The following is a 72,089-nucleotide window of genomic DNA, read 5'->3' as shown; positions in this document are numbered from 1 at the left end:
TGGAATTGTAGAGCATCCAAATACTCTAAACGCGTGACGTTGATAGAAAATGTGGAAATGTGGAGGGGAAAACCCTGAGGACCCGGAGAAAAATCCACGCGACCACGGGAAGAGAGAGAGACGCGCAGACTCCAAATATACAGCAGCAGGCGTCAGGGTCGCGATCGAACCCACGACCTCCTGTACACCAGGCGAGGTAGTTAACTTCTCCTAGCCACCGTGATGATGATGATGATGAGAGAGACACGCAAACTCCAAATATACAGCAGGCGTCAGGGTCGGGATCGAACCCACGACCTCCTGTGTACCAGGCGAGGTAGTTAACATCTCACCACGGAGAGAGAGACACGCAAACTCCAAATATACAGCAGCAGGCGTCAGGGTCGGGATCGAACCCACGACCTCCTGCATACCAGGCGAGGTAGTTAACATCTCACCACGGGGAGAGAGAGAGACACGCAAACTCCAAATACACAGCAGGCGTCAGGGTCGGGATCGAACCCAGGACCTCCTGTATACCAGGCGATGTAGTTAACATCTCACTATGGAGAGAGAGACACGCAAACTCCAAATATACAGCAGCAGGCGTCAGGGTCGCGATCGAACCCACGACCTCCTGTATACCAGGCGAGGTAGTTAACCTCACCACGGAGAGAGAGAGACACGCAAACTCCAAATATACAGTAGCAGGCGTCAGGGTCGGGATCGAACCCACGACCTCCTGTATACCAGGCGGGGTAGTTGACATCTCACCACGGAGAGAGAGACACGCAAACTCCAAATATACAGCAGGCGTCAGGGTCGGGATCGAACCCACGACCTCGTGTGTACCAGGCGATGTAGTTAACATCTCACCACGGAGAGAGAGATACAAGAAAACTCCAAATATACAGCAGCAGGCGTCAGGGTCGGGATCGAACCCACGACCTCCTGTATACCAGGCGAGGTAGTTAACATCTCACCACGGAGAGAGAGAGACACGCAAACTCCAAATATACAGCAGCAGGCGTCAGGGTCGGGATCGAACCCACGACCTCCTGTACACCCGGCGAGGTAGTTAACATCTCACCACGGAGAGAGAGAGACACGCAAACTCCAAATATACAGCAGCAGGCGTCAGGGTCGGGATCGAACCCACGACTTCCTGTAGACCAGGCGAGGTAGTTAACATCTCCTAGCCACCGGGGCCTCCCAGACAGAGTTGAATAACAAGAGCGTCGCGGCTTGAATCGGACGTGACTGGGCATTTCCTCCACACACACAATTAACACACAATTAACACACAATTAACACACACACAATTAACACACAATTAACACACACACACAATTAACACACAATTAACACACAATTAACACACACACACACAATTAACACACACACACAATTAACACACAATTAACACACACACACTTAGCACACACACACAATTAACACACACACACACTTAGCACACACATACAATTAACAACACACACTTAGCACACACACACAATTAACACACACACACACTTAGCACACACACACTTAGCACACACTCACAATTAACACAAACACACGATTTACACACACACAATTAACACACACTTAACACACACACTTAGCATACACACACACAATTAACAGAAATTTAACACACACACACTTAGCACACACACACAATTAACACACAAACACACACTTGACACACACACACAATTAACACACACAATTAACACACACACTTAACACACACAGACAATTAACACACACAATTAACACACAATTAACACACACAAAATTAACACACACAAACAACACACACACTTAACACACACACTTAATACACACACAAAATTAACACACAAAATTAACACACACAATTAACACACACACACAACACGCACTTAACACACACACACACACTTACCACACACACACTTAACACACACATCGTCATCTTCAGCAGCAGCAAGTCAGTCAGCATTAGTACAATAGTGAGCATTTCTGGCTCTCCTCTGAGTCCTAAGTATAACGAAACACCTCCTGCCGCTGCTGTTGTAATTAGGGGGCAAACTGATAGCTGATGACGATCTCAGGCAGGGGTGGGGAACGTCCGGCCCGCGGGCCCTATAAGGCCCTATAAGGCCCTATAAGGCCCGCGAAATCATTTGGGTCTGGCCCTGCCAAGGCACCCGCAGGCGGGACTCGAAATTCAATAAATCTCGGAGCAAACCTGGAAAAGCAGTTGCGAGTAGCAGCAACATCATGAACACCAGCTAACAACATCACACGCCGCAAATTTCGATGTAAAGCTTCTTTCGTGACTGCACGGATTCATATTGTCGGTTCTATCGGAAAAGTCACGTAGAAGGGAAATAATAAAATAATAAAAATAAAACATAATAAAATTTCGATTTAAAGCTTTCGTGACTGCAGGGATTCATCGTCTTGGTTCTTTCGGTAAAGTCACGTAGAAGGGAAATAATAAAATAATAAAAATAAAACATAATAAAATATTATTTTATTTCGATTTAAAGCTTTCGTGACTGCAGGGATTCATCTTCTTGGTTCTTTCGGTAAAGTCACGTAGAAGGGAAATAATACAATAATAAAAATATTAAACAATCACACGCCTCGCCAAAGAAAAGCAGTTCCAGCCATCGCATGAGGGGCGAGTGAATGAAATGTTTGACCAAATATAACAACAGGCTAATTTTTTATTTGATAATTTTGTACGGCCCGCGGATGATGATGTTATATAAATTATCCAAATGGCCCTCGGCAGATAAAAGGTTCGGCACCCGATATTCTCAGGCAACAGGGTTACACAATGCAATTTTAATTTATTTTAATTTTTGTGTAACGCGCTCACACACACACACACAATTAACACACACACACACGTAGCACACACAACCACACGTACACTTTGCAACAGGTCACCACCACCAGCACCACCACCACACAGCTTGCATAGTAATCCGCTAATGAGCCACTAATTAAACTGAACAATGCTTGGAGAGCGTGCCGCTTTCCTTCTCGGTCGCGCTAATTGAGTGCCGATTTGAAGGATCTCTTAATCCCAGCCTCGGGTCCAACGTTAACAACCAGACGGCGGTGATGGTGATGATGGTGGTGGGCGGTGGTGATGGTGGTGATGGTGGTGGGGGGTGGTGGTGGTGATGGTGGGGGGTGGTGATGGTGGTGATGGTGGTGGGCGGTGGTGATGGTGGTGATGGTGGTGGGGGGTGGTGATGGTGGTGGTGGTGATGGTGGTGATGGTGGTGATGGTGGTGGGGGGTGGTGATGGTGGTGATGGTGATGGTGTGGGGTGGTGATGGTGATGGTGGTGGTAGTGGTGATGCTGGTAGATGTGACGTTGATGACGGTGGTGGTGATGGTGGTGGTGATGGTGGTGGATGTGGTGGTGGTGGTGATGATGGTGGTGGGGGTGGTGATGGTAGCGGTGATGGTGGTGGTGATGGCGGTGATGCTGGTTTTGATGGTGGTGGTAATGGTGGTGGTGAAGGTGATGATGGTGATGGTGGTGATGGCGGTGGTGGTGATGGCGGTGGTAGTGGTGGCGGTGGTAGTGGTGATGGTGGTAGTGGTGATGTTGATGACGGTGGTGAATGCGATGGTGGTATGAAATGTATTGCAAACGGCCTCATCCATTACACAGCAAGAAACAAACAAATAAATAAATCCTTATTTTGCTTAATATAAACCAGAGGTGCGGTGTTTTATGCCATTAGACGCTGTTATCGGTAGCAGCAGCAGCAGCAGCAATAGCGAAATGCAACAGCACATATGGCACGTGCAACTCCTGCGAAATTGATTTTTTTTGGAGTCTGGGCAGCTACGGAATTCCGTCGTTCATACAATAAATTTTTCCTGCTCGTGCCCACTGGGTTTATGTATAATTACAATTAATAAAGGCCGAAATTATGAACAAAAAAATCTCGCCGAAGCTGATCGCTTTGTTATTTAAAAAAAAATTAAAGTGATAAATATACACGCAACGCACGTTTGGATTTAATAACGATGTTCATTTGTCGATTTAAAGCTTTCGTGACTGCAGGGATTCATCTTTTTGGTTCTTTCGGTAAAGTCACGTAGAAGGGAAGTAATAAAATAATAAAAATAAAACATAATAAAATATCTTCTTGTTTCTTTCGGTAAAGTCACGTAGAAGGGAAGTAATAAAATAATAAAAATAAAACATAATAAAACAATTCTCACGACGTTTCGGCTACAACGCAAGCAGCCGTCTTCAGGTGAAGAATGAGACACTACCAAACTAGGAGCTTATATATAAGCTGCATTGGGGGTTGAAGAGCGCCTTAACAAAAAGAATGTGCATGTGAAGAGGGATTTAGCATATTCATGGAAAATGCGTAGGCGTTGGGCGGGGGGGTGTCAAAGTCATATTATGCCCATGCATTATGCAGGATCAGCAGCAACCAAGGGGGGTGCAGGGATTAGCAGTAACAAAGGAAAGGAATGTTAATGATATGTAGCTGCAGTTACTCAACAACCACGTAGAAAACTAAAGTATAAACTACATAAAAAACTAAAGTATAAACTGCATCGCACCATCAGTATACTTACTATACTCTATAATAAGCTGAGTTACTAACAGCAAGTAATACATTACAATTTTACCTCGTAAAAATTCTATAATATGCTTCCATCTAAACCTTATTCTCTTACATCACACGAGCATATACCGTACTATATACTGCCATAGATAAACCCAACATTAAATTATATACTGTATTGCTGTAAACCAACCTATATCTTATACATTTATAAATGTATACATTTATAAATGTATAAGATATAGGTTGGTTTACAGCAATACAGTATATAATTTAATGTTGGGTTTATCTATGGCAGTATATAGTACGGTATATGCTCGTGTGATGTAAGAGAATAAGGTTTAGATGGAAGCATATTATAGAATTTTTACGAGGTAAAATTGTAATGTATTACTTGCTGTTAGTAACTCAGCTTATTATAGAGTATAGTAAGTATACTGATGGTGCGATGCAGTTTATACTTTAGTTTTTTATGTAGTTTATACTTTAGTTTTCTACGTGGTTGTTGAGTAACTGCAGCTACATATCATTAACATTCCTTTCCTTTGTTACTGCTAATCCCTGCACCCCCCTTGGTTGCTGCTGATCCTGCATAATGCATGGGCATAATATGACTTTGACACCCCCCCGCCCAACGCCTACGCATTTTCCATGAATATGCTAAATCCCTCTTCACATGCACATTCTTTTTGTTAAGGCGCTCTTCAACCCCCAATGCAGCTTATATATAAGCTCCTAGTTTGGTAGTGTCTCATTCTTCACCTGAAGACGGCTGCTTGCGTTGTAGCCGAAACGTCGTGAGAATTGTTTTATTATGTTTTATTTTTATTATTTTATTACTTCCCTTCTACGTGACTTTACCGAAAGAAACAAGAAGATGAATCCCTGCAGTCACGAAAGCTTTAAATCGAAACATAATAAAATAATTCTCACGACGTTTCGGCCACAACGCAAGCAGCCGTCCTCAGGTGAAGACCATTCAGACGCTGTCTCCCCGACAGACCTGTTCTTCACCTGAGGACGGCTGCTTGCGTTGTGGCCGAAACGTCGTGAGAAATATTTTATTATGTTTTATTTTTATTATTTTATTACTTCCCTTCTACGTGACTTTACCGAAAGAACCAAGAATATGTTCATGTTGTCTTTGCATCGTTGCCAGGTGCGCGTTTGCAGTCCGGGCAAGGAGAATCAGAGAGGAGGAGGGGTTGGTTGCAAGCCACCGTTCTGGACATTTCAGAATCAGACTCAGAACATTTCTATTCTCTTTGGTTCTTACGGTAAAGTCACGTGGGTATAAAAGAAAATAAATTAAATCTCACGACGTTTCGGGCGCAACACAAGCGTCCGTCATCAGGTGGGACAACCACAGCAAGAACGCAATTGCTGAAGTTCCCACTTCAGCAAATACACAGCAGGCATCGTCAGGGTCTGGATCGAACCCACGACCTCCTGTATACTTGGCGAGGTAGTTAACATCTCACCATGAAGAGAGAGAGAGAGGTGGACATGCAAACTCCAAATATTAAACAGTTCATCTTCTTGGTTCTATCGGTAAAGTCACGTAGAAGGGAAATAATAAAATAATAAAATAATTCTCACGACATTTCGGCCACAACGCAAGCAGCCGTCCTCAGGTGAAGAACAGGTCTGTAGGAAAGACAGCGTTTTAAATTTTAATCAAAATTTAGTAAACAATTGTCAGGGTCGGGATCGAACCCACGACCTTCTGCATACTTGGCGAGGTAGTTAACATCTCACCATGAAAAGAGAGAGAGAGAGAGGGAGAGACACACAAACTCCAAATATACAGCAGGCGTCAGGGTCGGGATCGAACCCACGACCTCCTGTAGACCAGGCGAGGTAGTTCACATCTCTCCATGGAGAGAGAGAGAGACACGCAAACTCCAAATTTACAGCAGGCATCGTCAGGGTCGGGATCGAACCCACGACCTCCAGTATACCAGGCGAGGTAGTTAACATCTCACCATAGAGAGAGAGAGAGACACGCAAACTCCAAATATACAGCAGACGTCAGGGTCGGGATCGAACCCACGACCTCCTGTATACCAGGCGAGGTAGTTAACATCTCACCATGGAGAGAGAAAGAGAGGGGGATATGCAAACTCCAAAAATTAAACAGGCATCAGGGTCGGGATCGAACCCACGACCTCCTGCATACCAGGCGAGGTAGTTAACATCTCACCACGTGGGACGATGGGAGGCAAACAGATTAACACCTCACACGCACTCGCACAATTGGATTAGCTGATCACGTGCACACAGCATCAGATTAACTGATCATGAGATGTTGAGTTAATACATTGTATCGATTTTTGTTGTTGCAGGGGGCCTTTTCTCAATCGATGAGGATAGTTGGTGGATGGCGGTGGGTGGGGGGGGGGGGGGTGGTGTGTCTATGTTGAACTTATTTCGCACTGAACGTAGCCAAGCGTGTTAATCGGAGGTGGGTTTTAGAGTATTTGGCTGCAAAAATCAATCTCCACGTGGTAAGACACTTCGTTGAGCTATCAGTCGTGGCCAGTTCGCTTCTGGAAAAGTGCTCTTGGTTAACTTTTTTTTTTTATTAAATCCTTTATATTAAGTTCACTTGCTTGCTTGCTTGCGTGCTTGCTTGCTTGCTTGCGACCTTGCAAACCTTTCGGTCGTGTTTTAACCCACTTCCCGTGATCCAATCGAGCTGACATTTTGCACACAAACTCGTTGTGCGAGACAATTAATGTTCGTGAAAAGTTTTTTCCAAAATTTTACACTGTTTAGGGAAAACAAATTAAATATTTAATTACCAATTGTTTAATACTGCAGACAATCATCTGACCCATAGGTGGCAGCCATCTCAAGCCAGAGGACGAGAGGACTCTAGCCGCCACGTATATAAAGGATTTAGAGTGAAAAACTTTGTTTTTACGGGTTATACTTGTTTTCCACGAAAATTACTGTCAACCGAAATAAATATTACTCGCTATGGGAACCTCATTTGCCAGTAAAAATATGATAATTGGTTTTTTACCCTTCTATCTGGCAACAAAACTGACACCTTTTTACAAGGAGTCATGTTTGCATAGACCACAATACCTGCAGTCATAATACAAACAAAATACATAACTCTGATAATGTGCACTGTCCTTGAAGTTGATTGGTCCACACCCGAGACAGCTTTCCTTAGAGCCTAGTCTCACATGGGTTGGATCAGATGACGCCAAAAGGCGCACAACTCAAAGGCAATGCACCATCAGAGTATGAGAGCTCGGGGCAAGCATTTACACAATTGGAACCTCATTTGCCAGTAAAAATATGATAATTGGTTTTTTACCCTTCTATCTGGCAACAAAACTGACATCTTTTTACAAGGAGTCACGTTTGCATAGATCGCAATACCTGCAGTCATAATACAAACAAAAGACATAACTCTGATAATATATGCACTGTCCTTGAAGTGCGCCTTTTTGAGCGGTAGTGTAGCGGTTAGCGCTACGCTGCGCTACGAACCCGGCGACCCGAGTTCGATTCCCGCTCACGGCCACCACCGGTGACGATTATTTGAACCGTTCCTCGGCCTCCCCTAGGTCGACTCAGCCTCAAAACGAGTAACTGCTGTGGTGTGTGAACATCGCCACTGGGGAGACAAAGGCGACCGGGCGTGGTGCATCCAAGTCCCGGGCGAAGCCGGGTAGTAAAGCTAGTACCTAATGAATGAAACTGAAATTAAACTTAATTTTTGCGCTCGCTCATTCCATGATTTGCATCGTCGACCAATGAAACTGCATTCCACGGCAGCCATCGCAGAAGTCGATGGAATGTTCTGCAGCAAGGTACCTGTCCAACTGATGCGACTTGCGTTTAAATGAACCACCGGTTGGTGGTGAGGTGTCTACCTGAAGGTGACTCATGCAGCCAGCTATGGCTGCAGGGTTTTGGTAGTACATGTTGTTTATGCCATTCATTGTGAAAATTCCGTCACAGTTCCTATGATCGCTTTTTCATTGCTTTCATGGCTTTATTTTGGTGATTTCGAAAAGTATATTGGTTTAGCCATGTTTTTGGTTCTTTCGGTAAAGTCACGTAGAAGGGAAGTAATAAAATAATAAAATAAAACATAAAACATAATAAAAAAACGTAATAAAATAGACCTGGTTTTCACCTGAGGACGGCTGCTTGCGTTGTGGCCGAAACGTCGTGAGAATTATTTTATTATGTTTTATTTTTATTATTTTATTATTTCCCTTCTACGTGACTTTACCGAAAGAACCAAGAAGATGAATCCCTGCAGTCACGAAAGCTTTAAATCGAAATTTAGCCATGTTTGTTTGTTGTAGTACAGAGTTAGACTGATGGCCTTAATCTAAGTTGTCTTGTGGTTGTTGTTGTTTGACTTGCATCCCACTGGGATTTTTGCACACAGCGTTGGTGTACGGTGCTTTTTCTGCAATATTTTGCTGTCTTTTCTTGGATTTTCTGTTTGCACTCAGTCACATGTTCACTTTAAGATGTTTTTTGTTCATGTTTTTTGTTTGTTGCGGTTGCACCCGATTCAAGAGCCGAATGGCTCACAGGGCTACACCTAATACATGAACTTGAACTTGAAGGGTGAGCGCTCTCACGCCCGTGGTTCTCCGAGTGTCTAAGCCACGCGGTTCATCATTGAGAATAACGGGGGATTTGGCCTCTACTCATGATGTAACTTGACTCGTTTTTATTTTTTTAGAACTGCGAGTTGCATTTAGTTTTTGTTTTTTTGTCCTTTTACGGCACCTCCGATTGTGCTACGTACGGTGCGAAAGAAGTTCAACAAACATACTGCCCATAGACTAACACTGCTCCATAGACTCAACACTGCCCATAGACTAACACTGCCCATAGACTCAACACTGCCCATAGACTAACACTGCCCATAGACTCAACACTGCCCATAGACTAACACTGCCCATAGACTCAACACTGCCCATAGACTAACACTGCCCATAGACTCAACACTGCCCATAGACTAACACTGCCCATAGACTCAACACTGCCCATAGACTCAACACTGCCCATAGACTCAACACTGCCCATAGACTCAACACTGCCCATAGACTAACACTGCCCATAGACTCAACACTGCCCATAGACTCACACTGCCCATAGACTCAACACTGCCCATAGACTCAACACTGCCCATAGACTCAACACTGCCCATAGACTCAACACTGCCCATAGACTCAACACTGCCCATAGACTAACACTGCCCATAGACTCAACACTACGCATAGACTCAACACTGCTCCATAGACTCAACACTGCCCATAGACTAACACTGCCCATAGACTCAACACTGCCCATAGACTCAACACTGCCCATAGACTCAACACTGCCCATAGACTCAACACTGCCCATAGACTCAACAGCTGCCCATAGACTCAACACTGCCCATAGACTCAACACTGCCCATAGACTCAACACTACCGATAGACTAACACTACCCATAGACTAAACACTACCCATAGACTAACACTACCCATAGACTAACACTGCCCATAGACTAACACTACCCATAGACTAACACTTACCCATAGACTAACACTACCCATAGACTACACTGCCCATAGACTCAACACTGCCCATAGACTAACACTGCCCATAGACTCAACACTACCCATAGACTAACACTACCCATAGACTAACACTGCCCATAGACTAACACTACCCATAGACTAACACTACCCATAGACTAACACTGCCCATAGACTCAACACTGCCCATAGACTCAACACTACCCATAGACTCAACACTGCCCATAGACCCAACACTGCCCATAGACTCACACTGCCCATAGACCCAACACTGCCCAAAGACTCAACACTGCCCATAGACTCAACACTGTCCATAGACTCAACACTGCCCATAGACTCAACACTGCCCATAGACTCAACACTGCCCATAGACTCAACACTGCCCATAGACTCAACACTGTCCATAGACTCAACACTGCCCATAGACTCAACACTGCCCATAGACTCAACACTGCCCATAGACTCAACACTGCCCATAGACTCAACACTGCCCATAGACTCAACACTGCCCATAGACTCAACACTGCCCATAGACTCAACACTGCTCATAGACTCAACACTACCCATAGACTCAACACTGCCCATAGACTCAACACTGCCCATAGACTCAACACTACCCATAGACTAACACTACCCATAGACTAACACTACCCATAGACTCACCACTGCTCCATAGACTAACACTGTCCATAGACTAACACTGCCCATATACTCAACACTGCCCATAGACTCAACACTGCTCATAGACTCAACACTGCCCATAGACTAACACTACCCACAGACTCAACACTACCCACAGACTCAACACTACCCATAGACTCAACACTACCCATAGACTCAACACTACCCACAGACTCAACACTGCACATAGACTCAACACTACCCATAGACTCAACACTGCCCATAGACTCAACACTGCCCATAGACTCAACACTGCCCATAGACTCAACACTGCCCATAGACTCAACACTGTCCATAGACTCAACACTGCCCATAGACTCAACACTGCCCATAGACTCAACACTGCCCATAGACTCAACACTGCCCATAGACTCAACACTGCCCATAGACTCAACACTGCCCATAGACTCAACACTGCTCATAGACTCAACACTACCCATAGACTCAACACTGCCCATAGACTCAACACTGCCCATAGACTCAACACTACCCATAGACTAACACTACCCATAGACTAACACTACCCATAGACTCACCACTGCTCCATAGACTAACACTGTCCATAGACTAACACTGCCCATAGACTCAACACTGCCCATAGACTCAACACTGCTCATAGACTCAACACTGCCCATAGACTAACACTACCCACAGACTCAACACTACCCACAGACTCAACACTACCCATAGACTCAACACTACCCATAGACTCAACACTACCCACAGACTCAACACTGCACATAGACTCAACACTACCCATAGACTCAACACTACCCATAGACTCAACACTACCCATAGACTCAACACTACCCACAGACTCAACACTGCCCATAGACTCAACACTACCCATAGACTCAACACTGCACATAGACTCAACACTACCCATAGATTCAACACTACCCATAGACTCAACACTACCCACAGACTCAACACTGCCCATAGACTCAACACTACCCATAGATTCAACACTACCCATAGACTCAACACTGCCCATAGACTCAACACTACCCATAGACTCAACACTACCCATAGACTCAACACTACCCACAGACTCAACACTGCCCATAGACTCAACACTACCCATAGACTCAACACTGCCCATAGACTCAACACTGCCCATCGACTCAACAGAGACACACAGAGACAAACACTCTCTGCTTGTCTGTGTAGTGTCTCTCTCTCAAATTTAGTTCTACCTGATGATGGTTGCTTGTGTTGCAATCGAAACGTCGTACTCCATTATTTAATTAATTTTCTTTCCACGTGACTTTACCGAAAGAACCAAAGAGCAATTCCTGCAGTGACGAAAGCTTCAAACCGAGTTTGTTGTTGTTGTTGTCTGAAGAAATCGAGGTGGACTTCCGCGTCCTCTGAAACGGCGGCCGAAATCCACCGAGGTGATGGCATTTGTCGTCAAGTGAAAGTCGAAGGCAGCGAAAATAAAAATAAAAAAATCGAAAGCGATGGGTCCTTTTTTCGTGCCACGCGCACTCGCCGTGACCTCTAACCCTGTGCCCTTTCACCCCTTCGCCGTATTGAATTCGCCGAGGCTTTAACGAGATGAATGGGGTCATACTTTCTTTGCCACGAGACCTGAGAGCCACGGGACATTTTTAAAAAAATTTGGGGGGGGGGGGGGGGGGGGCTGCTCAAACGCTTCGTTTTACACAACAACACCTGCGCATCGGCTGGTCACGTACGATGCAGAAGAAATTCAACACACGTTGCATACATGCCACATTAGGGACGGTACATAGCCCGTTCTAAACCACCGAAAGAAAATGACTCCATACTCTTTGGTTCTTTCGGTAAAGTCACGTAGGTAGTAGAAATTATGAATGAAATAAAAAATAAAACAATATTCTTAGGTTTCTTCGGTAAAGTAACGTAGGTAAAACATTAAAATTAATAAAATAAAAATAAAATAAAAATCACGACGTTTCGGAGGCAACACAAGCTTCCGTCTTCAGGTGGAACCGTCACAGCCACGAGAGCTGTATCAAGTAAAAAAAAACCTAAGAATATGAATCCTTGCAGTCACGAAAGCTTCAAATCTAGAAATAAAACAATGTATCACGACGTTTCGATCGCGACACGAGCGGTCGTGCTCGGACGGAAAAAAAATAATCCGCCAGTGGAACAGCAGGACCAGCGAGAGAGCTGCTACAACGATAAGTTATACTGGTAGGAACCACCTGGTTCCACCAGTCCACAGGGGATTATTGTGTCCGTCCGTCGTGCATCCAAAAATGGGAGGGGTGGGGCTGAGTGGAGAGGGGAGGGTGGGGAGGGGCTGGGTGGGGAGGGTGGGGAGGGGGTGGGTGGGGAGGGTGGGGCTGGGTGGGGAGGGTGGGGAGGGGCTGGGTGGGGAGGGTGGGGCTGGGTGGGGAGGGGCTGGGTGGGGAAGGTGGCGACTTTTCGGCGACGACGAACTGTGGATTTATTACCGCTGCTTTGAACGGAGAGCTAAAAATAAGGTCGAATTATGAATGCATTCACCGAAATCAATAGATAAATAATACAATTGTCAAATCTGCGGTGCTATCTAAATAAGAATAAATTATGATAAGATTTGGATTATTGAGCGTCGCTCATCATTGCGATGTTTCGTTTATTTACATCAGGTGTTTTTTTTGTAATATTGAAATATGTTACAGTACAAAATGTAATTTAATTTTCTATGGATAATCGCCACTGGTATCCACCATGAGCAGTCGGGTGGCCGGGTTCGTAGCGCAGTGCGCTACCCGCTACCACTACCTACACTCACCCCACACTCACCCCACACTCACCCCACACGCACCCAAATATCCCCCTATAGCCTTAACAGACTGTAGGGGCAAGTGCTGTTAGCGAGCACCTATGAAGGCCGGCACGGCACACGAGGGGATGGGTGGCCAACACCACGCCCGACCGCCTTTGTCTCCCCAGTGGCGATGTTTACACACCACACCAGGTACTCATTTGAGGCTGAGTCAACCTAGGGGAGGCCCGTGCCCGGTTTCAGATAATCGCCACTGGTGTTGGCCGTGAGCGGGAATCGAACCCGGGTCGCCGGGCGCTAACCGCTGCACCACCGCTCCCCGCAAACACACACTCGCAAAACAGCTCCCACGCACAAACGCGAACGAACACAGAGACCTGCACTTAACCGCGTGGACCTCCTGAGCAAACGCAGCTCGCGAGATGCAAACTGAGGGTCACCTGCTTTTGTACCCCCCCACCCAAACCCAACCCCCGCCCATCTCGAATGTCTAACGCACAATGCAGCAGCAATACAATTCAATCCGCTCTTAAATAGAGTGTCCTTCATCCACAGCGCCACGGGGCACTTTATAATATTGATGATAATAATAACGACTCCAGAAAAACAGCCCCCCGCCCCCCAGATCGATCGATACATCTTAACAATAAGCTATATAAAGCAAATGTATCTGTGCATCAGATACTCATCGATTGCGATGGCTCTCAAGCGATGCTCACGTGGGAGTATCTAGTTACGCCGTTGAAGCTACAACCAGCGGCTGTGCCAGGCTAGGTGCACTGAGTCAACCCAAAGGGAGGCTCAGGGTCCATTCAAATATCCGTCAATGTCAGTTGCTGGTGATGAGCGGGGACTGGAGCTCAGCCAATGCACCACCAGCGGCTGTGCCAGGCTAGGTGCACTTGGGGACAGACCCATGTTCCAGCCTCGCTGCCTTCAAACCCGCCCGGCGCTCCGCTCGTTGTTGTGAGCGTCGCTCCTCCGTCCTCGGCGAATTGTTTGAGGTCGACTGCCTCCGAACTGACCAGCAGCCTCCTTGATGTGCACCTAGCCTGGCACTGCCCAGTAGAGGCTGCGTCCTTCACGAGACCGCCCCTCCTCCACAGAGGCCCATCAACTCAGAGCCACTTTCATTCTGTCCTCCCAACGCACCTCCGATGTGCACGGTTGGCTACGTACGACGCGAAATACGTTTCAATGTGATTTTTTTGTACTACCAGATAATGCCCACTGAGCTATTAGCTTATTTTTCAGAAGCGACCTGGTCACAAATGACAGCTCAACGTGGAAGTTTATAGCAGCCAAACATTAATTCAACGGATGTTTTCAAAATGTAGAGGGAGAAACCGGGAGACCCGGAGAAAAATCCACGCGACCACGGGGAAAGATACTTTTTTTACTTTTAAACAACTTTTATTGCCGCCAGCAGCAACAGCACTGGATGCGATTCCGATATGAAATACACAGAGTCACCAACAAACAAAGAAAACAAACGCTACAAATCCACGCGATGTGGCGCTGAAAGCACCGCGCACAACACGAAATAAAAGTCACGTGGTGGTGATGGTCATCGCGCACGCCACGGTGACGAGCGAGCGCTGCAGAAGGTGAACACCACGAGGGTGCCGTCCACGCTGGTGCAGAGAGGGGCTTGTCCGGCTCCCCAGCGTTCGAAGAAGACGTGCTGCACATCACCGACACGTGTGTGGCACATGGCGTGCTCCAGCCGGAGCCGCGCCTTGAGCAGAGAGAGACAGAGACACAGAGAGAGACAGAGACACATCATCGACACGTGTGTGGTACATGGCGTGCTCCAGCCGGAGCCGCGCCTTGAGCAGAGAGAGACAGAGACACAGAGAGAGACAGAGACACACAGAGAGAGACAGAGACACAGAGAGAGACAGAGACACATCACCGACATGTGTGTGGTACATGGCGTGCTCCAGCCGGAGCCGCGCCTTGAGCAGAGAGAGACAGAGACACAGAGAGAGACAGAGACACACAGAGAGAGACAGAGACACAGAGAGAGACAGAGACACATCACCGACACGTGTGTGGTACATGGCGTGCTCCAGCCGGAGCCGCGCCTTGAGCAGAGAGAGACAGAGACACACAGAGAGACAGAGACACAGAGAGAGACAGAAACACACAGAGAGAGACACACAGAAGAAGACGCGCTGCACATCACCGACACGTGTGTGGTACATGGCGTGCTCCAGCCGGAGCCGCGCCTTGAGCAGGCCCCTGAACACTGGAAGCACAGAGCAGCCGTCAGTGTCACCTTGCAGCATCTTTTTAAATTCTTTATTCCTCGTTCTGTACACCGCCATCGAAAGAGAGAGAAGGAAAGACACGCAAACTCCAAGTATACAACAGCAGGCATCGTCGGGGGTCAGGATGGAACCCACGACCTCCTGCATACCAGGCGAGGTAGTTGACAGGAAGACCCAGAAGACCCAGAGAAAAATCCACGCGACCACGGGGAAATAGAGAGAGAGAGAACGAGAGACATTCTAGATTTGAAACTTTCGTGACTGCAAGGATTCATATTCTTAGGTTTTTTTCGGTAAAGTCACGTAGGTAAAAAATTTAAATTAATAAAAGTAAAATAAAAAAAAAATAAAAAAAAAACTTGATACAGCAATCGTGCTGTGACGGTTCCACCTGAAGACGGAGGCTTGTGTTGCCTCCGAAACGTCGTAATTTTAATTATTTTAATTTAATATTTTACTTTTATTTTACTTTTATTAATTTTAATTGTTTTACCTACGTGACTTTACCGAAAAAACCTCAGAATAAGAACGAGAGACACACAAACTCCAAATAAACAGCAGCAGGAATCGTCGCGGTCAGGATGGAACCCACGATCGACGCGGGGTTCTGGAACTCGGGGCGATGACTTCGTTTGGCAGACTGCTTTGTTCTTAGAATCTGCAGATGAGTGTGGGGGGGACTAAGGGGGTTTAAGGGGGGTAAGCGGGGGGCGTGGGGGGCGTGGGGGGAGGGTCTGCCCCGTAACGACTTCATCAGCTGTCAGCTAGTGCTGTGTTGATCACGGGGTTCGTGACACGAGGTCATGGGGGAGGAGCGAGTATTTGCTCCGTCAGCCGGTCGGTGTGGGATTCTCTCCATCGCGACGGGGTCATTCGCAGGTTATGAGTGTGGTGGGGGTTGGTGGGGAGGTTGGGGAGAGGGGGTGGGAGCCGCTGGCCACCCTCACCACTCGTGTGCCTTCATAGGTGCTGCTGCTGCTGATACTCGCTAACAGCACTTGCCCCGGTAGTATGTCAAGGGCTATACGGGGGATCTTTGTCTTTGTAGTGGCAGCAGATCGGTTTCAGGGGAGGCGTCTTTGAGGATATATTTTTTTTCACCCTTTAATAAATGGATTTTAACTTGTCACTGATGGTGATATTGGCATCGATTTCAAATACAATTCACGGGGTTTTTAAAAAAAAAACGTTTTCAGGAAGGTGGGAAGAAAAAAATCGTTCGTTGAATTCGCAGGCATTTTATGTCAAATGAGAGGCCTTGTTGCATAGTTTATTAAATCCTTTATATTAAGTTCGCTTGCTTGCTTACGACCGTGCAAATCTTTCGGTCGTTTTTTAACCCACTTCCCGTGATCCAATCGAGCTGCCATTTTGCACACAGACTTGTTGTGCGTGGCAATTAATGTTCGTGAAAATTTTTTTCCAAAATTTTACACTTTTTAGGAAAAAATGAATTATATTTAATTACCAATTGCTTAATGCTGGCAGGCAATCATCTGACCCATAGGTGGCAGCCATCTCAAGCCAGAGGACGAGAGGACTCTAGCCGCCACGCATATAAAGGATTTATAGTGAAAAACTTTGTTTTTACGGGTTAATTTTTTTTGTGTTTCCTTTGTTGTGCTGCTCGCAACTACGGGCAGCTGATTTAGCATCCGGTGCCGTTTGCAGGACCATCATCGCCACTGGGGGAGACAAAGGCGGCCGTGGCAGCCGCCCCTTTAACGGCGCTTGCGAAACGGGGGGATCAGTGCTACTGGTGGTCACGAATGGGGAGCGGTAGTGTAGTGGTTAGTGCCATTTGATATGAACCCGGGTTCGATTCCCGCTCACGATCACCAACACCACCAGTGACGATTATCTGAACCAGTCCTGGGCCTCCCCTAGGTCGACTCAGCCTCAAATGAGTACCTGGTGTGGTGCGAGAACATCGCCACTGGGGAGACAAAGGCGATCGGGCGTGGTGCTGGCCACCCACCCCCTCGAGTTTCGTGCCGCGCCTTCATAGGTGCAGGAGGCTGTCGCTACCAATATCATCCATCATAGAGGTTTTGATGGGTACGATCGCGTAAATGTATAAATGTGTCGTTAAAACCGGCCACCACCCGACACGGCCAACTAGTGAGGGTTGTCACATAAAAAAAACGTGGCCAATTCGTCACTAGTACAGCACTAGTGTGTAGTGTAGTGTATAGTGTACTGTAGTGTAGTGTGTAGTGTAGTGTGTAGTAGTGTAGTGTGTAGTAGTGTATAGTAGTGTATAGTGTAGTTTATAGTGTAGTGTATAGTGTAGTGTTCCGTAGTGTTTAGTGTAGTGTATAGTGTAGTGTATAGTGTGTAGTAGTGTATAGTGTAGTGTATAGTGTAGTGTATAGTAGTGTATAGTGTAGTGTATAGTGTATTGTATAGTAGTGTATAGTAGTGTATAATGTAGTGTATAATGTAGTGTATAGTGTAGTGTATAGTGTAGTGTATAGTGTCGTGTATAATGTCGTGCATAGTGTATAGTCGTGTAAAGTGTAGTATATAGTAGTGTATAGTGTAGTGCATAGTGTAGTGTATAGTAGTGTATAGTGTAGTGTATAGTAGTGTATAGTGTAGTGTATAATAGTGTATAGGGTAGTGTATAATGTAGTGTATAGTGTAGTGTATAGTGTAGTGTATAGTGTAGTGTATAGTGTAGTGTATAGTGTAGTATACTAGTACAGCACCACACCGGTGTGTTGGAGAGCCAAGCCACAACATTTACAATCTGAGTAACGACGTTTCGCCACTAATTACAACCAGCTTCATCAGGCGACAGCCAGATTTTGTGGAGACATCATCCTGTTTCGTTCCTTAAAGATGAAGCCGGTTGTAATTACTGGCGAAACGTCGTTACTCAGATTGTAAACGTTGTGGCTTGGCTCTCCAACACACCGGTGTGGTGCTGTACTAGTATACTACACTATACACTACACTATACACTATTATACACTACACTATACACTACAATATACATAGACACACACACAGACACACACACAGACACACACACAGACATAGACACACACAGACAAAGACAAAGACACACAGACACACAAACACATACACAAAGACACACGCACAGACACAGACACACAGACACACAGACACGGACACAGACCCACACACAACAACAACTGCCATTCGCCACTAACTGGCGGTGACGTCACCACGACGCTTGTGCCAGGCCAAGTGCACCTTGAGGCCACGTGAAGTGTCGAACGCCCGCTGGCAGGAGGTCACGGGGCAGACCCAGCAGGTGCCACGGGTCGACTGACTGAGATGACCGAAATGACTGGCTGATGCACCACCTGTGCCCCCTACTGTGCCAACTTGCTGTGCTTTAGCCACCCGGCGCTCCGCTCGTTGTTGTGAGCGTCGCTCCTCCGCCCTCCGTTGTTGTTGGAGGGCGACTGCCTCCAACTGCCCAGTAGCGTCCTTCACGAGCCTCCTCCACACACACCCACAGACACACAGACAGACCCACACACACCCACAAACACACAAACACACAGACAGACACACAGACATACACACAGACACACACAGACACACACAGACACACACACAGACACACACAGACACACCTCACATACGTACAGACGTTCCCTCTCTGCCCACGAGGTGAGACCCATCATAGGTCTCCCTCGCCCGTGTCACTGTCCTCTCGCTTGGCCTTGAACATGATTCAGGCATTACGTTGTACCTGGATCTTTAAAAGGCAAGGGGGGACGGGACCGTTACCGACGCACAGATATTGATTAGTTGTGTTTGGGATCCACACTTGTCAGAATTAAGAGACAGGGTGTCTCGCACGAGGCTATCCGGGCTATGCCTCTTGCTGATGCTTGCTGCTCGCTGCTGTTTGCTTCTGATGCTGTTTGCTGCTGTTTGCTGCTGTTTGCTGCTGCTGCTGCTGCTGTTTGCTGCTGCTTGCTGCTGATGCTGTTTGCTGCTGCTGCTGTTTGCTGCTGATGCTGTTTTCTGCTTATGCTGTTTGCTGCTGATGCTGCTGCTGCTGTTTGCTGCTGTTCGCTGCTGCTTGCTTCTGATGCTGCTGCTTGCTGCTGCTGCTGCTTACTGCTGCTTGCTGCTGCTACTGTTGCTGCCTGCTACTGTTGCTGCCTGCTACTCCCTGCCGCTGCAAGCCCATGTTGTTGTTGGCTGCTGCTCGCTGCTGCTGCTGTATTTCTTGAACCGACACTTGGGACGACGCCTGCTAAGTTAACGAACCGAGAGGTTGCCCTTGGGGATGACAATGCCAGTGAACACCCCCCCCCCTCCTACTTCTTACACCCTCGCCTACCAAGGCTGTCAGTGGGGTCAACCCAACAGGGGTCGTCAACCAAAATAACAATAAGAGCAATTTATTACGGAAGAAGTTAATTTCATCTTTCCTTCAAATTTCACGAGTCGCACACCACAATGCGGCACACGCGAGACGGCTGTTGCGTAAGTATTTTATTATGTTTAATTTTTTATTATTGTATTATTTCCCTTCTACGTGACTTGACCGAAAGAACCAAGAAGAAGAAGATAAGTAACCACCGTCACGTCAAGGAAAAGGAAGGGGCAAGGGTGTTTGAATGACGATACCCTGGTACCAATGATTGCCGTCGAGTGTTTAGCGGATCGCGGATTTGCCGATTTCGGCTATTTTCAAGAGCGTAACCGGCGATGGGCAAGGTCTTGCGGTAATTCTGTTTTCTTTTTTTATCGCTGATTGCACTTCGTTGTTTTCAACTCGAGATCATTGTGGTAAAATCGACGGGGCGTCACGGTGCCTAAGAGATGTTAACTACCTCGCCTGGTATACAGGAGGTCGTGGGTTCGATCCCGACCCTGACTCCTGCTGTATATCTGGAGTTTGCGTGTCTCTCTCTCTCTCATCATCATTACGGTGCCTAAGAGATGTTAACTACCTCGCCTGGTCTACAGGAGGTCGTGGGTTCGATCCCGATCTTGACTCCTGCTGAATATTTGGAGTTTGTGGTGTCTCTCTCTCTCTCTCTCATCATCATTACGGTGCCTAAGATATGTTAACTTCCTCGCCTGGTACACAGGAGGTCGTGGGTTCGATCCCGACCCTGACGCCTGCTGCTGTATATTTGGAGTTTGCGTGTCTCTCTCTCTCCGTGGTGAGATGTTAACTACCTCGCCTGGTCTACAGGAGGTCGAGGGTTCGATCCCGACCCTGACGCCTGCTGCTGTATATTTTGAGTTTGCGTGTCTCTCTCTCTCTCTCTCACCCCGTGGTCACGTGGATGTTTCTCTCCGTGTCCTCCGGTTTTTCACACGTTTAGGGCATTTCAGCTGCTGCTATACATTTCCACGTGATGATGATTATGATAAGCCACTTCGTTGGAGCTATCTATTTGTGATAGCCAGATCGCTTCTAAAAAAACCCAGCTACGTAGTTGAGTGGGGCCTTACCTGTAAAAATAAAAAATAGCGAGGTTTCGAAGGGACCCCCCCCCCCCTCCCACGCCACCCCCACACATTTTTGATGATGATAAAAAAAAGCTCAATAATTACGCAAGTTCACCTCTCCGTATTTCAGATTTATATTCCTGGATATCGGGCTGGAGGTGGGGAGTGGGGAGACTGAGGCTAGTCGAAGGCTCGGCAGGTAAATGATCTAAATGGAAATTTTCTCCGCAAGCCTAGCAGCACCGCCAAAAATATAAAAAATCCAGTTTATATTTTCGCCCGGCACCTTGATGTATGGAGCATCGCCACTCTATTCTTGCAGTCCACTGCCTTTAATTCTTTTTCACGTTGAGTCAACCCGCGGTCGGATCTGCGCAAGTGAGTGAATTCCTCTCGGCTCGGCTGTCACGATGGTGGATCCCGGGATTTAGGGATTAGATCTGAGCTCCATCACGCACTTTGAATGCCGGGTAGCACAAACAGAGCCATTTAGTTTAGCACCTAGTAGGCTTTCGCGACAAATTTCATCCATAATACAGGTTTTTTTTTTTTTGGGGGGGGGGGGGTTTAGATCGCGTAAATATATAATTGTGTCGTTAAACCCACCACCACCCGACACGGCCAACTAGTGAGGGTTGTCACGTAAACAGAACGTGCCAAATTCGTCACTAGTACAGCACTAGTGTGTAGTGTAGTGTGTAGTATAGTGTATAGTGTAGTGTTTAGTGTAGTGTATAGTGTAGTGTATAGTGTAGTGTATAGTGTAGTGTGTAGTATAGTGTATAGTGTAGTGTTTAGTGTAGTGTATAGTGTAGTGTATATTGTAGTGTATAGTAGTGTATAGTGTGGTGAATAGTAGTGTATAGTGTAGTGTATAGTGGAGTGTATAGTAGTGTATAGTGTAGTATATAGTGTAGTATATAGTTAGTGTGTAGTGTAGTGTATAGTGTAGTGTGTAGTGTAGTGTGTAGTGTAGTAGTGTAGTGTATAGTGTAGTGCATAGTGTAGTGTATAGTAGTGTATAGTGTAGTGTATACTAGTGTATAGTGTAGTGTATAGTAGTGTATAGTGTAGTGTATAGTGTAGTAGTGTATAGTGTAGTAGTGTATAGTGTAGTGTATAGTAGTGTAGTGTATAGTGTAGTGTATAGTGTAGTATAGTGTAGTATATAGTGTAGTAGTGTATTGTATAGGGTAGTGTATAGTGTAGTGTATAGTAGTGTAGTGTATAGTAGTGTATAGTGTAGTGTATAGTGTAGTATATAGTGTAGTGTGTAGTGTAGTGTATAGTGTAGTAGTGTGTAGTGTATAGTAGTGTGTAGTGTAGTGTATAGTGTAGTGGATAGTAGTGTATAGTGTAGTGTATAGTAGTGTATAGTGTAGTAGTGTGTAGTGTATAGTAGTGTGTAGTGTAGTGTATAGTGTAGTGTATAGTGTAGTGTATAGTGTAGTGTATAGTAGTGTATAGTTGTATAGTGGTTTATAGTGTAATGTATAGTGTAGTGTATAGTGTAGTGTATAGTGTAGTGTATAGTAGTGTATAGTTGTGTATAGTGGTTTATAGTGTAGTGTATAGTAGTGTATAGTGTAGTGTATAGTGTAGTGTATAGTAGTGTATAGTGTAGTGTATAGTAGTGTAGTGTATAGTGTAGTGTATAGTGTAGTGTTTAGTGTAGTGTATAGTAGTGTATAGTGTAGTGTATAGTTGTGTATAGTGTAGTGTATAGTGTAGTGTATAGTGTAGTATACTAGTACACCACACCGGTGTGTTGGAGAGCCAAGCCACAACATCAGGCGACAGCCAGATTTGTGGAGAAGTCCACCTGTTTCGTTCCTCATATAGAGGCGCCATTTAGTTGAAAAGGAGCGGTGCAAGGGCCGAGGAATGAGTGGCAGTAAGATGGGGTCACGTGATGGTCACGTGGGGGTCACGGGAGGGCAGCAGGGGTTGGGATGGGGAGGAGTGGAGAGATTCATCGTCTTGGTTCTTTCGGTAAAGTCACGTAGAATGAAAATAATAAAATAATAAAAATGTAACATAACAAAATAATTCTCACGACGTTTCGGCCACAACGCAAGCAGCCGTCCTCAGGTCTTCTCGACAGACCTGTTCTCCGCCTGAGGAGTCTGTCTCTCTGTCGAGAAGACAGACCTGTTCTCCACCTGAGGACGGCTGCTTGCGTTGTGGCCGAAACGTCGTGGGAATTATCTTATTATGTTATATTTTTATTATTTTTTTATTTCCATTCTACGTGACTTTACCGAAAGAACCAAGAAGATGAATCCCTGCAGTCACGAAAGAAGTTTTAAATCTAAATTTAGTGTAGGGGTTGCGCGGGTGGGGTTAAAATAACCGTTTATTTACACGAATTGTATCTAGCGCAGCATACTCATACCACGATTAACCATGTAACTGCAAACACGATGACTAACTTGAATCACAGCACATATACAGTACCTTCATGGTAACAAATCTAACACAATTTATTATTTTCTAATGTCATAATGACACTTTATTGAAATACTCGGAACTTTATTTATTAGTTCCTGCCACTTTCTGCTGTTTTGGGTCCACCTCCTTTGTCAACCCTTTTCCACCTCCTAATAGCCCCTCTCTCTCCACTCCACCTCTTCAAAAACCATCTCTCCTCTTCACATCTTCTTAAACCCTCTCTCATCCTCTCCTCTTTTCTGCCAAACCTGTACATGACCCCCCCCCCCCTCAATCCCATATCCTCTTTCTCGAACCTTCCTCTCTAGCGCTCTTCCTTAATTATCCCTCTGGGGTGGGGGCGGTGGGGGGGGAGGTGGTCCCTTGACCTTTGCGTGACCCCCCCCCCACCACCACCACCACCGCGAGCACTAAATCCTGACCGTGTCCCCGCATGACCTCTCCACACCCGTTCACTGCACGCATTTGTGATCAACGTCGGTCTTGAAAAAGAGACGCGCGTGTATTCTCTCAATCTATTTTTATTTTTAAATCCTTTATATTAAGTTCACTTGCTTGCTTGCTTGCGTGCTTGCTTGCTTGCGCGCTTACGACCGTGCACATCTTTCGGTCGTTTTTTAACCCACTTCCCGTGATCCAATCGAGCTGACATTTTGCACACAGATTCGTTGTGCGTGACAATTTATGTTCGTGAAATTTTTTTCCCAAAATTTTCAACATTTTAGGATTTTTTTTTATATTTAATTACCAATTGCTTAATGGTGGCAGGCAATCATCTGACCCATAGGTGGCAGCCATCTCAATCCAGAGGACGAGAGGACTCTAGCCGCCCGTTTCAAAGACCAATGTGGGCTGGGTTGTGGCCCATTGAACACGCTTATAAAGGATTTATAGTGAAAAACTTTGTTTTTACAGGTTCATTTTTATTTTACCAGGTAAGGCACCACTGCGCTACTTTGTAGCTTTGTATCAGACGCGGCCTGGTCACCACAAACAACGATAGCTCAACGAAGTGGCTTTTTACGTGAATCGTCGATGCTGAAATTATACTATTTAAACTATTACACTTTTTCTTATCTTACAAAGTAAGGCACCGCTGATTTGCCATGTAGCTATTTTTCAGAAGTGACCTGGACATCACAAACGATATCTCGACGAAGTGGCTTATGATCATCATCATCGTCGTGTGGAAATGTACAGCAGCCAAATACGCGTGATGCTGATTCTAAATGTGGAGGGAAAAACCGGAGGACGTGGAGAAAAATCCACGCGACCACGGGGAGAGAGAGAGAGACACGCAGACTCCAAATACACAGCAGGCGTCAGGGTCGGGATCGAACCCACGACCTCCTGCATACCAGGCGAGGTAGTTAACATCTCCTAGCCACAGTAATGATGATAACGAGAGAGAGACACGCAAACTCCAAATACACAGCAAGTGTCAGGGTCGGGATCGAGCCCACGACCTCCTGCATATTAGGCGAGGTAGTTAACATCTAGTCACAGTGATGATGATGATGAGAGAGAGACACACAGACTCCAAATACACAGCAGGCGTCAGGGTCGGGATCGAACCCACGACCTCCTGCATACCAGGCGAGGTAGTTAACATCTCCTAGCCACAGTGATGATTATGATGATGAGAGAGAGACACACAAACTCCAAAAATACAGCAGGCGTCAGGGTCTGGATCGAACCCACGACCTCCTGCATACCAGGTGAGGTTGTAAACATCTCGCGAAGACGGCTTGTCCCCGCATGACCTCCACACAGGTTCCCTGCATTTATTGTTTGAGCTCTCAATCAATCAATCAATGTGTGTGCGTGTGTTTCCACGACAAGTCCTGTGTAGCCAGTTACCCAGCTAGTCTGTAAGGGAGATTCGCGATGCTTCAGGACAGAGAACAAGAAAGAAAGAAAAAAAAACCACCAACAACATTTTCTCGCCCGGTTTAAATAGGTTACCATTACCACGTTGACCTCGGCGAGAAAATGATGATGGCCTCGATTGACCCCCGAACCGGGATTTGAACTCTCCAACGCCCGTGTGATTGCGAGCCCACGGCCCTCTAACCACATCGCCCGCTGGCTGGATTCAATAAATAAAAAATCGTGTAAATGCGATTCGCGGAAGATTGGTTACGGGCAGAGCCGTGGCTGGTCGCTCCCTGGGTCTGAATGCACAGGCGGTGCGGTGTGATAGAGGATGAAGGAGTGAGAAGATAGAGTGGATGGGGAAGTAACGAGGAGTGGGGGCGGAGGGGGGGGGGGAGGTTGCAAGGATCCTGGGGTAAGTTGGAGGGGAGGGGAGAGCGGTGGTGAGAAGGTGGGGAGGGCGAAGGGATGGATGATTGAGACGGATGAATGAGTGAGTGAGGAGGAGGAATGGAAGATGGAGGGAGACGGAGGGTGAAAAATCGTGTGAGATTGACCGAGGATGGGGGAGTGAGAGTTGGTGGGGGATTGCCCCATGAGTGAGGATCCAAGGTAGTGGGGGGCGATATTGCGCTGGGAGGGAGCGGGGGGGGCCTGGGTGGAATGGGAGGGATCGAGGGGGATTGCTTTCCGTGGCGGTATCATCACTCGACGCGGCCATGACAGTATACAGCAATGATAAATTGGGTGGTCGCAAACATTCGGATGAAATGGGAATTGCGTGCAAATGGAACGCGTCTCTTGATCTGCTTTCGGTGCCTTGATGAAGAAAAAATAAACACGTAAGAATCATATTCTTAGGTTTTTTCGGTAAAGTCACGTAGGTAAAACATCAAAATTAATGAAAATAAACTAAAAATCACGACGTTTCGGAGGCAACACAAGTCTCCGTCATCAGGTGGGACCGTTACAGCCGGATTAGCTGCATCAAGTGAGGCAATGATTCAAGATGTAATCCCTTAAAAGCAATATACAGCAGGCCGTCAGATTCGGGATCGAGCCCACGACCTCCTGCATACCGGGCGAGGTAGTTAACATCTCACTACGGAGAGAGAGAGAGACACACGCGATATCCAAATATACAGCAGGCCGTCAGATTCGGGATCGAGGCCACGACCTCCTGCATACCGGGCGAGGTAGTTAACATCTCACCACGGAGAGAGAGAGACACGCAAACTCCAAATATACAGCAGGCCGTCAGATTATGGATCGAGCCCACGACCTCCTGTAGACCAGGCGAGGTCGTTAACATCTCACCACGGAGAGAGAGATACACGCAAAATACAAATATACAGCAGGCTGTCAGATTCGGGATCGAGCCCACAACCTCCTGCGTACCTGGCGAGGTAGTTAACATCTCCTAGCCACCGTGGTGATGATGATGATGAGAGAGAGAGAGACACGCAAACTCCAAATATACAGCAGCAAGCGTCAGGGTCGGGATCGAACCCACGACCTCCTGCATACCAGGCGAGGTAGTTAACATCTCCTAGCCACCGTGATGATGGTGATGAGAGAGAGACGGCAAATTCCAAATAAACAGCAGGCGTCAAAAGTCGGGATTGAACCCACGAGCTCCTGCATACCAGGCGAGGTAGTTAACATCTCCTAGCCACCGTGATGATGGTGATGAGAGAGAGAGACACGCAAACTTCACAAATACAGCAGGCCATCGGATTCGGGATTGAGCCCACGACTTCCTGTATACCAGGCGAGGTAGTTAACATCTTCCTAACCACCGCGGCGCCCCGAGTCTCTTGCATTCGCTTGCGCCACCAAATATCAAGCAAGAATACGTATAACCCGTAAAAACAAAGTTTTTTCACAATAAATCCTTTATATGCGTGGCGGCTAGAGTCCTCTCGTCCTCTGGCTTGAGATGGCTGCCACCTATGGGTCAGATGATTGCATTGCACCATTAAGCAATTGGTAATGAAATATAATATGTTTGTCCTAAAAAGTGTAAGATTTTGGAAAAAAATTTTCACGAACATTAATTGTCACGCACAACGAGTCTGTGTGTCAGCTCGATTGGATCACGGGAAGTGGGTTTAAAAACGACCGAAAGATTTGCACGGTCCTAAGCAAGCAAGCAAGCAAGTGAACTTAATATAAAGGATTTAAAAACAGACGAAGCCAACGAGCGCGTCTGTCGATTCATGCTGCACGGGATAACGCGGCGGGGTGGGGTCCACCAGTCCGTTGCAATCCATTACAATGCAATTACAAATGAGGCATCGAACGCAATTAAACAGTGAGAAATGCTGCATGAATGAGTGCCGCATTAACTTGACGTGTGTTTGTGCGCGCATCCTTAGCTGAGACGTGCATTGAGCTGGATGAGATGTTTGTAAAAAAAAAAAAAGCCAGGATTAATATATATTGTAATAGTAAATGAGAGATTGGGGGAGGGGGGGAGGGTGATGTTGCAATGGGCAAATATTGATATCTCAAAACAAATTACATCTCTGCCGTCCATTCAAATAGCCCTGACCCGCACTATGCCTGGCGCAAGACTCTGTCTCTCTCTGTGTGAGCTCACGCAGTTCAACAACAAGGGGCTTAGCCGCATGGCTCCGTCATAATTACTTCTGGGAATGTATGGATTCCGAGGTTAAAGTGATCCAGCCTCGTGCCAGTATTAATGTTGCATATTTTTCGCGACGAGATGTTGTCAAGTGGAATGAATAATATATAAGCGGCACACACTCACACGCGCGCACGCACGTATATGCACGAGACGCTGAAATTACTGCCCATTTTAAATCCTTTATATTAAGTTCGCTTGCTTGCTTGCTTGCGTGCTTGCTTGCTTGCGTGCTTGCTTGCTTGCTTACGACCGTGCAAATCTTTCGCTCGTTTTTTAACCCACTTCCCGTGATCCAATCGAGCTGACATTTTCCACACAGACTCGTTGTGTGTGACGATTAATTTTCGTGAAAAAAAATTTCAAAATGTTACACTGTTTAGGGAAAACAAATTAAATATTTAATTACCAATTGCTTAATGGTGGCAGACAATCATCTGACCCATAGGTGGCAGCCATCTCAAGCCAGAGGACGAGAGGACTCTAGCCGCCACGCATATAAAGGATTTATAGTGAAAAACTTTGTTTTTACGCGTTTACTTGTTATTTAAAAGTGGCAATGGGAAAGTGATCCAGACGTCCTTCCCCAAGATGAAGCATCTGGGGCAAAGCCTTGGCTGTCCAGCACACTCACAACGCAAGCAACACGAAGTGTCGCTGGCGTCGGCGCGGCGGTTGTGCCAGGCTAGGTGCACCTCGCTGCTGCCAGGAGGTTCACGGGACAGAGCCAGCAGGCGACAACCCTGCCTGGGTCTTCGTGAGTGGAGGAGGAAGTAGTGGGGGGAGAGACAACACAGCCCGGCTGCGTGGTCACTAGAGGCCGCTATAGCGAACAACCTGAATTTACCCTGCCCCACAACACCCGTAAACAAACCACGGCAAAAATGGCTGCATACATTTCTTTTCCACTTCAAATTAATGAACCCATGAGCTCGTGCCAAGCAGAAAACTACGGGACAGCATGATAATACACTGGTCAACAAAAAAAACATTTTTTTCTGGCCTGGACTTTTGCAGCTGTTCTAGACTAATTTCAGGGTGCTGATTCCAAATCTGATCTCAGATTTGCTCTATCACATCTCATTTTTATGCTATCGGCATACCCCATTTTCATTGATTTTACCCGAAATTAACTCTGTCACTTATGATTGCAAGTTGTTGCGAGTCAGTGACTGCTTTAGTGTTAAAATATGGTGCTGTATTTTTAGGATAGTGTGCGTCTAATATCATTTTATGTAGATATCCACATTCATTTAATATTTTTCTTCCGCAGTTTTTATTGAAAATGCAATATTTGACATCTCAAAAACCTGATGTGATAGACAAAAACTGATGCCAGATTAGGAATCGGCACCCAAAAATTACCTTAAAACCGTTGAAATACCTTATTCCAGAAAAAGTGTGTTGACCAGTGCTTTGTTTGTCTATACAGCACCACGCAGCTTTGTTAAATTTAGCCCCGACCGAGAGAGAAGAGTCGACTTTGGTGTGTGCGCGTCTGCGTGTATTAGGGGCCGTCCATAAATGACGTCACGCACTTAGGAGGGTGGGGGGGTCAGACATTTGTGACGATGTGTGACGAGGGGGGTGGGGGGGTTTGAGAAATGTGACGTCACGTAAAAATGCGCAACTTTAAATAAATATATAATTGTTATAACAACACTAATTGTTACAACAACACTCCTACAACATCAGAGTGCAGCTCCACATTAAATACGCACTACAATGATAAGAGTTTAAAGCGATTTGAAGCATTTTTATATTTCGAAATGGAAATATGGTTTTGGGGTGGGGGAGGGGATGCGCAGAGCTTTGTGACGTCATATTTGAGCGGGGGGGGGGGGGGGTCAGACTTTTTGTGACGCCACGTGACGAGGGGTTCGGGGAGTCAAAAATCGTCCAAAATCGCGTGACGTCATTTATGGACGGCCCCTTGCCCCAACGGTCCGTCGCAGGCTCCACGGGGGATCTTTGTCTTTGCTCGGAGCGGAGATGAAGGCGAATCATTATCCATCGCATCGACGATTCGAGCCTCGCGAATGGGCAATGCTTCATGTTCGCGTGCTAATTGGGTGCAGTGTGTGTGGGGGGGGGGGGGGGGGGTAGGAGCGGTGGCGCAGTGGCTAGCACGCTGCGCCGCGTTACGATCCCGCCGGCGAGAGTTCGATTCTCGCTCACCGCCGACATCGGAGATGAATGTAAGAGACCTGGATATTCGTCTCCGGGTCTTCCCTGTTGTTTAGAATCAAAATCTCTGAGCGTTTAGAGTTATTTGGCAACTGCTATCAATTTACACGTGATGATGATGATGATTTCGATTTAAAGCTTTCGTGACTGCAGGGATTCATCTTCTTGGTTCTTTCGGTAAAGTCACGTGACTTTACCGAAAGAACCAAGAAGATGATGATAATGATGAGAAGCCACTTTGTTGAGCTATCATTTGTGATTGCCAATTGGCTCGTGACACAATAGGTACATAGCACAGAGGGCATTACCTGGTCAAATAGAATGTATCTCAAAGCTTTAATCGTTTCATATTTTTGCGTGTCTCTCTCTCCGTGGTCGCGTGGATTTTTTTCTCCATGTTTATAAACAACATCTCTACTCGTTTAGGGTTATTCTGGCTGCTATAAATGTCCACGTGGTGGTGATGATGATGATGATTCTAGATTTGAAGCTTTCGTGACTGCAAGGATTCATATTCTTATGTTTTTTTTGGTAAAGTCACGTAGGTAAAAAATTTAAATTAATAAAAGTAAAATAAAATAAAAATCACGACGTTTCGGGGGCAACACAAGCCTCCGTCTTCAGGTGGAACCGTCACAGCACGACAGCTGTATCAAGTGTGACGGTTCCCCCTGAAGATGGAAGTTGTGTTGCCTCCGAAACGTCGTGATTTTTATTTTATTTTTATTTTACTTTTATTAATTTTAATTTTGTACCTACGTGACTTTACCGAAAAAACCTAAGAATAAGATGATGATGATGTTGGAACCACTTCGTTTACCCATCATTAATGATGGCTAGGTTGCTCCAGTGGGCCTTATCATGGAAACTAAAAAAAGAAAAATTGTTCAGTTTAATAATATTTCGTAATATGGCGTCGGGTGGAGGAGGGATGTACGACACAAACGTGGAGATCCGAATACTTCGTCTCTGCTGGTAGTTCGCGGAAGCCTCTGTGTCAAAATAGCGACCTGTTTTGACATTGACGGGACAAAATGATAACATCCAATTAGAAGCAATCGTTTACGGAGCCTCGCGTATCATCTACACAAGGTGCTTCGACAAAAAATGCGAAAACTTACATGGCGCTATCGTGTTTAATGGACAAAGAACGGATAATATCGCACTGTAATATGATATAACGAATGTAATGTTCGTAGCTTCACAAATTAAAAGTCTCCGCGTGTTCGCCGTCGTTGTCAACACGTGCCTGGAATCTTCTCCAGGTCGTCTCCAGAGCCCGAAGGCACATTTCTCGTGGAACTGTTGTTGCAAATTCTCAGAAGTGTTAAAAAAATAAAAATTCAAGCCCCCCTGTATTTATTTAATCTTGTAGCGCAGAGGCTACAATATCGTGCGTTGCATGAACGCTGCTTGCTATACGTACAGAAATCAGGCGGTTTCATCCAATGTTTTGTTAACGGGGGCAGAGGGGCTGCAGAGAGAGGTGAGATGAGAATTACACAGAATGGAACCTCCAGGTTACACCAGCCCACAGGGGATTATTGTGTCCGTCGTGCAGGGAGGGGCTGGGTGGGGAGGGAGGGGCTGGGTGAGGAGGGGAGGGTGGGGAGGAGCTGGGTGGGAAGGGTGGGGAGGGTGGGGAGGGGCTGGGTGGGAAGGGTGGGGAGGGTGGGGAGGGGCTGGGTGGGGAGAGGAGGGTGGGGAGGGGCTGGGTGGGAAGGGTGGGGAGGGGCTGCGTCAAGAGGGAGGGGCTGGGTGGGGGGTGGGAGGGGTGGGGCTGGGTAGGGAGGGGCTGGTCACCCCGTGGTGTCCTTATAAAACTCAACGTTTAACCTACTCACGCCGGCTTGTGCCCGCCCTCACAGTCGGGCATATTTGCGAAATACACGACGCCCCCGTTGACCCTGGCCATTGACTGAGCAACCAAACGTTCCTACCAGCTCCCTCTGCAGGAATGTGTTTAAGAGGGGAGCCAGTCCTTGAATGATCTTAGGCGCCATGGTGGCGAGGAGATGTTGACTACCTCGCATGGTATACAGGAGGCCGTGCGTTCGATCTCAACCCTGACGCCTGCTGTATATTTAGAGTTTGCGTGTTCTCCCCGTGGTCGCGTGGATTTTTCTGCGGGTCCTCACGTTTCCCCCCCTCCCTCACCCCGTTCAGAATCAACATCCACGCGTTTAGAGCAGTAGATCTCAACCTTGACTGCATATTTTCGATTTAAAGCTTCTTTCGTGACTGCAGGGATTCATCTTCTTGGTTCTTTCGGTAAAGTCACGTAGAAGGGAAGTAATAAAATAATAAAAATAAAACATAATAAAATAATTCTCACGACGTTTCGGCCACAACGCAAGCAGCCGTCCTCAGGCAAAGACCCTTTACGTGACTTTACCGAAAGAACTAAGAAGACTTGACTGCATCCAGCACCCATTCGGCTTTCAGGAAGGAAATCTCGCACCCCCCCCCCCCCCCCCCCAGGTTAAGAACTACTGGGTTGTGGTATTTGGCTGCTTTACATTTACACGTGATAAACCACTTTCGTTGAGGCTATCATTTGTGGCCAGGTCGCTTCTGAAAAAGATGTTACGTAGCTCAGCTGGGGTTTATCTGGTAAATCTAATAATGGTTTTAAAGTCTTGTCTTGTTGCAGCTCATTGTAGACGATTCTTGTGCGTGAATTCCCTCCCTCCCTCTCTTTTTCTTTACGATCAGAATTGAAAGATGCTCGGTTTTTCGGCACTTTGCTTCGTTCATCATGTCGTATTTTTTGCTTTTGAGCGCTCTTTTCTAAATAACAGATATAACGCGGTTTTTCCGGGGTAACATACAGTAAATCCCATTGTGTGCCGCTGTGTTTCATAGACACCAACAAGAAAAAATCACCCTCAATAACCCATCACCAGATCCCCTGCATCCGTCACATTACGCAAAGCACCCTCGGTAGTCCAACTTGTCAAGAAATATACGACACCCACCCCCCCTCCCCCGTCAACTGAGCGTATCGAAATTTAAGCCAAATTCAGCCAGACACCAAGGCCTTGAAGATGCGACATTGACAGGATAAGCCGTTTCCTTCAGCTGCGCAATTTCTGGCCCGATAGATAGCCAGTTTGGCATTGTTCATGATGAAGTTCATCAACTCCTCCGTATCTTTGGTACCCTCCTTCGCCTTATATCCAAAAATAAGAATTGTAGAATAGTAGTAGGTTTTTACCCTTTTAAACTGGTACAAAACTGACACCTTTATTCAAGGCATCATGTTTGCAATAACCACAACACAAGTAGTCAAAAAAGCAAACAAAAAGAAACAACTCTGATAATGATAATGATATGCACTGTCCTTGAAGTTGATTGGTCCACACCCGAGATGGCTTTCTTTAGAGCCTAGTTCTTTTTGTTTGCTTTTTTGACTACTTGTGTTGTGGTTATTGCAAACATGATGCCTTGAATAAAGGTGTCAGTTTTGTACCAGTTTAAAAGGGTAAAAACCTACTACTATATGTTGCCACTGGTATAAGAAATCTCATAGTGAAATTGTAGAATATTTCGTAGCAGCTTATAAAGTGAGTCTGGGCTTTTTCGGTGTATGTATTGGTGCGCCGCTGTTTCGAGCTCGCCACAGAATACGCATTCCGGATTTGTCTCTGTGAAAAGTGCCAGAATTGTTTTTCGTGGTCACAGTCCCATGAACAATGCTCCAGCTAAGATCACCATGGCGCTTGTATGATGGATTTGAGTAAAACAGCTCCCAATGAGGCCTCACGCTATCACTGCAGGGCATCATATCCCTCCAAGCGTAGCCTTTGCGTGACGTTATTATTTGTTGATGGTGGAAATCGACCATTTGGATATACAGCTTCTTCCGTTCTACATCTGAGAAGCACCCCTCCTGGTCATTCCCTGAGCAGTGCCCCCAGTGCTGATGTGAAGAAGAGAGTTTAGAGTGCTTCCTTGCTGGGACGACATTCAGTTTTGGTGGCACTGGGCCACCGCCGGCTGACTCGTCACCAACACTCACAGCACTGCTGTTGAGAAAGACCTTCATACCCCGTTCACGAGTTTTGCGGGGAGTCTCACCGAGTGCATTTTGGTCATCGCAGTTATCTCGGTAGGGAGAAGCCACTGGCCCTTCCGTGCCTGGATTCACCAACTCGCCCACCCTCGTGAGACGTGTGTCTACCACGCGTTTCTCCCTGGCAGGGCCCACACGAGAGGGTAGTGCCATGTTGGGGTTCAGTAACAGCGGCTCGTGAGCGAATTCTGATGTTGACCGGGGTGTATTCAGTCGGGCAGTGACAAGGAAACTCCAGGTATGTCGGATACTCCTGTAGAAGTGGGGAATCTAAGTGAGTGGAATACCAATAATGTTCATGAAGATGAGCTGCTTGCTGCACTGAAGGCCCCCGAGGTTATTAAGAAAAAAAATCCTGTGGAACACCACATGGGTGATGGGGCTGTGTAGAGAAACCTCTGAATGGCTTGCCTCCGAAACGTCGTGATTTTATTTTATTTTACTTTCATTAATTTTAATGTTTTACCTACGTGACTTTACCGAAAAAACCTAAGAATATGAATCCTTGCAGTCACGAAAGCTTCAAATCTAGAAAAAAAAAGGTAGAGAGTTGGCTCCGTACACAAACCAGACCTTGCCCGCCTTCCCGCAGTGGCAAGGCCAAGATACCAGCAGCCACGCGGTGATTTCTATGTGACCAGAAGAAGGCAGCTATCAGTCTCTGAAGTTTGGCTATCAGTTCAAGATTTGAAGCTTTCGTGACTGCAAGGATTCATATTCTTAAAATAAAAAAATAATTATTATTCATTTGTATTTTTATTAATTTTTACCTACGTGACTTTACCGAAAAAACCCACGAATTTGGCCATCAGGTATGCGGGTGGAGTGAGGGAAAAAAAGCGGTGCCACAAGGTGGATGCAACCAACTGGTTCACCACCAGGGTTTTCCCTCTGAACGTGAGAGACTTGCACAAATGCCCTCAAGGCTCCAGTCGTTTTCTCACCTTCTCTTCCAAGAAATCCCAATTTTCCTGCAGTGGTTTTTCTCCAGGTCCCAGGAGCACGCCGAGATGGTGAAGACACTCTTTGATCCACATTATTGTTTCGGCCAACTCAGGGATTTCGCGACCAATATTATTCATAATAAACGTTTTTGGGTTAGATCGCGTTATTTACAAATGTGTCGTAACCCTCCACCATCTGAAATCTATAGCAGCAATTAGTCCACCATCACCATTCTGGTCGAATTGCCCGATGATGCTGGATGTAATAACCAGTGAAACATTGTACTCAAAAATTTAAAATGTTGTGGATTCACTCTTCAAACCACACCGGTGGGCTAAAGCAGTGAACTATTTTGTCTTTTGTCAAGGTGACACTTTTTTTGCTGATTGGCCGTGTCGGGTGGTGGAGGGTTACGACACATTTATAAATAACGCGATCTAACCCAAAAACGTTCATTATGAACAACTCAGGGAACTGGGCTTCGTCCCACTTCACAACAAGCAGCCCACTGCACTTCTCCCAGCTCATCCTGGAGGAGGACGCACGGTAGTAAACCTTTCGATGTCGTCAAAACTTCGTAACAAGTATAACCCGTAAAAACAAAGTTTTTCACTATAAATCCTTATATGCGTGGCGGCTAGAGTCCTCTCGTCCTCTGGCTTGAGATGGCTGCCACCTATGGGTCAGATGATTGTCTGCCACTATTAAGCAATTGGTAATTAAATATTTAATTTGTTTTCCCTAAACAGTGTAAAATTTTGGATTTTTTTCACGAAAATTAATTGTCACACACAACGAGTCTGTGTGGAAAATGTCAGCTCGATTGGATCACGGGAAGTGGGTTAAAAAACGACCGAAAGATTTGCACGGTCGTAACAAGCAAGCGAACTTAATATAAAGGATTTAAAAAGAGAATGTCATCGGCATACGCTGTGAGGGTCACTCTTATACTAGGCTCTTTAAGACTTAATCCGGTGAATCGGCATCAAAGTAGATGAATACAAATCTCCACGACGAGGGTTAGAGCTTTTCCTGACATAGGACAGCCTTGCCTGATACCCCTTTTGAAATCTATAGGAGCAATTAGACCACCATTCACTTTAACTAGACACTGGGCCATGTGGTACAGCAACCTAATTCATCTTATGAAGCGAGTCCCAAAACCAAAAGCTTTTAGAGTGCCAAGTAGATACTGGTGATCAACCCTGTCAAAGGCTTTCTCTTGATCAAGGGAGAGAAAGGCAAGTGGAAAGTTCAAATGCTCCGACAGACTGATCAAATCTCTGACTAGGAAAATCCCATCATGGATGGTCTTCCCTGGAACAGCATATGCCTGGTCATTGGCAATAACCCGAGCCAACACCCTCTTAAGCCTTGCAGACGCAGCTTTAACGAGAATTTTATAGTCTGTGCTCAGCACTGAGACTGGACGCCAATTTTTGAGGTGCCTGAGGTCACCCTTTTTTGGAATCAGTGTGAGCATGGCTCTCCACCAAGACTGAGGCATCACGTTGGTCTCCACTGCTTCATCTAGAACATATTCTTAGGTTTGGTTACTAACAAACTGAGTAATCATTGGAAAGATGTGATTAACCATGCAAAAAAAGATTTAACTACACTTATTTGCCAATCTTATTTGAGAGACAACTATTACAGGTTTACCATGTTTAGTTGTTTCTCCTTTTCACACTATTGTTAGGTAGGCCAGGTTGAGTCACAAACCGTACCTCTCCATAACAAAGGCTCACCCTCTTAAGCCTCACCTTACCATATGAATAAAAAGTGTGCTGTACTTGGCCCTTCCCCCCCCCCTCTCTCAACCATTATATAAACGGAGTGGTAGCTCTTGCAATCTCTCATTTACTTGATACAGCTGTCGTGGCTGTGACGGTTCCACCTGAAGACGGAAGTTTGTGTTGCCTCCGAAACGTCGTGATTTTTATTTTATTTTACTTTGATTAATTTTAATGTTTTACCTACGTGACTTTACCGAAAAAACCTAAGAATATGAATCCTTGCAGTCACGAAAGCTTCAAATCTAGAATCATCTAGGACAGCTTTGTAATCCTTGCGTATGGAGTGCCAAAAATGGCGATCTTTCTTTCTCTGCCACTCCAGCCCAGAAGACCCCAAAAAGATCAGTGAAGGTGGTGTCTTGCAAAAGGGCATTATTGAAATGCCAGTATGCCGATCCCCTTGGTACTCCTCGTGTTTTCATTTTAAGTAGTATTAGGTGATGATTGGCCAGTGGTGCTGCCTAAATACTGGATGACACTGCACTATTTTCAAGGTCTTTTGAGATGAAAAAAATTAACCCGTAAAAACTAAGTTTTTCAATATAAATCCTTGATATGCGTGGCGGCTAGAGTCCTCTCGTCCTCTGGCTTGAGATGGCTGCCACCTATGGGTCAGATGATTGCCTGCCACCATTAAGCAATTGGTAATTAAATATAATTTATTTTTTCCTAAAAAGTGTAAAATTTTGGAGAAAAAAAATTCACGAAAATAAATTGTCACGCACAACGAGTATGTGTGCAAAATGTCAGCTCGATTGGATCACGGGAAGTGGGTTAAAAAACGACCGAAATATTTGCACGGTCGTAAGCGCGCAAGCAAGCAAGCAAGTGAACTTAATATAAAGGATTTAAAAATGGTCAAGCCTTGACTGCGACAGTGTCCTGTCAACTCGGATTCTTGTAAAAGTGAAATCTTGCTGCTTTGGATGTTGCGTCCACCACAAGTCTACGAGACTGTACGTGTGAAATCAACTATCGAATTAAAGTGGGGGATAACAAAAACACCAATACACTGCAGAAAGAACAGTGAAAACAACAGAAAAGAACAAATAAATGAATTAAAATATGGTCTAAATAAACAAACAACTGATCACAAATGTGTATAAAGCAAGACACCTACTTTTCTATTTAAAGCTTTCGTGACTGCAGGGATTCATCTTCTTGGTTCTTTCGGTAAAGTCACGTAGAAGGGAAATAATATAATAGCCGTCCGGCTGCTTGCGTTGTGGCCGAAACGTCGTGAGAATTATTTTATTGTTTTATTTTTATTATTGTATTATTTCCCTTCTACGTGACTTTACCGAAAGAACCAAGAAGATGAATCCCTGCAGTCACGAAAGAAGCTTTAAATCGAAATTTTTTTATGTTTTATTTTTATTATTGTATTATTTCCCTTCTACGTGACTTTACCGAAAGAACCAAGAAGATGAATCTCTGCAGTCACGAAAGAAGCTTTAAATCGAAATTGTATTATGTTTTATTTTTATTATTGTATTATTTCCCTTCTACGTGACTTTACCGAAAGAACCAAGAAGATGAATCCCTGCAGTCACGAAAGAAGCTTTAAATCGAAATTTTATTATGTTTTATTTTTATTATTGTATTATTTCCCTTCTACGTGACTTTACCGAAAGAACCAAGAAGAAGACACCTACTGTTGGTGAAGTGAAATCCTCCCCAAAAAAAGGTGAAGAAAATAAAGTTGTAGAGCGAAGGCCAGGAGCTCTGCTTTAACTCGTCTCATTCTCTCCCTCTATCCCTCCCTCCCTCTCCTCCCTCCCTTCGCTCTCCTCTTTTTTTAAATACTTTATATTAAGTTCGCATGCTTGCGTGCTTGCTTGCGTTCTTGCTTGCTTGCTTACGACCGTGCAAACCTTTCGGTCGTTTTTTAACCCACTTCCCCTGATCCAATCGAGCTGACATTTTGCACACAGACTCGTTGTGCGAGACAATTAATGTTCGTGAAAATTTTTTTTCCAAAATTTTACACTGTTTATGGAAAACAAATTAAATATTTAATTACCAATTGTTTAATACTGCAGACAATCATCTGACCCATAGGTGGCAGCCATCTCAAGCCAGAGGACGAGAGGACTCTAGCCGCCACGCATATAAAGGATTTAGAGTGAAAAACTTTGTTTTTATGGGTTATACTTATTTTACGATCAGTGGAAACAAGAAGATGCTTGGTGTATTCGGCACTTTGCTTCGTTCATCATTTCGTTAAAAAAAATGTATTTAAATTTTTAAAACTTTGCTTTATGTAAACCCCCACCTCCCGCTCGCTCTCCCGCTCGCTCTCCCGCTCGCTCTCCCGCTCGCTCTCCCGCTCGCTCTCCCGCTCGCTCTCCCGCTCGCTCTCCCGCTCGCTCTCCCGCTCGCTCTCCCGCTCGCTCTCCCGCTCGCTCTCTCGATCACTCGCTCACTCTCTCACTCGCTCTCTCGCTCGCTCACTCGCTCACTCGCTCGCTCTCTCACTCACTCTCTCGATCACTCGCTCACTTTCTCACTCTCTCGCTCAATCGCTCGCTCACTCTCTCGCTCTCTCACTCGCTCACTCTCTCGCTCTCTCACTCTCTCACTCGCTCTCTCGCTCACTCTCTCGCTCTCTCGCTCACTCGCTCTCTCTCGTTCTGCACGCAGCCCTTCTCACAGTCCCACGTCCTCCGACGGGTAGCTCTCCTCACTCCCGTCCCTCCCCTCACCTCCCACTCTGCTTCTACTCCCACATCTTGACTCATCATTCTCACCACATCCCGATCGCTCACCTTTCTGCCCTCATTTAAGTAATTAACTGGACATTTTGTCCGTTCACAGCCGAGATCTTTTGCCCTTCCTCTTCTTCTCATCTTATTTCCGCTCCTCCTCCTGCTGCTGCTGCTGCTGCTGCTGCTGCCTGCCATTAAAACCAAGCCCCTGTTGCCTGTATCCTTTGAACTCGGGATTAACGCCTCCGCTTGAATTATCCCTATCTGTCATGGGCATGTCACAGACCCCCCCATCCACTCCTCAACCCCCTTCCCTCCCTCCCCATATCTTTATTGAAGGCACCTGCACCATCAAATCCACATCACAGCAGGCTGCGCTCCCGTCAAGTTCATAAGCGCTCGCGAGCGTGCGCGTGTGTTAGTGGGGAGCGGTGGTGCAGCGGTTAGCGCGCTGTGTTACGAACCTGGCGACCCGGGTTCGATTCCCGCTCACGGCCAACAACACCCGGTGACGATTATCTGAACACGGTCCTGGACCTCCGCTAGGTCGACTCGGCCTCAAATGAGGTGCGGTGTGTAAACATCGCCAGTGGGGAGACAAAGGCGGCCGAGCGTGGTGCTGGCCACTCACCTCCTCGTGTGCCGTGCCGGCCTTCATAGGTGCTCGCTAACAGCACTTGCCCCTACAGTCTGTTAAGGCTACGAATGGGAGGATCTTTGTCATTTGTGTGTTGCGTGTAAACCGACGACAATTGCAATCGGAGCACGACGTTTCGCTGGTTATCACAACCACCTTAATCAGATGCGTTGCTGAAGTAGTAACTGCATCACGTGACACAAACCCCGTCACTAATTGGCTTTCAGATGGTGGCGACGCATTTATAATGAAGGCCATCTAACCACCCCCCCCAAAACCAACCTCCATCCCTTTCATCTCGCACCTATTCCCAATTCTTGCTCGAGGGGATATTTAAAAAAGGCAATTAGATGGACACCTTAGAGACGCCTCGGGTTTTTACGAGGGGGATGCGTTGAAACAATCAGGCGTGACGAGCTCCAAGCGAAGCGAGTGCAATACCCTCCGAGTGGGTGAAAGGTGGTGGACGGATACAATATTATTCATGATAAATATAGTGGTTTTTTTTAATCCTTAATATTAAGTTCGCTTGCTTGCTTGCGTGCTTGCTTGCTTGCTTACGACCGTGCAAACCTTTCGGTCGTTTTTTAACCCACTTCCCGTGATCCAATCGAGCTGACATTTTGCACACAGACTCGTTGTGCGAGACAATTAATGTTCGTGAAATTTTTTTCCAAAATGTTACACTGTTTAGGGAAAACAAATTAAATATTTAATTACCAATTGTTTAATACTGCAGACAATCATCTGACCCATAGGTGGCAGCCATCTCAAGCCAGAGGACGAGAGGACTCTAGCCGCCACGCATATATAAAGGATTTAGAGTGAAAAACTTTGTTTTTACGGGTTATACTTATTATTAATCATATTTTGGAGTCGGATTGCGTAATTATAAATGTGTCGTTAAACCCCGCCACCACCCGACGCAGCCAACCAGTGAGTTTTTATTTTTTATTTTTTGATACGTCAACAAAACGTGGCAATTAGTTACGACGGTAAGCTCTCGATTATTCGCACCGATGACGACCGGTGATCATTTAAAATCGGGGATAATCCAAAAAAACATTACCATTGACCGCGGATCTCTGTACCAAAAAGCCACGGTTATAGGTGCAAATTATGGTTAAGTTAAGAAAATTGAGTTAGGTTTAAGCACGTGAATTGCAATACACATTTCCAAGCAATAACACTGTGGTACCGTGTTTAATTTGCGGACAAATCTCAGGTGTGCGGTCAATCCGCGAATCGGGTGAACTGCACGCTGATAACACTGGTCAACAACAAAAAAACACATTTTTTTCTGGCCTGGACTTTTGCAGCTGTTTTAAGACTAATTTCAGGGTGCTGATTCCAAATCTGATCTCTCAGATTTGCTCTATCATATCTCATTTTTATGCTATCGGCATACCCCATTTTCATTGATTTTACCCGAAATTAACTCTGTCACTTATGATTGCAAGTTGTTGCGAGTCAGTGACTGCTTTAGCATTTACACCATTGTTGCCAGATAAAAGGGTAAAAAACTATTATCATATTTTGCTACTGGCAAAGGAGGTTCCAATGGTGTAAATGCTTACCCCGAGCTCTCAATACTCTGATGGTGCATTGTCTTTGAGTTGTGCGCCTTTTGGCGTCATCTGGTCCAACACCATGGGAGACTAGGCTCTAAGAAAAGCTGTCTCGGGTGTGGACCAATCAACTTCAAGGACAGTGCATACATTATCAGAGTTGTGTTTTTTGTTTGCATTCCGACCACAGGTATTGTGGTCTATGCAAACATGACTCCTTATAAAAAAGGTGTCAGTTTTGTTGCCAGATAAAATAACAATTATCACCAGATCGGGTGTCGGTGGCGGGATTAACGACACATTGTAGATTATTTGTCGGATATTATATCACAATGTTGTGAAGCTGACAACTCAAGCATTTCCCTGCACCGGCTATAACAACAGCTTGACTGTGTATGCGACCAATGCACTTTGATTTGATTTCATAATTACGCGATCTGACCTCGCGCTCCTTATAAAAGCGAACGACTTCATTATCTTGACACCTGAGTTTGAATTCCTCAATGTTATATTTCTTGGTTCTTTCGGTAAAATCACGTAGAAGGGAAATAATGAAATAATAAAAAAGATTAAACAATAAAATGCTCACGACGTTTCGACTGCAACACAAGCAATCATCATCAGGTGTGAAATCCACAGCAAGAAATAATTTTTTTATTCATTTTTTTGATTGCTTGTGTTGTAGTCGAAATATCGTGATAATTTTATTGTTTTACATTTTTATTATTTTGTTATTTGACTTCTAACTTGACTTTACCGAAAGAACCAAGAATATGAATCCCTGCAGTCACGAAGGCTTTAAATAAAAAAAATCCTCAATGTTATTTTACCAATCTCAATGTATACATGTTTAAATCATTGAGATTTCCATTGAGATCGGTAAAAAAATATAATAATACAATGAAAATAATTAAAATAAAATACGTGCATTTACAATTTAAAAATGCGTTAAACATATTAATTTGATAATGTTAATGGAATTAAATGTAAACGCCATTAAACGTGATTAAGTGTAATTAAAATGTGTGTTCGTTAAGTGTACGACTATTGCGGTTCGTAAAAAAATACAGTCAATGATTCATGCGTACGCATACGATTAGGGAGCGATTATGCATAAAGTTATCACAACTTATTGTTATTATCATTGGCTCTCTCGTAGCCTCGGGTACGTGTTATCAATCGTGTTAATGATTCCCGCTTTATAAATTATGCATAGCTACGTCAGGTCTCATGATTCAGATCTCAACGCAGGAATCGGCCTCTCGCAATTGAGATCAAATGTTGCACGAGTAAGGAATGAACCATGCCGACCCCTCCCCAACCGAAATAACTTTAATATCTTTCGATTTAAAGCTTCATTCGTGACTGCAGGGATTCATCTCCTTGGGTCTTTCGGTAAAGTCACGTAGAAGGGAAGTAATACAAAAATAAATATAAAACATAATAAAATTTCGATTTAAAGCTTTCGTGACTGCAGGGATTCATCTTCTTGGTTCTTTCGATAAAGTCACGTAGAAGGGAAGTAATAAAATAATAAAAATAAAACATTATAAAATAATTCTCACGACGTTTCGGCCACAACGCAAGCAGCCGTCCTCAGGTGAAGACCAGGTCTGTCGGGGAGACAGCGTCACTTACTCTGAAGGATTTATAGTGAAAAACTTTGTTTTTACGGGTTAATTTTTTTGAGTTGTTGTGTCCGTGCAAAGAGAGGGGGGTGGTTAGAGTTAGTGTCGAGTTGTGGCGAGGTGGGGTGGGCAGGATCGAGTTCGAGTTCGAGCGAGGGGTGTGTGTGGCTGTGTGACGGGGGACGAGCGGTCAAGGGAGGCATGGGGAGCCACTGCCTCACCTGTCATTATTCCAATGGAAATAGCTGCTACGAAAAGTAAAAAAAAAAAATTTGAAGAAAAAATGAACCGGTAGGTTCCTACCAGTATAAATATTCGTCTCGGAAGTAAAGGGCCAGATAAAAAAATTAACCCGTAAAAACAAAGTTTTTCACTCTAAATCCTTTATATGCGTGGCGGCTAGAATCCTCTCGTCCTCTGGCTTGAGATGGATGCCACCTATGGGTCAGATGATTGTCTGCCAGCATTAAGCAATTGGTAATTAAATATTTAAAACATTTTCCCTAAACAGTGTAAAATTTTGGGGAAAAAATTTCACGAAAATTAATTGTCATGCACAACGAGTCTGTGTGGAAAATGTCAGCTCGATTGGATCACGGGAAGTGGGTTAAAAAACGACCGAAAGATTTGCACGGTTGTAAGCAAGCAAGCACGCAAGCACGCAAGCAAGCGAACTTAATATAAACGATTTAAAAAAAAAGACCCAAAGGTGATTCCTCACAATTAAAGATTTGCTCGTAGCCACACGGGCGATGCGACACTGTAGGTGCCGGGACCCGCTAATGAATTCCGCGTTCATTAAATAGCCAACGGAGTTGTTGCTGCGGTGAGCGAGCGTCCGACTAATTGATATCACCCTCTGGAATTTTGAAAACGCGTTTCGGTGGGCATCACAATTGGGTGAAATTAAGCGGGCCATTCGTCAGCGCGCCGTCGTTACGCGTAATTAGAGCTCGCGGGATAGGGTTCGTGTTAATTGTGTGTCCGTTGTGCGATTAGTGAATGCATTTTGAGACTTAAATAGAGGATGATGCCATTGTAGTTTTTTTTTTTAATAGCCCGTGCATTTTGTGCGTGCAATGCATCTTCTGTCGGTGTTAAACGATTCACTCTTTGAAGTTGTGTATGTTTCACGTTAATTAATTATTCCTATTTAAAGCTTTCGTGACTGCAGGGATTCATCTTCTTGGTTCTTTCGGTAAAGTCACGTAGAAGGGAAATAATAAAATATTATATTCAGACGCTGTATTTCCGACAGACGCTGTTCTTCACCTGAGGACGGCTGCTTGCGTTGTGGCCGAAACGTCGTGAGAATTATTTTATTATGTTTTATTTTTATTATTTTATTATTTATCTTCTACGTGACTTTACCGAAAGAACCAAGAAGATTGGTTATTCCTGTTGTTTGGCTCCAGTTTTTAGTCTGTTAGTTCACGTAACAGCGAGTTTATGTACTATTGATTTTATACATGAGTACGTACGATTCAGTTCATGAACGATTTAATGTATGTATGAGTGAGTTTATATATGCTTGAGATTGTACGAGTGGGGTTCATGCCCTACCGACTTTACGTACAATTAAGTTTATGTACGATTTAGTCTACGTGTGAGCACGTTCATGTATGTTTGAAGATTGTACGAGTGAAGTTTTTGTACTCATGAGTTTATGTACGAGTGAGTTTACATATGTCTTAGTTAATGTACATTGGCTTCACGTCTGAGTTTAATATTCAGCTCATGTATATAGTAATAGGTTTTTGCCCTTTCAACTGGTACAAAAACTGACACCTTTATACAAGGCATCATGTTTGCAATAACCACAACACAAGCAGTCAAAATGCAAACAAAAAGAAACAACTCTGATGATGATAATGATATGCACTGTCCTTGAAGTTGATTGGTCCACACCCGAGAGGGGGGAGGAGTGTGGTGGGGGGAAGGGGGTGGTGGGGAGAGGGGGGGAAGGGGGGGGTGGTGGGGGGAGGGGGTGGTGGGGGGATGGGGGTGGTGGTGGGGGAGGGGGGTGGTGGGGGGGGGAAGGTGGTGGGGGGAGGGGGGTGGTGGGGGGAAGGGGGGTGGTGGGGGGAGGGGGGTGGTGGGGGGAAGGGGGTGGTGGGGGGAGGAGGGTGGTGGGGGGAGGGGGGTGGTGGGGGGAGGAGGGTGGTGGGGGGAGGGGGGTGGTGGGGGGAAGGGGGTGGTGGGGGGAGGAGGGGGGTTGTGGGGGGAGGAGGGTGGTGGGGGGAGGAGGGTGGTGGGGGGAGGAGGGTGGTGGGAAGGGAAGGTGGTGGGGGGAGGGGGTGGTGGGGGGAGGAGGGTGGTGGGGGGAGGGGTTGGTGGGGGGGGGAAGGGGGGGCTGCATTACCACTGAGGGATGGGACACGATGGGCAGTTTCTCAGGAGCAGAAGGGACTGGGAGAGACGGGGGAGGGGGTCAAGGTTCGGCTGTGCACAGCTGTTCTTCACACACACACACACACTCTACACACACTCTACACACACACACTACACACAGTCGACACACACACAGTCTCTACACACACACTCTACACACACACACTCTACACACACACACTCTACACACAGTCTACACACACACACTCTACACACACTCTACACACACACTCTACACACACACTCTACACACACACACTACACACACACACTCTACACACACACACTACACACACACACTACACACACACACTCTACACACACACTCTACACACACACACTCTACACACAGTCTACACACACACACTCTACACACACACTACACACACACACTACACACACACTCTACACACACACACTCTACACACACTCTCTACAGTCTACACACACACACTACACACACTCTACACACACACACTACACACACACTCTACAGTCTACACATACACACTACACACACTCTACACACACACTCTACACACACTCTACACACACACACTCTTACACACACTCTACACACACACTACACACACACTCTACACACACACTCTACACACACTCTACACACAGTCTACACACACACTCTACACACACACTCTACACACACTCTACACACAGTCTACACACACACACTACACACACACTCTACACACACTCTACACACAGTCTACACACACACACTACACACACACTCTACACACACTCTACACACAGTCTACACACACACTCTACACACACTCTACACACACTCTACACACAGTCTACACACACACATTACACACACACTCTACACACACTCTACACACACACACACTCTACACACACTCTACACACACACTCTACACACACTCTACACACACACTACACACACACTCTACACACACACTCTACACACACACTCTACACACACTACACACACACACTACACACACACTCTACACACACTCTACACACAGTCTACACACACACACTACACACACACTCTACACACACTCTACACACACACACTCTACACACACTCTACACACACACTCTACACACACTCTACACACACACTACACACACACTCTACACACACACACTCTACACACACACTCTACACACACTACACACAAACACTACACACACACTCTACACACACTCTACACACACACTACACACACACTCTACACATACACTCTACACACACACTCTACACACACTCTACACACAGTCTACACACACACATTACACACACACTCTACACACACTCTACACACACACACACTCTACACACACTCTACACACACACACTACACACACACTCTACACACACAGTCTACACACACACACTACACACACAGTCTTCACACACACACTCTACACACACAGTCTACACACACGCACTCTACACACACACTCTACACACACACACTACACACACAGTCTACACACACACACACTCTACACACACTCTACACACACGCACTCTACACACACACACTCTACACACACAGTCTACACACACACAGTCTACACACACACTCTACACACACACAGTCTACACACACAGTCTACACACACACAGTCTACACACACACACTACACACACTCTACACACACACACTACACACACACTCTACACACACTACACACACACTCTACACACAGTCTACACACACACACTCTACACACACACACTCTACACACACACACACTCTACACACAGTCTACACACACACAGTCTACACACACACACAGTCTACACACAGTCTACACACACACAGTCTTCACACACACACAGTCTACACACACACACTCTACACACACACTCTACACACACACACTCTACACACAGTCTACACACACACAGTCTACACACACACACTCTACACACACACACACTCTACACACAGTCTACACACACACAGTCTTCACACACACACACTCTACACACAGTCTACACACACACAGTCTACACACACACACAGTCTACACACACACACTCTACACACACACTCTACACACACACACTCTACACACACTCTACACACACACACTCTACACACACAGTCTACACACACACACTACACACACACTCTACACACACACACTCTACACACACTCTACACACACACAATCTACACACACTCTACACACACACACTACACACACTCTACACACACACACTACACACACACTCTACACACACTACACACACACTCTACACACAGTCTACACACACACACACTCTACACACACACACTCTACACACACACTCTACACACACACACACTACACACACTCTACACACACTCTACACACACACACTCTACACACACTACACACACACTCTACACACAGTCTACACACACACACTCTACACACACACAGTCTACACACACACACTCTACACACACAGTCTACACACACACAGTCTTCACACACACACACTCTACACACAGTCTACACACACACAGTCTTCACACACACACAGTCTACACACACACACTCTACACACACACTCTACACACACACACTCTACACACAGTCTACACACACACACTCTACACACACACACTCTACACACACTCTACACACACACACTCTACACACACACACTCTACACACAGTCTACACACACACACTCTACAAACACACACTCTACACACACACACTCTACACACACTCTCTACACACACTCTACACACACACACTACACACACACTCTACACACACACTCCGTAAATGACGTCACGCGATTTTTGACGATTTTTGACACCCCCCCCCCCCCCATTCGTCACACGACGTCACAAAAAGTCAGACCCCCCCCCCCTCAAATATGACGTCACAAAGCTCTGCCCCCCCCCCAAAAAAAAATAAAACATGCTTCAAATCGCTTTAAACTATTGTCGTTGTAGCGCGTATTTAATGTGGCGCTGCACTCTGATGTTGTAGGAGAAAACATTTATTTAAAAAAAGTCCATTTAATTAAGTAGAACGTGTTGTCTTTATTTATTTAAAGTTGCGCATTTCTACGTGACGTCACATTTCTCACCCCCCCCCACCCACCCCCCTCGTCACACATCGTCACAAATGTCTGACCCCACCCCCCCCCCCTCGTCACACGGCGTCACAAAAATATGTAGACCTTCCTCTAACGAAGGCCCGTTCGCCTTAACATTTCATGCATTGACAATAAAGACAAAGATAAACACCCCCAGTATAGCCTTTAACAGACTGTTGGGGCAAGTGCTGTTAGCCGATAACCTATGAAGGTCAACATGGCACACGAGGGGGTGGGTGGCCAGCACCACACTCGTTTGAGGCTGAGTCGACCTAGGGGAAGACCAGGATCGCCACAGATAATCGCCACTCGTGTTGGTCAAGAAGGGGGAATCAATCCCGGGTCCGGCCAGGGTTTGAAAGGTTTCGCGAAATCGCTACACTTGCCCAAAATTGACAGTAACATATTGCACACAAAGATAAAGATCCCCCGCATAGTCTTAACAGACTGTAGGGGCAAGTGCTGTTAGCGAGCACCTATGAAGGCCGGAACGGTACACGAGGGGGTGGATGGCCAGCATCATGCCCGACCGCCTTTGTCTCCCCAGTGGCGATGTTTACACACCGCACCAGGTACTCATTTGAGGCTGAGTCTACCTCGGGACCGGTTCGGATAATCGTCACTGGTGTTGGCCGTGAGCGGGAATCGAACCCGGGTCGCTGGGTTCGTAGTGCAGTGTAGCGCTAACCGCTACACTACCGCTCCCCAAATTGCACAACAACAACAACCGCCATTCGCCAATAGGTGGCGGTGACGTCACCACGACGCTTGTGCCAGGCCAAGTGCACCTTGAAGCCACGTGAAGTGTCGAACGCCCGCTGGCAGGAGGTCACGGGGCAGACCCACTGACACACGCACAACGATATCTTTGAATCTCGAGTGAATTCTCCTCTTTTTCCACAGCGGATAAACATGTGTAGCATCTCTTTCATACAAAGGCAACCTTTTGAGAAATAATTGATTAAATATATTTATGTTTTATTTGATGTTCAAGCTGACCATGTCTCGTTTCTTTTTGGCCCTATCGATTCCGAGCAGGGGAAAGAGTTTTAGATAAGCAATAGGTCCAGAGAAATACTTGTCATTCGAAAGGCCAACTCGTTCTCTTCCACAGGAGGTAGACATGAATGAACCAAAATTAAACTATGAGTTTTCCGAAAACGCGCTCCGAAAATAGCAATACTTTCAAACCGCGCTCGGTACTTCTGTACCCACCGCCCTCAAGGTAACGTTTTGGCGGACGAAGGGACACTTAGATCTATTGCTATAAATATGTATATTTCTAATAGGGGTTTTTCCCCTTTTTTCTGGCAACAAAACTGACACATTTTTCAAGGTATTATGCTTACATTAACCACAATACTTGCAGTCAAATGCAAACAAAAAACAATACTCTGATAATGTATGCATTGTCTTTGAAACTGATTGGTCCACACCAGAGACAGCTTTCTTTAGAGCCTAGTCTCATATGGTGTTCGACCAGATGACGCCAAAATGCGCACAGTTCAAAGACAACGCACTTACAGAGTAATGAAAGCTCGGGGTGAGCAGCTACATCATGGGACCTCCTTTGCCAGTACCAAAATATACTAATAGGGTTTTTCCCCTTTTTTCTGGCAACAAAACTGACACCTTTTTCAAGGAAGCATGCTTACATTAACCACAATACTTGCAGTCAAATGCAAACAAAAAATAATACTCTGATAATTTATGCATTGTCTTTGAAACTGATTGGTCCACACCAGATGATGCCTTTTGGCGTCATCTGGTCGAACACCATATGAGACTAGGCTCCAAAGAAAGCTGTCTCCAAAATATACTAATAGGGGAAAAACCCTATTAGTATATTTTGGTACTGGCAAAGGAGGTCCCATGATGATATGTATATTTCGTCAAAGTTTTATCTTAGCCGAATACTACGACGAAGCTGGTTGCATTAGCTACGGAGACGCTACTTATGCAGACGTGAATCATTACCTCTGCCAGCGCGAATAATTGCTCAGGTGGTGTAAGCCGATGTTCTCTACATCTGTGGGACATTTTTTCAGCTCTCAACATTATAATTGTTAAGTATTTTTTTAAGAAAAGCCTTTTTACCCTTATCCGGAAAGAATACAGGAGCGTCTTCTTGGTTCTTTCGGTAAAGTCACGTAGAAGGGAAGTAATAAAATAATAAAAATAAAACATAATAATGAATGACGCTGTCTCCCCGACAGAACTGGTCTCCACCTGAGGAGGGCTGCTTGCGTTGTGGCCGAAACGTCGTGAGAATTATTTTATTATGTTTAATTTTTATTATTTGATTACTTCCCTTCTACGTGACTTTATCGAAAGAACCAAGAAGATGAATCCCTGCAGTCACGAAAGCTTTAAATCGAAATTTAATACAGGAGTGTGTTAAGAATCTACAAACACAAAAATAGACACATCTAATGACGAGCCATCATCAAGTCTGCATGAATCACGCATGCATGTGGTAAAATGTGCAACAAAAACCACGCTCTCGCATTGTCTTTGAAAACCGATTGGCCTACATCGGAGAAGAGCATCCTTTGTGGCCACGTCCCGCCGGGATTAGATCAAAGAACAGCGCCAATATGTGAGTGGCACAACGAAAATGCAAACGTCAAGGCATTAATAGCTTCGTACTCTTTGGAAATTTCGGTAAAGTTCAGCAGTTTAAATGCTGGATTATATTTTTTTCCGCCTGAGGACGACCGCTTGTGTTGCGATCGAAACTTCGTGAGTTGTTTTCTTTTTAAATCCTTTATATTAAGTTCGCTTGCTTGCTTAGGACCGTGCAAATCTTTCGGTCGTTTTTAACCCACTTCCCGTGATCCAATCGAGCTGACATTTTGTACACAGACTCGTTGTGCGTGACAATGCATTTTCGTGAAAAAATTTTCCAAAATTTTACACCGTTTAGGGGATTTTTTTAAAATATTTAATTACCAATTGTTTAATGCTGCCAGACAATCAGCTGACCCATAGGTGGCAGCCATCTCAAGCCAGAGGACGAGAGGACTCTAGCCGCCACGCATATAAAGGATTTAGAGTGAAAAACTTTGTTTTTACGGGTTAATTTTTTCTACTCTACGTGACTTTTACCGAATGAACCAATAAGTGTGGATTACTGCAGTCACGAAAGCTTCAAATCGAGGCATTAATAGCTCCGATTGAACGGTTACATCTCGAGGAATTTGTTTGCTGTAATATCAAGTTGATGACAACAATTATTGGCTTCAACCACTCCGGCAATACTTCAGGAGGCGTTAAGATCTTTTGCTCGTGTCAGATGTCAACATTTTAACCACCGTATTTCCTGTATGTATGTCTGGTGGCAAGGTGGTGAGATGTTAACTACCTCGCCTGGCACTCAGGAGGTCGTGGGTGCAATCCAGACCCTGACGCCTGCTGTATATTTGGATCAAGATTGTGTATTTGGAGTTTGCGTGTCTTTCTCTCCGTGGTCGCGTGTAATTTTCTCCGGGTCCTCCGGTTTTTCCCTCCACGTTTAGAAGCACAAAAATTAGAGTATTTGGCTGCTATATTATTGGTTCTTTCGGTAAAGTCACTTTGAAGGGAAACAATAAAATAATATAAATATAAAACAATAAAATTCTCACGACGTTTCGACTGCAACACAAGCAATCATCATGAGGTGTGAAAACACCTGATGATGATTGCTTGTGATGATTGCTTGTGTTGCAGTCGAAACGGTGTGATCATTTTTTTGTTTTATATTTTTATTATTTTAGTGCTTTTCACACCTGATGATGATTGCTTGTGTTGCAGTCGAAACGTCGTGAGAATTTAATAAATTTTATATTTTTATTATTTTATTACTTCCCTTCTACTTGACTTTACCGAGACAACCAAGAATATGAATCCCTGCAGTCACGAAAGCTTTAAATCAAAATTTATCTGGCTGCTGCCATACATTTCCACGTGTTCGTGATGGTGAGCCGCCACTTAGTTGAGCTATGATTTTTGGCAGCCGGGTCGCTTCTTAAAAAAGAGATCGATACAGCCCAGTGGGCCTTAGCTGGTAAAATAAAATTTAAAAAAATTGTTCATAGTTCAGTTCAGAGCTTAAACTTTTACCCAGGCAGTCACTTCAACAAGGGGGGGAGGGGGGGCTCTACACTGCTGATTAATTCTACAAGCATGTCATTGACGACGATTACGATGATGATGATGGTGATGATGACAGCCTTCCCTGGATATCATGAAATCTATTTCAACTCGAGATCGCGACTTACCTACCCGGCTGCGGGGATGGTGGGTAGAGAAAAGAATAAGTCTCATTTAAATTTCGATTTAAAGCTTTCGTGACTGCAGGGATTCATCTTCTTGGTTCTTTCGGTAAAGTCACGTAGAAGGGAAGTAATAAAATAATAAAAATAAAACGTCGTGAGAATTATTTTTTTATTATGTTTTATTTTTATTATTTTATTACTTCCCTTCTACGTGACTTTACCAGAAGAAGTCTCATTTAATTCATTTAATTTGCAGTTACTTTTTGTTGAAATATCAAAAGCGTGAGACGGCGTGATCCGCCCAGGGAGAGAGAGATTGGTCTCCAGGATGTATCGGAATTCAAAATCAGAATGAGAACATTTATTTTGACTGCAAGAGGAATCCGATGAGCTATGAAGCTATTTTTAAATCCTTTATATTAAGTTCGCTTGCTTGCTTGCTTGCGTGCTTGCTTGCTTAGGACCGTGCAAATCTTTCGGTCGTTTTTAACCCACTTCCCGTGATCCAATCGCGCTGACATTTTGCACACAGACTCGTTGTGCCAGACAATTATTGTTCGTGAAAAAAATTCCCAAAATTTTACACTTTTTAGGCAAAAAAAAATAATTTTACATATATTCAAATAGAACGCATTCTTGGCTTTGGCTGAACGTCAGAGTGTAAGAGCCCAGAGCGTAACCCCTCCACAGGCCGTGGCGGAGTAGCGCAGTTGGTAGCGCCCTCGCTTCCCATGCCAAAGGTCGCGGGATCGATCTCCGCGTCCTCCACAGGCGAATATATTTTTAAATCCTTTATATTAAGTTCGCTGCCACGCATATAAAGGATTTATAGTGAAAAACTTTGTTTTTACGGGTTATACTTATTCACAGATGTCTTGTAAGGGAATGGGGTTAAACATTACAGCAACAACTAACAGTGCAAAAAAAAATACAGTAAAGTAGTGCAAAGTATAGGTAAGGTAAACACATGGCTTTAAAAACATATCCAAATAAAACGAAATAATAGATACTCTTTGTTTTTTTCGGTAAAATCACGTAGGTAAAAAAATAAATAAAATAAATGAAAACAACTACATTTAATTTTGTTGTTTTCATTTATTAAATGTTTTACCTACGTGACTTTACCGAAAAAAACAAAGCGTATGAATCCTTGCAGTCACGAAAGCTTCAAATCTAGAATTAAATAATAAATATATTTCGATTTAAAGCTTTCGTGACTGCAGGGATTCATCTTCTTGGTTCTTTCGGTAAAGTCACGTAGAAGGGAAATAATAAAATAATAAAAATAAAACATAATAAAATACAATTCTCACGACGTTTCGGCCACAAAGCAAGCAGCCGTCCTCAGGTGAAGAACAGGTCTGTCGGAAAGACAGCGTCATTCAGAACAGGTCTGTCGGAAAGAAAGCGTCATTCAGATGCTGTCTTTCCGACAGACCTGGTCTTCACCTGAGGACGGCTGCTTGCGTTGTGGCCGAAACATAATAAAATAATATAATAATATAGTAAAATTATTATTCTTTTTTATGTTTTATTTTTATTATTTTATTATTTCCATTCTCCGTGACTTCACCGAAAGAACCAAGAAGAGAAAAATTAATATATTGTATATCTTACCAGGGTAAAGCCCACCGAGTGAACGACTTAATTTTTCAGAAGGGACCCGGCCAACACAAATGACGCGGCTCCACACGTGCGGCTCGCGATCACGTGGACATTTCAAGGCGCAAAAGCAGCAGCAGCAGCAGCAGCAGCGGTGACGAAAATAATCTAAATGATCCAAGGCTGTAGCAATGGAGTCAACATTGTGGGGGGGACCAAATCTTCCAGGGAATCTCGAGAAAAAAAATCAAAATTTTAAAACTAATTTCCTGCAATTTCCTGCCTAAAATATTAAAAAATTCACTGACACATACGATGGACTTTTTATTCATTTTTTACAATAATGTCTAACAGTGTATTGTATTACATTGCAAGGTTTTTTTTTCTTTTTTTACCTTTTCTTGTTTCATTGTATGTAATGGCAGAGATTATGGATTAATAACGTACAACCATAACTCTTAGTTCTTTCGGTAAAGTCACGTAGGTAAAAAATTAAATTAAAATTTATAAAAAAAAAAACAATACAATCACGACGTTTCGGAGGCAACACAAGCTTCCGTCTTCAGGTGGAACTGTCACAGCAAAACATCTGTATCAAGTGCTGTGACAGTTTCACCTGAAGACGGAAGCTTGTGTTGCCTCCGAAACGTCGTGATTGTTTTTATTTTTATTAATTTTTATTTCATTTTTTACCTACGTGACTTTACCGAAAGAACTAAGAGTATGAATCCTTGCAGTCACGAAAGCTTCAAATCTAGAATACAACCATAACCACAATCATATAAACAGAAATCTCTTTTATAGCAATATATTGGCGGCGGGGGGGACATTTTGAGCATATTTGAATATTGGGAGAGTGGGGGGAGATTTGTTCCTGGCCTTGAAATAATCTTTAGACGAGTTTTTCGTTCTTTCTAAATGTACATAGGGCTATTGGCAAGAGGTAGGGGGGGGGGGCAAGCACATGGATAGGGGGGGGGGCATATGGAGGGAGCTCCTAAGGGGGTAGGGAGGGAGGGGGTCAGTCTGTTCTGTTCTGCCAGCGCACAGATAGCATTCAATAGCGAGAGATGGACGCTCACGATCAATTCGCCACTCTTGCACAAGGAGGGGGGGGGGGGGGGAACGGAGGACCTTCAACATTCTCTTTTGAAGGGGGAAAGGGGCGAAAGAGGGGAGGGGAGGCGTGGGGGAAATTGATCTGCGTCGCATGCAAGTTCAGTTTAAATCAGCGGCTGCCAGGCGGGTGTTGTTGTTGTTGTTGTCTGTTGTGCGTTGGTCCAACCTCCCCACGTCCCCCCTCCTCCTACTCCGAGGCAAAGACAAAGGACCGCCGTGTAGCCTCAACAGACTGTAGGGGCAAGTGCGGTTAGCGAGTAGCAACCTATGAAGGCCGGCACGGCACACGAGGGGGTGGGTGGCCAGCACCACACCCGGGCCGCCTTTGTCTCCCCAGTGGTTCGACGTTTACGCACCGCTCCAAGTGCTCATGTTGAGGCTGAGTCGACCTAGGGGAGGCCCAGGACCGGTTTTAGATAACGATCACAATCGTCACTGGTTGTTGGCCGTGAGCGGGAATCGAACCTTGGTCGCTAACCGCTACACCACCGCTCCCCCTACGACTCTTAATTTTTATTCACCTCCAACCCGCCTATTTTATCTCTCTCTCTCGTATGTTAGCGATCTCGCAGATGGAAGCGCTCGCAGAGAGCGGTCACATTGACTCGAGGTCGACTGAATACTTGGACACGTGTGTGTCTGTGTGTGCTCGCTAACAGCACTTGCCCCAACAGTCTGTTGCAGCCTATACGGGGCATCTTTGTCTTTTTTAAATCCTTTATATTAAGTTCGCTTGCTTGCTTGCTTAGGACCGTGCAAATATTTCGGTCGTTTTTTTAACTCACTTCCCGTGATCCAATCGAGCTGACATTTTGCACACAGACTCGTTGTGCGAGACAATGAATTTTCGTAAAAAAATTTTTTCCAAAATTTTACACTGTTTAGGGAATTTTTTTTTAAAATATTTATTTACCAATTGGTTAATGCTGGCACACAATCATCTGACCCATAGGTGGCAGCCATCTCAAGCCAGAGGACGAGAGGACTCTAGCCGCCCCGATGCCACGCATATAAAGGATTTATAGTGAAAAACTTTGTTTTTACGGGTCATACTTGTCTCAGTGTGGGGAGCGCGCTGCGCAACGAACCCTCGGCCACCCGAGTTCGATTCCCACTCACGGGCCACCAACACCGGTGACGATTATCTGAACCGGTCCTGGGCCTCCTCCCCTAGGTCGACTCAGCCTCGAAATGAGTACCTGGTGAGGTGTGTACATCATCGCCATTGTGGGGAGGCAAAGGCGGTCGGGTGTGGTGCTGGCCACCTACCCCCTCGTGTGCCGTGCCCGCCTTGTTGATATTCTTTCTCACCGATAATGTGGAGGCACATGAATGGACCCCCGCATGCATTCGTTTTGTTGCAGCTAATTTTTCTGGGCTCACTCTAATACCGGATTCTTAATCTTGGACTTCAATCCCGGACGGCCACCAACAACCCTGCAATCTTGGTCACCCAAAGATTTGTTTTTGGAAATTAAAATTTTAATATTAAACCCCATTAAATCGCTCAGCCGCGTCGTTGTTTTTTTCCCCCTTCTAAGAGCTGCAGAAAAACGAAGGTCAACAACGGCACAAACATACACAAATATACACGGAAACATAAATCCCTGGTTAAACTACTAAAGTGGTAGATTTGAAGCTTTCGTGACTGCAAGGATTCATATTCTTGGGTTTTTTCGGTAAAGTCACGTAGGTAAAAAATTAAAATTAATAAAAGTAAAATAAAATAAAATTATATTATTTTATTTTACTTTAAAAAATTAAAATTAAAATTAATAAAAGTAAAATAAAAATAAAATAATTTTATTTTACTTTTATTAATTTTCATTTTCATTTTTTACCTACGTGACTTTACCAAAAAAAACCAAGAATTCTAAAGCGGTTTTCTTCATTACCAGGCCCTTGGTTACTGGCAGCCCCTGTGGGCCTTTAGCCCCCCCCCTCCACCCTTCCCCAGTCAAATGGCGTGGCAGAAACTCGCGCTGACTGATGTCTCGTCTGCAAAAGTGCCCCAGAACCCGAGCTCTGAAAATAAGTGAAGAACACCGAGTCGAAGTCACGTCTCTGGGTCCGTGTGGGTTTGTGTGTGTAGTCGGTGGGTCTACATGGGTCCGTAAGGGTCTACGGGGTGTCTATGGGTCTGTATGGGTATGTGGGTGTCTCCGGGTCTGTATGGGTGTGTGGGTGTCTATGGGTTTGTATGGGTGTGTGGGTGTCTGTGTGTTTAAATGGCTCTATGTGGTGTCTATGGGTCTATATGGGTGTCTGTGGGTGTCTGTGAGTCTACATGTCTCTATGTGGTGTCTATGGGTCTCTATGGGTCTGTATGGGTGTCTATGGGTCTGTATGGGTCTGTATGAGTGTCTGTGGGTCTGTATGGGTCTACGTGGTGTCTATGGGTCTGTATGGGTCTGTATGGGTCTGTATGGGTGTCTGTGGATCTAATTGGCTCTATGTGGTGTCTATGGGTCTGTATGGGTGTGTGGGTGTCTGTGGATCTGTATGGGTGTGTGGGTGTCTATTGGTCTGTATGGGTGTCTGTGGGTCTACATGTCTCTATGTGGTGTCTATGGGTCTGTATGGGTGTGTGGGTGTCTATGGGTCTGTATGGGTGTGTGGGTGTCTATGGGTCTGTATGGGTATGTGGGTGTCTCCGGGTCTGTATGGGTGTGTGGGTGTCTATTGGTCTGTATGGGTGTCTGTGGGTCTACATGTCTCTATGTGGTGTCTATGGGTCTGTATGGGAATGTGGGTGTCTCCGGGTCTGTATGGGTGTGTGGGTGTCTATTGGTCTGTATGGGTGTCTGTGGGTCTACATGTCTCTATGTGGTGTCTATGGGTCTGTATGGGTGTGTGGGTGTCTATGGGTCTGTATGGGTGTGTGGGTGTCTATGGGTCTGTATGGGTATGTGGGTGTTTCCGGGTCTGTATGGGTGTGTGGGTGTCTATTGGTCTGTATGGGTGTCTGTGGGTCTACATGTCTCTATGTGGTGTCTATGGGTCTGTATGGGTGTGTGGGTGTCTATGGGTCTGTATGGGTATGTGGGTGTCTATGGGTCTGTATGGGTGTGTGGGTGTCTATGGGTCTGTATGGGTGTGTGGGTGTCTGTGGGTCTACATGGCTCTATGTGGTGTCTATGGGTCTGTATGGGTGTCTATGGGTCTGTATGGGTGTGTGAGTGGCTGTGGGTCTAATTGGATATATGTGGTGTCTATGGGTCTGTATGGGTGTATGGGTGTCTGTGGGTCTGTATGGGTGTCTATTGGTCTGTATGGGTATGTGTGGGTGTCTGTGGGTCTACATGTGTCTATGTGGTGTCTATGGGTCTATATGGGTGTCTGTGGGTGTCTATGGGTCTATATGGGTCTATGTGGTGTCTATTGGTCTGTATGGGTGTATGGGTGTCTGTGGGTCTACATGTCTCTATGTGGTGTCCATGGGTCTGTATGGGTGTGTGGGTGTCTATTGGTCTGTATGGCTGTGTGGGTGCCTATGGGTCTGTATGGGTGTGTGGGTGTCTGTGGGTCTACATGGCTCTATGTGGTGTCTATGGGTCTGTATGGGTGTCTATGGGTCTGTATTTGTCTGTATGGGTGCCTGTGGGTCTAAATGGCCCTATGTGATGTCTGTGGGTTTGTATGGGTGTCTATTGGTCTCTATGGGTCTGTATGGGTGTCTGTGGGTCTAAATGTCTCTATGTGGTGTCTGTGGGTCTGTATGGGTGTCTATGGGTCTGTATGGGTGTGTGTGGGTGTCTGTGGGTCTACATGTCTCTATGTCAGTCTTCTTCATTGCAAGGTCTGCGATGCCAACTGAAGGCCCCTTGTGTAGACCACTGACTCTATCCCAGTGGTTCTCAACATTTTGCTCGCCACTGTATTACCCCTTCTCTCCCCCCCCCCCTTTTTATTTTGTCTTTGTTTGAGCCAGCATGGTTCTGAGTAAAATAAACGTTACGAATAACCAACATCTTCTTGGTTCTTTCGGTAAAGTCACGTAGAAGAAAAAAAAAACATAATAAAATATGTAGCATTTTTTTATTATTTCCCCTCTACGTGACTTTACCGAAAGAACCATGAAGATGAATCCCTGCAGTCACGAAAGCTTTAAATCGAAATTTTATTGTGTTTTATTTTTATTATTTTATTATTTCCCTTCTACGTGACTTTACCGAAAAAACCAAGAAGATGAATCCCTGCAGTCACGAAAGCTTAAAATCGAAAAGAATAACCAACAGTCAACCGTTTTCAACCACTTCCTACGAGGTTATCCTGAACTAAAGCTCGTAGCTGCAAGCAAACACAAACAACGGAACGTTCAAACGGATGGCCGCTGTACGGGCAACGGAATTTGTTCGCGCTCGCTGGTTTACACTGATCGATGTCTTTTCGACGACAGCGTATAGCCCCTCCTCCCCCACCTCTAAAAAAGTGCGAAGAACACTCCACTGAACTCTTTGATTTACCGGCCGTAGCCCGCTTTTGAGCTATTAGCTTTCATTCAAGGACGACATGGCCACACGTGGTCGCAGCTTCATCAAAGTGGCTTCATATTTTTGGTTATTTCGGTAAAGTCACGTGGAATGGAAATAATAAAAGAATTAAAATAAAACATGATAAAATAATAATAAAATAATTCTCACGACGTTTCGGCCACAACGCAAGCAGCCGTCCTCAGGTGGAGAACAGGTCTTTCGAGAAGACAGTCTTAAATTTCAGACGCTGTCTTTCCGACAGACCTGTTCTTCACCTGAGGACGGCTGCTTGCGTTGTGGCCGAAACGTCGTGAGAATTATTTTATTATGTTTTATTTTTATTATTTTATTATTTCCATTCAACGTGACTTTACCGAAAGAACCAAGAAGATGTATTATTATTTTATTATGTTTTATTTTTATTATTTTATTATTTCCATTCTACGTGACTTTACCGAAAAAACCAAGAAGATGAATCCCTGCAGTCACGAAAGAAGCTTTAAATCGAAATCGAAGTGGCTTCATCAACCACCGTACATCATCATTGATATCAGCAGCCGAAGCATTTCAACGCGTGTCGTTTCGAATTTTTGGACGAGGAAAGAAACACCCACGCGGCCACCGATAGAGACACGCGGCCTACGAATATACAGGATCGAAACCACGGAACCTCCCTTGTCCCCCAGGCGAGGGAGGTGACATCTCCCAATGGGCGGGAATGGGTGTGAAATCTACGGATGAGTGGACGATTGGGTGAGCGAGCGGATGATTTGTAGATAGAGTGGGTTGGGAAGCCGCTGGGTGGGGTGTCGGTGATTGTCGGTGTGATGAGCGGTAGTGCAAACGGTTTTGCGCTACGAACCTTGACGAACCGAGTTCAATTCCCGCTCACGGCCCACTCCAGTCACGATTATCTGAACCTATCCTTGGCCTCCCCTAGGTCGACTCAGCCTCAACATTAGTACCTGGGTGCGGTGTGTAAACACCGCCACTGGGGAGATAAATTTCGATTTAAAGCTTTCGTGACTGCAGGGATTCATCTTCTTGGTTCTTTCGGTAAAGTCACGTAGAAGGGAAGTAATAAAATAATAAAAATAAAACATAATAAAATAATTCTCACGACGTTTCGGCCACAACGCAAGCAGCCGTCCTCAAGCTTGGTGGTGTTTCATTCTTCACCTGAGGACGGCTGCTTGCGTTATGGCTGAAACGTCGTGAGAATTATTTTATTATGTTTTATTTTTATTATTGTATTACTTCCCTTTCTACGTGACTTTACCGAAAGAACCAAGAAGATGGGGAGATAAAGGCGGCCGGGCGTGGTGCTGGCCACCCACCCCCTCGTGCTCCACATTTCCGGCCTTCATAGGTTGCTGCTCGCTTAGAGCACTTGCCCCAACAGTCTATTACAGGCTATACGGGGTAGCTTTGTCATTGGGGGAGTAAGTGTGTACATGGATGTGTGGATGGATGGGCAGGCGGCTGTATGGGTGAACGAGTTGGCTATCGGATGGGCTGGACGAGAAACATCGGCTCTGTGAGTGGCATTGGTGGGTGGGTGGCTTACGTGAGATGACCCTTGGCCTCGGAGGCTTGACGCCGTATGTAACAGATTGCTGTTCCGAGCGTCATTAAACGTCCAGAGGAGGACGCTTGTGTGTGACTCGGGAGAGAAACACTTTAGTTCGCTTCGTTTCATGGGTAGATGGCTTTCGCCACCGATATTATCCACAATACCCCCCCCAATCTCCATTTCGGAGGATTTACCCACAATTTTGCCTCTCGCCTGATGATGCTGGTTGTTGTTGTTGTTGTTGTAATTACCGATGAAGACGTGACGGCACTCGAATCGTAAATGTCGTAGTGGGTTTCCCCTGCAACACACAAACCGCTGTTAATGAACTCGTCACGAATTGTGCACTTTTATTTTCGTGGTTGGCTGTGTAGGGTGGTGGTGGTGGTGGCGGGTTTAACTATACAGATTTAGCTGTCTCGGGTGTGGACCAATCAACTTCTAGGACAGTGCATACATTATCAGAGTTATGTCTTTTGTTTGTATTATGACTGCAGGTATTGCGGTCTATGCAAACATGACTCCTCGTAAAAAAGGTGTCAGTTTTGTTGCCAGATCAAAGGGTAAAAAAACAATTATCATATTTTTTACTGGCAAATGAGGTTCCAATGGTGTAAATGTATACCCCGAGCTCTCATACTCTAATGGTGCATTGCCTTTGAGTTGTGCACCTTTTGGCATCATCTGGTCCAACCCATGTGAGACTCGGCTCTAAGGAAAGCTGTCTCGGGTGTGGACCAATCAACTTCAAGGACAGTGCATACATTATCAGAGTTATGTTTTTTTGTTTGCATTATGACTGCAGGTATTGTGGTCTATGCAAACATGACTCATCGTAAAAAAGGTGTCAGTTTTGTTGCCAGATCAAAGGGTGAAAAACGAATTATTATACACATTTATATTAAAGTGATCTAACCCGAAAAACAAGAACACTTTATTACGTCCTTGCCCGATTTATTTTGATCGCTGAGCGAGCCCCACCTGGGTTCGAATGCTGGCCGCCACCCTCACATGATTAACTAATTTCCTTAGATAATTATAGTAATTACGAATTGAACATGCAACGTGCACAAGCTGCACAGTAATCGATCATCTTCAGGTTCTTTCGGTAAAGTCACGTAGAATGGAGATAATAAAATAAAAAAATAACAATAAAACATAATAAAATAATTTTATTATGTTTTATTTGTATTATTTTGTTAAAATAAAAAAATAACAATAAAACATAATAAAATAATTTTATTATGTTTTAACATAATAAAATAATTTTATTATGTTTTATTTTTATTATTTTATTATTTTCCTTCTACGTGACTTTACCGAAAGAACCAAGAAGATGAATCCCTGCAGTCACGAAAGCTTTAAATCGAAATTTCCCAAATAGCCTGAACAGACTGTTGGGGCAGGCGCTTTGTCGCGAGCATATCTTGTGAAGGGACGGTAACGGCACACACGGGGGTGATGCTAGCCAGCACCACGCCCGGCCGTTTTTCTTTCCCCAAGTGGCGATGTTGTTTTTTTACCACACCGCAAACCAGGAAACTCGTTTGAGGCTGAGTCGACCTAGGGGGGAGGAGGCTCAGGACCGTGGGCTGGGAGTCGAACTCGGGTTCACCAGGGGGGAGGTGGAGGGGGGGGGAGTTCTTAGCTCGGTAACCACCGCGCCACCACTCCCCGGCTCTCACCAAATGCCTTGCGCATGTCCTAATTTGATCGACACCGCCGCGTTTTTAAATCCTTTATATGAAGTTCACTTGCTTGCTTGCTTGCGCGCTTACAACCGTGCAAATCTTTCGGTCGTTTTTTAACCCACTTCCCGTGATCCAATCGAGCTGACATTTTGCACACAGACTCGTTGTGCGTGACAATTTCTTTCCGTGAAAAAGTTTTTCCAAAACGTTACACTTTTTAGGTAATTTTTTTTAATCAATAATTACCAATTGCTTAATGGTGGCAGGCAATCATCTGACCCATAGGTGGCAGCCATCTCAAGCCAGAGGACGAGAGGACTCTAGCCGCCCGTTTCAAAGACCAATGTGGGCTGGGTTGTGGCCCATTTATCACGCATATAAAAGATTTATAGTGAAAAACTTTGTTTTTACGGGTTAATTTTTTAAATCCTTTATATTAAGTTCACTTGCTTGCTTGCGCGCTTACGACCGTGCAAATCTTTCGGTCGTTTTGTAACCCACTTCCCGTGATCCAATCGAGCTGACATTTTGCACACAGACTCGTTGTGCGTGACAATTTCTTTTCGTGAAATTTTTTTTTCCAAAATTTTACACTTTTTAGGGTAATTTTTTTTTTATTATATTTAATGACCAATTGCTTAATGGTGGCAGGCAATCATCTGACCCATAGGTGGCAGCCATCTCAAGCCAGAGGACGAGAGGACTCTAGCCGCCCGTTTCAAAGACCAATGTGGGCTGGGTTGCGGCCCATTGAACACGCATATAAAGGATTTATAGTGAAAAACTTTGTTTTTACGGGTTCATTTTTTCAGCACTGCCCCACCCACTACAATTGCCTTCCATCTGCACGGGCGGAGATAGCGAGCGTGGTGTGGCGTGTTCGATGGCAGCAGCAGCAGCAGGATGCTCCTCTGAAAGGGACGTCAATCAGGTCGGATAGAGGCGTGTGTTGTCTCTGTTGTGGCTGACCGTGAGTGTCAGGACGTATTCGCTGGCCGGAGAGGGATAGTGGTGGGGGTGGTGGGGGTGGTGTGAGCGGGGGGGGTAGGGAGGAAGCTGCTTCGATTTCAGAGCAATTCGGTGATTCGTGGGCAGACGTTGACAAAGGCGCCGTAAAAAAAAATATGTGATGAAAAAAAAACGCCGTCATTTTATTTTTGTTCTGGGACAAAAACAAAAATTTGGAAGTGACATTCTCGCGCAAATGCCCTCGCTATCGATCGAGAGATGTCACGCAACACGCGGACACACGGGCCCTTCTGTAGTTCAAGTTAGTCAGGCGTTTAATGCACGTGGCAATAATATTCTGCACAAAATTCACTGACTGTCCAATTTTGCCGTTTTTTTATTTTATCAGGTAAGCCCCAATGAGTTGTATAGCTTTTATTTTTTTATTTTTCAGAAGCGACCTGGAAAAAAATCAACGCGACCACGAGGTGAGAGAAAGAGAGAGAGACACGCAAACTCCAAATATACAGCAGCCGTCAGGGTCGGGATCGAACCCACGTCTTCCTGTACACCAGGCGAGGTAGTTAACATCTCCTAGCCACCGTGATGATGATGATGAGAGACACGCAAACTCCAAATATACAGCAGCAGTCGTCAGGGTCGGGATCGAACCCACGACCTTCTGAATACCAGGCGAGGTAGTTAACATCTCACCACGGAGAGAGAGACACACAAACTCCAAATATACAGCAGGCGTCGGGATCGAACCCACGACCTCCTGTATACCAGGCGAGGTAGTTAACATCTCACCACGGAGAGAGAGACACACACAAACTCCAAATATACAGCAGGCGTCGGGATCGAACCCACGACCTTCTGAATACCAGGCGAGGTAGTTAACATCTCACCACGGAGAGAGAGACACACAAACTCCAAATATACAGCAGGCGTCGGGATCGAACCCACGACCTCCTGTATACCAGGCGAGGTAGTTAACATCTCACCACGGAGAGAGAGACACACACAAACTCCAAATATACAGCAGGCGTCGGGATCGAACCCACGACCTCCTGTATACCAGGCGAGGTAGTTAACATATCCTAGCCACTGTGTGTTCTGCAGGAGGAAATGGACAGTGGGGACGAGCTGGGGAGGGAGTGAGATGGGGATAGAGTGGGGGGAAGGGGGGGTAGTGGGGGGTCACACGCGTTGGCCGGGCTGGTTAGTGAATGACACAGACAGCCAGAGACTGGAGCCGTCTTCCTCGCCTCGTTTCGCCGCCAGTGTGAGACCGGAGAACGCCAAAAGGCGAACGGCATTGCAAGTATCGAAGCCAAACAAATATACAAACACAGGCATAATTTCAACCGTGATGATGGTTACAAACTGAGTAATCATTGGAAAGATGTGATTAACCATGCAAAAAAAGATTTAACTACACTTATTTGGCCAATCTTATTTGACAGACTATTACAGGTTTACCATGTTTAGTGGTTGTCTCCTTGTTACAGGTTGAGTCACAAACAGTACCTTTCCATAACAAAGGCTCAGCCTTTGTTACGCAGTCTATTCTTAGTCTTAAGACTCACCTTACCCCCCCCCTCTCCAACCATTATATAAACGGAGTGGTAGCTCCTGCAATCTCTCATTCACTTGATACAGCTGTCGTGGCTGTGACGGTTCCATCTGAAGACGGAAGCTTGTGTTGCCTCCGAAACGTCGTGATTTTTATTTTATTTTACTTTTATTAATTTTAATGTTTTACCTACGTGACTTTAACGAAAGCAACCCAATAATAAGTATCAAAGCGTTCATGGGTCGGGTTGAGCAGTTTTATCGACGGGACCGTTTTGCCTTTTGGCGTTCTGTGGTTTGCTGCTGGTGAAACTGGGCCAGTGTCCCATCAGCAGCAACGTCAGCCTCACTTGAACCAATACTGACGAACTGCCCAGCCGTTTAAAGACCGGTTTCCACATTCAGCATCTCATCAGCAGTGTGCTCATGACCAAGTCCGGTTTGGCAGCCAAGGTGTCCACTGAATTAGTCGAGAGGCATTATTAAATCCTTTATATTAAGTTTACTTGCTTGCTTGCGCGCTTACGACCGTGCAAATCTTTCGGTCGTTTTTTAACCCACTCGAGCTGACATTTTGCACACAAACTCGTTGTGCGTGACAATTTATTTTCGTGAAAATTTGTTTCCAAAATTTTCCACTTTTTAGGAATTTTTTTTTCATATTTAATTTAAAATACCAATGTGATAAAAATGAAACTCTTACTCAAGAAAAACAGAAATTAATAATAAAATAAAACCGATGCCACGCATATAAAGGATTTAGAGTGAAAAACTTTGTTTTTACGCGATAATTTTTCTTTTCATCAGCTGTGTACTGCCGTGTGGAAAATACGTAGCCTGTCACTCCATTCGGAGCTCTGGGTCTTCTAGCCCACAGTTATGACCTCGCCCCTCCAACCAGCAGCTTAAATAGATGCTGCCAAGCCTGGTGGTGCCCATTCAGACGCTGTCTTTCCGACAGACATGTTCTTCACCTGAGGACGGCTGCTTGCGTTGTGGCCGAAACGTCGTGAGAATTATTTGATTTTGTTCTATTTGTATTATTTCATTATTTTCCTTCTACGTGACTTTAACGAAAGAACCAAGAAGATGACTTCCTTCTCTATTTTTGCGAAACGTGGTACCCTCTAAAGGAACGCCTGTGCTGGTTTGAAACATTTAGTCTGGCCTGTCTACGATCCACGTTGGGTTTAACTAGACTGGATCCTGTGAGAAGCTCAAAGATCTTTGAAAGATCTAGACACATTCCCATCAGTGAGCTCCTCCAGCAAGCGAGGCTGCGTTGCCTGATTCACATAGCCCGCATTGCCAGCCACCGCAAGCCTTAGCAGCTTCTGTTTGGCTGGATAGATGGGCCTAAATGGGCACGACACAGACTAGAGAAATTGATGAACAAATGTGATACAGAAGTATGAGGAGATAATTGGCTGATGAGTGCTACCAGGCCTCTATGGAGGAGATTGATGAAGTAAGCCGCTGGGGAGTTGGAGGCAGTCGTCCATCAGCAACACTGTAGGGCAGAGGAGTGACGCTCACAACGATTAGAGCGATAAAACACAGAAATTAGCACAGTGGTGAGATCAGTTGGTGCATCTGCCATGCATCTCAGTCAGGCAACCCATAGCACCCGGGTCTGTTCTGTGACCTCCTGCCAGCAGGCATTCGACACTTCACATGGCCTCAAAGTGCATCTCGCATGGCACTAGCACCATGGTGACGTCACTGGCACTTAGTTGCTGTATGCATGTCTGGGCCTCTGAATGGGAATCTATGAGACGGTCACTGTATATGGGTCTCTGTGCATCTTCTTGGTTTTTTTCGGTAAAGTCACGTAGAAGGGAAGTAAGAAAATAATAAAAATAAAACATAATAAAATAATTCTCACGACGTTTCGGCTACAACGCAAGCAGCCGTCTTCAGGTGAAGAATGAGACACTGCCAAGCTAGGAGCTTATATATAAGCTGGGTTGGAGGTGGAATAAGAGCGCCTTAACAAAAGAATGTGCATATCAAGAGGGCGCTCTTCTTCCACCTCAAACCCAGCTTATATATAAGCTCCTAGCTTGGCAGTGTCTCATTCTTCACCTGAAGATGGCTGCTTGCGTTGTAGCCGAAACGTCGGGAGAATAATTTTATGATGTTTTATTTTTATAATTTTCTTACTTCCCTTCTACGTGACTTTACCGAAAAAACCAAGAAGATGAATCCCTGCAGTCACGAAAGCTTTAAATCGAAATGTACCTCGTAGTCCACGTGCTCATGAGCATTGTCTTGCTGGCATGAGGTTGATGATTAACACAAAAAAAATGTAATGGGTAAGAATGCCTAACGCGCTCTGTATCTCTTCTTCAGAAGCGACGTGGCTGGTCACATATTATAGCGCAGCGAAGTGGCTTATCACGTGTAAAGGTATAGCAAGCCAAATGCTCTAAACGCGTGTTTCTAAATGTGGAGGGAAAGAGCAGAAGACCAGTAGAAAAATCCACGGGGAGAGAGAGAGAGACACGCAAACTCCAAATATACAACAGCAGGCGTCAGGATCGGGATCGAAGCCACGACCTCCTGTACACCGGCGAGGTAGTTAACATCTCCTAGCCACCGTAATGATGATGAGAGAGAGAGAGACACGCAAACTCCAAATATACAACAAAAGGCGTCAGGATCGGGATCGAAGCCACGATCTCCTGCATACCAGGCGAGGTAGTTAACATCTCCTAGCCACCGTGATGATGATGAGAAAGAGAGACACGCAAACTCGAAATATACAGCAGGCGTCAGGGTCGGGATCGAAGCCACGACCTCCTGTGTACCAGGCGAGGTAGTTAACATCTCCTAGCCACCGTGATGATGATGAGAGAGAGACACGCAAACTCCAAATATACAGCAGGCGTCAGGGTCGGGATCGAAGCCACGACCTCCTGTGTACCAGGCGAGGTAGTTAACATCTCCTAGCCACCGTGATGATGATGAGAGAGAGACACGCAAACTCCAAATATACAGCAGGCGTTAGGATCGGGATCGAAGCCACGACCTCCTGTATACCAGGCGAGGTAGTTAACATCTCCAAGCCACCGTGATGATGATGAGAGAGAGAGAGACACGCAAACTCCAAATATACAGCAGCAGGCGTCAGGATCGGGATCGAAGCCACGACCTCCTGTATACCAGGCGAGGTAGTTAACATCTCCTAGCCACCGTGATGATGATGAGAGAGAGAGGCACGCAAACTCCAAATATACAGCAGGCGTCAGGGTCGGGATCGAAGCCACGACCTCCTGTACACCAGGCGAGGTAGTTAACATCTCCTAGTCACAGTGGCACTCTTAGACGCGTGGGCAAACATTGGAGGAGGATAACGAAGTAGAGGAGAAGCGAGGAGGAGGAGGAAGAGGAGAGAGAGGAGGGAGGCACGCGTCCCATGTGCCTGGTGGTGATGTGCAGAAATCATTCAAATGAACCAGAAGTTGATTTTGACAACAAACGATAACGCCTCCAAACCCCTTCACGCCCACCACTCCCCCGTTTGACCCCCACACACATACACCCCCATCACGCCGTCCTTGACCCCGAGAGCTGGAGCACACTCGGGGCTCCCCAACCATCTCCAATCGACGCAACGCAAAAAAGACTTTGCTAGCCATTAATTCTAGATTTGAAGCTTTCGTGACTGCAAGGATTCATACTCTTAGGTTTTTTCGGTAAAGTCAAGTAGGTCAATTTTTTTTTTAATTAATAAAAGTAAAATAAAACAAATTACAAAAATTCGCGACGTTTCGGAAGCAACACAAGCCTCCGTCTTCAGTTGGAACCGTCACAGCCACGACAGCTGTATCAAGTAATTGAGAGATCACAAGAAATACTACTCCGTATATATAATGGTTGAGGGGGGGGGGGGGAAGGGCCAGGAACGGCACACTTTTTTTATTAATATGGTAAATAATACAGCTTTGCTAGCCGTTCGCCCGAGCGAATGAAATTACATTTCGTCTCAACAACAACAACAGCAACAACACAATTAAAACACAAAGAGAGCTTTAATAAGGGATTAGGAAATATAATTGGGCGGAACGGAACGGGTTTGTTTATTTTGGGGGCAATCACTCGAGGGTTGGTGGGGGACGAGCTAAAGAGGTCTGCACGCTTTCCGTTTGTGTGTTCGCTTGTGCTGTGAACTTTTTGCGTGCCGTACGTAGCCAAGCGTGCTAAGGGCACGTGGGGAGGGAGGACACCGATCAAAGAAACACAAAAGAGCGTTTAATTCTAGATTTGAAGTTTTCGCGACTGCAAGGATTCATACTCTTTGTTGTTTTCGGTAAAGTCACGTAGGTAAAAAATGTAAATCAATTATATCACGACGTTTCGAAGGCGACACAAGCTTCCGTCTTCAGGTGGAACCGTCACAACAATTACTGTATCAACTTGATACAGTAATTTTGATACAGTAATTTTGCTGTGACGGTTCCACCTGAAGACGGAAGCTTGTGTTGCCTCCGAAACGTCGTGATTTAATTCTTTTTAATTTTTTACCGACGTCACTTTACCGAAAAAACTGCGTTTCCAAAGAAATGAGTTTTCAAGCTGTGTGAGTCTTCGCTGCTCTGTGTGAGTCTATGAGTCTCTGTGTGAGTCTGTGGAACTATGTGAGGCTTTGGGTCTCATGTGCGAGTCTATGGGTCTCTGTGTGAGTCTACCGGTCTCTGTGTGAGCCTATGGGCCTTTGTGTGAGTATGTGGGTCTCTGTGTGAGTCTATGGGTTTCTGTGTGAGTCTATGGGTCTATGTGTGAGTCTACATGTCTCTGTTTGAGCCTGTGGGCCTCTGTGTGAGTCTACGGGTGAGTTTACGGGTCTCTGTGTGAGTCTATGTGTCTTTGGGTGAGCCTGTGGGCCTCTGTGTGAGTCTATGGTTCTCTGTGTAAGTCTATGGGTCTCTGTGAGTCTATGGGTCTCTGTGTGAGTCTATGCGTCTTTATGTGAGTCTATGCGTCTTTCTGTGAGTCTATGCGTCTCTGCTTGAGTCTATGTGTATGTTGAACGTAGTTCGTATCTAACCGTGCTAATCGGAGATGCTGTGGAATGATAACAAAACTGAACACGAAAGCAGTTCTAAGGACATGAGCTGTCAATCTAGATCAGTGGTTCTTAACCTTTACTGCGGCCTTGCAATCCCTTTGGTTGTCAATCGTTAATTTGTTTTAGAAATGCTAATGAATACATGGGTTTGATGGAACAAAGCAAGTTGCAACGAACGTGCCCATGTTAAATTTGTGTTTTCGATCATTTACCTTCACACAAAAAAATCTGGTCCGTGCCTCGCCCCCCCCAATCCAAAGAAAGGACATCTCGCACCCCCGGGTTAAGAAGAAGGACCACTGATCGAGATGATGAACGATTTTTTAAAGTGCCATAGATAGCGCATTTCTGAAAACTCACGTGTGTGATAAGGTCAGCTCTACACTGCTCTAAGAAACCGGCGACACGGGTTCGATTCCCGCTCACAGCCAACACCCAGT

Source organism: Lethenteron reissneri, chromosome 59 (genome assembly GCF_015708825.2).
Source record: "Lethenteron reissneri isolate LAM-NWPU_2019-01 chromosome 59, ASM1570882v1, whole genome shotgun sequence".
Lineage (NCBI taxonomy): Eukaryota > Metazoa > Chordata > Hyperoartia > Petromyzontiformes > Petromyzontidae > Lethenteron > Lethenteron reissneri.
The sequence above is the reverse complement of the archived record's forward strand: the minus strand, read 5'-3'. Positions refer to the sequence as shown.